Here is a 65,882-nt window from a genome sequence, read left to right on the forward strand (position 1 = left end):
GGCTTTGGAAGGATGATTTTCTTGCACTTTTATTCCAGCTGCAGTGCTAGAGCTCAGATTTTTTTCTCAGGAAATAGTATTTCCTATTATGAAAAAGTTATTGAAAGGTGTCATGATTACCATAAACTCTTTTATTGGAATATCTACATAGATAACCTAATGACAGTGAATGCCAAAGACATCTGCTTAATAAGGGTAGAATTAACATTTGAAAAAGCAGTGAGGTAGTGCCAAGAGGTGCTTAATTAGAAGCTAATATGTGCAACTCTTGCAAAGCTTGACAAATTAGAAGTAAAAGAATTATTTTTTTTTCTGATTAATGCAGGGCCCAATTCATGCCAAGCTTTTGTAACTATATGTGCAGTCTTGGTGGGAGCAGATGTTCAGTTGGGATATAAACTGTTCTATTGAGCACCCTGTTTAACAGCATTTATTCAATTTTTTTTGTTGGACATAATTTGTTGAAGTCTGTCTATATTTGAAGTCTGTCTATATTTAAGTAACCTCCTATCATGCAATTACTTCAGTTTTATGTACTGGCTCTGATATTATATTCTATTTTTGCATGTGCTTCTCAGAAAAAGGTGACACAAGAAGCTATTTTTATGTTCTGATCTCACACTCTAGACATGATGATAAGAATAAAGCACCGGAGTACCAAATTTCAAGGAATATGCAGGCATTACAGTTAGAAATGCCAAGAACAAAGATGCCACTTTCAGTGGCCTACTGAGTGGCTATGCTTCATTTAGATAGTGGATTTTCCACTTGCTATCCAGTCCTGCACTAATCTAAAAGTCAGTAAGCCAGAACACATGAAGTTTTAAATAGAGGAAAACTATTTACCGAATTACTACTACCTTTTTTACATACGTAAAACTACCTTGAGTTGGAAGAGGAATTTGCAGTCAGCATATTAAATAGATTGTCAAATCCACTATTAATGTTCAAAGTACTTAATCTTTTTTAGAGGACAGCTTTAAGTGTATTCAAAAAATGTGCTCATCCATCATATCTTAACTGTTGTTAACTAACTCTTGTTACATGTGCTACCTAAAGGAAAGCTGTCTACCACCTCACTTTCATTTTATCTGTGGTCTCCGCTAAAAGAATGCATATTAAGAAATGACAAAGAGGGGTAGAAGGAATAGGCCCAAAGAGAAAGGGTAAAAGCATAAATTGAAAGGAAAATAATAAATCCACAAAAGTATCATGAGATAGGAAACAAATGGAGCAGTAGGATAAATGTAGAGAAATCAAATCTGTTGCTTTAAAAAGTTACATAAAATCTTGATCCATCAATGCATTACTGTGATTGTAACTTTAAATACTTGAGGGTTGGTATTCAAATAATTGCTCTCAATGGCAATTCAAATTATACTTCATCTCTTAGAGCTGTGCTGGACTGGCTCCTGACATTTGCTAACATTTACTTTGCCTACAAAAGTTGGCATCTCAAATTCCGATTCAAAACAAGGGACTCCTTTGCTGGAGAGTACACAGAAATTATTTGATGTTAATTCTAGTGCTGAACAAACTGATAGTATCTTCTGTGAATCACTCAATCACAGTGAAATACAAAAAAATAAAAGATAAAACAATATAATCCTGACCTGCCTGGAAAAAGCCTTTGGAAATGCCAGCATGAGACAAGTTCGTTTCTGAGACATTTCTCATTTGTAATTAAAAATATGATGGAAATTCATTCTGGTGCAGTTTAGAAACAGGGAGTGCAGGAATCATGTCTACCATCTGTTGAAATGCTGATGGCATTATTAAGATTGATGACAGACCCCCTCAAGTGACTATTAGAGAGGAGTGCTAATAACACCTGCTGCATAAACTCTATGAAGCCAGCAAATAAACTGTTGAGACAAAGCCACAGTTCTCGGTTGATGCTCTGCAATGGTCCATTTCACTAAGTCAGGATTTCTCAATATACTTTAGAAAAATCCCTATGGCTGCCTGAAACTTGCTCATTCATTTTATCTCCAGATCAGCTCCAGAAATGCTTATCCTTTTCAGCTGTTACAGACAGTTTTAAAATAAGACTATTTTTATTTAGGGGAAAGGTTTAAAATAACTCTGCTGTATGTAACTCTACTACATGTAACAGAGGCCCTGAAAAGAGCTTGTGTCAACCTGAGGAAACAGAAGATCTATTTGCAGAGTTGCCATCTGTGCTAATTTTGCCTGGGATAGTGTTAATTTTTTCACAGTAGCTGGTATGTTTTGAATTTGTGCTGGAAACAGCCTTGGGTAATTCAGGGATATTTCTCTTAACTGCTGAGCAGGGCTAACACAGTCAAGGCCTTTTCTGCTCCTCACACAGCCCCACCAGCAAGGAGGCTTGGGGTGCACAAGGAGCTGAGAGGGGACACAACCAGGACAGGTGACTCCAACTGACCACAGGGATATTACAGACCATATATTGTCATGCTCAGCATATAAAACTAACCCTAGTCAGGAAGGAAGGAGGAAAGGGGGACATTTGGAGTGACCGCGTTTGTCTTCCCAAGGCACCAGTGGAGCCCCCCTGTCCTGGGGATGGCTGAACACCTGCCTGCCCATGGGAAGTGGTGGATGAATGCCTTGCTTGGCTTTGCTTGTGTGCACGGCTTTTGCTTTACCTGTTGACTGACCTGGCTTTACCTCAATCCATGAGTTCTCTCATTTTTACCCTCATGACTATCTACTCCATCCCATAGGAGCAGGGAGTGTGAGGTGTGTGTGAGGCTGTGTGGTGTTTAGTTGCCTTCTAGGGTTAAACCACAACATCATCTCAGAATGTGGCTCTACACTAAGAAAAAGCATTGAGGGACTAAATTTTGTCTATAGATTTCCCTCTTAATTGACAAAACTCCCACTGATTTTCCATTTATCACCACAGCAAAATTGATACAGGGTTCCTGGACTCACTTCTTAAAAAGGACTTGCCTAATTCTTTGAGCTAACAAGGAAAATTGTTAACAGTGTTTGACATACATCAAATTATTGAGCTTTTCAGACTGTTTCCTGGAAGGAATATCAGTTATATGCAGCTAATTGAATTATGTTGATTTGAAATGGTCTAGCAGTTCTCACAGCATGATAATGACTATTTGTGCTAAATCAGCAACTGGACAATGGATTTAATAGACAACTACAGGACACACAGTAGGTACAAAAACTTCCCTTCCTAAACCAATACTGTGCAATGGTCCATGTCAACTGGCATTTTTGAAGGACAAAATACTTGTGTGTTTTACAAGCACATAAGGAAACTGAAGCCAGTTAAGTAATTTGACAGTGACCGAATGTGTTTAATGAGTTTTTTTTTCTAAAATGTGATACTACTGTGATTGAATAACGTTATTTAAAGTAGGTCAGCTACAATATCTGTAAAAAACTGAATCAAGATAAAATTTAGGAAGACTACAAATTAAAAAAACCTTGGTAGAAGTAAACCTTACTATAGCTTTTGAAAGCAAATATAAATAAAATCACATAAAAATCAAACAGAATTTATACTAAGTTGGTACTAGAAGTCTGTATAAATAACTGGCAATACATTACCAGCAAAACATGCAGAGTAAGAAGTCTGGATCTGAGACAGCTGTGTTTAATATGAAATATATTAGAAAGAACAGCAACAAAAGACTACAGAGAGTACAGGCAGCATAACTTTCTAACCAGCATTAACAGGCTACAGTTTTCACGCTTGGTTCAAGTTGTGGAAACTGTTTACTAAACCAGTGTGATTAGACCAAGAGTAGTGTTGGAGTTCTTTTTCCAGAATTATGACCTGTGGCAGCATAAAAAGCTCACTACATAGGAGGCACAGAATGAGGTTTGAAACACAGAGAAAATTAAACACAGTAGTTTTCCTATTCTACCTTCTCTTGCTTTTTTGACTTTTTTATTTACATGTATATATCGAACATTTGAATCAAATATGTGATTTATATAATAATAACTGTTTATATCATTCAGAAGTAACTGAAAAATGTTTTACGACAACCTTAAAAAAAAACCAAAACAACACACCAACACTTTTGTATGTAATTCTGCTCTTTTTTAGTGCAATGTGTGGGTTTCAGGTTTTTTGTTTGTTTTTTGTAAATTCAAAGGCACTATTTGCTTTTCTTTGCACACTAGCTGAAATTTATTTAGATACAGAGGCACATGAGTTTAGACCTCTCAACGTTCTTAAAATATCTCTATGTGTGTCTGCCTTTAAGCAAAACAAGACAATGATTGTGAAAGTGGTGTTTTTAACATGGTTGTTTTGTGTCTAGTATTGCAGCAGATATTTATGTTCTTTCTGCCGTCATTTTCCACAGTTATTTATTATTTCATTATTTTTATAATTATTGTAAATAGCTGAAAATTATTAGAAGTACATTGTGATGTGAAACAGAAACAAAAATAACAAACCAGAAACAAAAGCATTAGCAGAGGAGAAAAGTAAATGACTTACATGATGACTGGTATTTCTAGTTCTTAGTAGGCACTTTATTTTAGCTGCACATACACTTCTCCCTTGACCCTCCCCTTTGTTTTCTTCCACAATATTTCCTGGCTTCTCAGATTTGACAATTTCCCAGTAATAACGACCATGTGAGTTCCCAGATTTCACTGATAACAATTTTAGAAGCAGGACAGGAGAAACATTTTCCTTCAGTTCTTAAGGCAGCTGAAGCAGATCCCTCTTTTGTAAAGAGCCAAAAGAAAGATGCACGGGCTTAGTCTAACTACAGTCTCTCCCTTAGTAAGAGCTCAAAGTAGTTGACACATTTTAAAACCTCAGATGTATTTATTTCCATTAAACATATACTAATTTAAAAAATTTAAATGTGCTGTATTCTCTGATGTTGCTTCTGAAACGACAGTAAACAGTAAGGGTTCGAGTGCCCGGAATTTTTCATTTATTTGCTGATAATACAGGGCACCTTCTACATCTTTGCTCTTACATCATCAGAGAGTTAATTCCTGGGAACTTTTGGTGAAGTGTGCAGTACTCCTGAATTTAAAATTTCTTGTAAACTTTTTCTCAGTGAGCTAAATTAAGTTTCACCCCACTGCTTTTTATTATTATTATTATTTTTGATAGAATGGTTATATAGGCTTGAATAGCTATCTTCAACAAAGTCTTTTTTATCTAATATTCATTGCATGTTTTTAAATTAGTTTTCCCCCCACAGTATTACTATCTATAAAAGATAGTAAAATTATGTATTATCAGCATTCCCTATTTTTAAGAAATAGCATTTTATTTTGTCAGATACTGAACTGATGATTGAAAATGAAATATGAAAAAAAATGAAAAAAAATGAAAAAAATGAAAATAAGAGAAAATGAAACATATTCTATGACAGATGATTAACAATGAGCATATAAAGAGGGTATTATGTAAGAGATGTAGCTGCAGGGAATAAAGATGAGCTGTAAATGATGAAGACCCTCAGACACTGGTTATAACCAGGGAGATTCTCAAATCTAGTATTACTATAGCCCATTTTCATACCCGTAGTCCAGCAGTGATATTTATTATCTGTGATAGAACTTCATATAAACACCTTCAGAGAAAGATAATGCATAACTTGAACACTCCTAGGTATGCAAAGTTCATAAACTGCCCAATCTTGAGTAACATCTATTATTCCAAATTTATTAATCAAGTGTTACAGTTGAAAAACCATACCATCACACCATGACACAGAAGAGAGAAAGAGTAAACAAGGCTGAAGTATGGCAGTGGCATTTGCTTTTAATTTTTCTTTGCCATTTGCTAGATGCCTTGCTCAGCTTTAAGGTAACATATCGTGGTGCTTTAAATCTAGGTAGCAAACATCTGGGAAAGGATTGCATCTTTACAGAACTTTTTTTGAAAGAGGCAGCAGAGCAAGTAGAAGACCTGACAAAAGGGAAAAGACACAGAGCTAAAGGAGCATAAAAAGAAGCACACATGAGAGATCTTTTCAGTGAAAAGGACCCCTGAAAGATCTCTTCTATTAAGACAGCTGAAGTAGTAAAATGTATTTAGCAGGTCAGTTGTACCTTCTTTCCTACAGTGGCACTCACTGGCATCTATCCATATACTGGTACTACCTGTGCCTTGGACATACAAAGATGGGAAGTCTTCTACTTCTCTTTGAAAACCCAGGAATTGTTCTGTTTCATAAAGATTCCCAACAGTAGCATGAAACTCCTGAGTATGGTTTGTTTGGACCCATTTACTTCAACTTCATTACAACTTAGTAAACACGGTGAGTTCATTTCTCTTTCTACCAGATATTGTCAGAGAATAGCAGAATTGTTAATGGCTTCTGCTTACAAATGTTATACAAGCTGGAGGAAAAAGAATAGACATATTGGAGATTTTATTTTACGTATTTATAGCCTATTGAAATAGTAATTGTGAGTGCTGGTGCAGGTGCTTATTTGATTAACTTGATCTTGTTCATTTGGCACATTACACGTTGTACTCTGCAAGCAATGTCTCTTTCACTCCTGTTTAATTTATGGATCTGCTCTCCCCTGCATGCCACCACCTGTGGATTTGTCAGGATTTAGGTTACAAGCTTATATCCTTCCTAATCAATTCAGATGTTACATTTCCCTCCAAGTGCTGTTTCTAAAGGCATGCTAGTAATGGACATATTTACTTCCCGTGTTTCCACATCACTTTCATCCTTCAAGAATTGATTAAGCTACCACAGGCTGATAAATTGTTCCAAATAAGAGCAGACAGAATGACAGTGAAAATATTTTCAGATTTGTTGTTTTCTGCACAAGGGACAAATATTTAAGAAGTTACTTAGAATAAGAAGTATTGTCTGTAAAATATTGCAAACGAAAATTAAACTATGTATATGAAGTTAAAGAACATGTTATAAATAAAAAACACTTTTCCAAACATTTTCTGCCCCCTGACCATGTAAAGGAGCTGTGCCTTTCCAAGTGCTTTATGGTCAGTTTCCCACAGAGGTCATCAAGCTCTGCTGCTGCTGGCCAATAGGTTGGAAATCATACAACAAAAATAGACTTGGGCAAAGCGAGGTATTTACTAACTTATGTGTCAGAAAGAGAAGAAGTAATTTTTCTTTTTTTTGATGACCCAAAAAGCTCAATTTCTCATCAAGATGAAACAGTACAAAACTACAGGAACTCGATGGACATCATGACATCTCTCTAAGTTAAGAGTTTTGAACTTTATTGACCTCTGCAGATTTTAAAAAGTTAAACATTATTTCTACAACACTCAGTTTTTGAGTAATTTCTAAGTGTATCTTTAGAGAACCTTTCTCTCTCTCTTTTTTTTTTTTTTTTTTTTTGTGTGTGGTGTGTACCTTTCCTAGGAATGGCCAAGGGTCATTTTCCTTGGTTCTTTGTCCTTGGTGTGCTCACTTAAAAACACAGTGTGATTACAGATAGCATCTGCATACAGAAGGCAGAGCTTCTCTGCTTTTCTCTACCTTCTGGAGACATGAGCCAAAGAATAGTCAGTCTGCTATAATACTGAATTTACAAGATGATAAATTCTGCTAAATCAGAAAATTATCAGAAAGAAATAAAAAAAAGATGAAATCTCCTATCTGTTCAGAATAAAATTAACAGTTCTAAAAAAATGAAGTTAGGTTGTTTCAAAACCTAGTTTCTTCTTGTAACCACCACAGCTTACTGTGAAAAGTGTAAAAAAAAATTAAAAATCACACTCCTCTAAATCCTCCTAAAAAGAAAAAAGAGGGAGATCAAAATGAGACATAATTATGTTTATTTTCATAAACCTTAATGTTCTTTCATCAGTGCCATTTTCAATGTTGCATGTGGACTCAAACATAGATACTTCTACTACTACAAGTAGATTTATATTACAGCATTAGCACATTGAAAGAAAAACCCGATCTGATGCTTTTAGTTTTTTCAGTTTTCCTGAAGTGAATGAGATTCTTCTCCCTCTACTCCATTTATTAATTACAGGCTTATTTGTAGAACTTCAGTTAGCACAAAATAAAATATTTCTCTTTTACTTCAATGGTCTTTTACTGAAAGACCTAAAGGCAAAACTGTGTCATATCTGCAGTGATACAGGTAGAAGTTCTGAAAATATCTCAAAAACTGTCAGAAGCCCTGTATTTTTAAAAGTCTTTTCACTTTCTAGACTTCTACAATACCTTTTAAACTGCTGTGTATATATTCAAGTTCTTAGGGGTATCTATCACCATGTAATGATGAAAGTGTGATTTTGTTAACAGCAAAAAAAAAAAAAGGAATTGGACTTAATCTTGTAAAGAAAATGTGCTTTGTGGTTTTTAAATGGCCCTATTTAAATGCTTTCATGTTCCAGATACAACTTTCAAAGTTTTAGGCTACCTTCCTAGGAACTTCAGTCATTCTAGGAAGTAGCAATTAATGCACTGTTAAAATAATTTTTTCTATTAGCTAACTGTGCTCCACAAAATATTCAACCCATCATAACAGATGAAAAGTGCCTCTTTAAATTAAAAACACAAGAGCAAAAAAAACAGACAAGAAATCTTTTTAATAGTGAGGCAGAAAGAACATAAAGGCAGACGATAATCAAACAAAAATGAGACCCACATCTGAAATCATTCCCACATCTGAAATCATTGCAATTTGTTGAGGACAAGTGATCCCAAAAGTGCATATAACTGTAGTCTGTCCCATCCCATGCAGCCTGCTCAACATTACTTTATATGAGATTAAACTCAAATTTTACTTTTCATAAGGAACAGGTGACACACAAGTTTCAGTTTTCCAACTGATCTGTCCTACTTTTTTTTTTTTTTCTAGGAGGTTTCCTTGTTACCATAGCTCAAGTAGTAACTTCTCTCACTGTGAGGAAAAGTGGATGATTCTACCATTTTAAGGTGAGATCCTATTACAGATTATTTCCTCTGCTCTCCACACCTCCAAATAAAGAACAAAAATGGTAAAGCTGAATCGAGGGCAGAAGAATAAAAGAGTTCTCGAGGATTTGTTAAAGAAAAATATTATCATTTGTTATTTGGAACACATTAAAATGCTTGACTGAAGCATAGTTGCTTAATTAGACAGGTAGTGGAATAAGTTGCAGGGACCATTAGAGAAACTAGTGAAGTTAGAGAACTAATGAGCATGGTGGAGGATAAGGTCTGAAATGTTGTCACAAGTGAGAGTCATTTGTGCTGATTTCAAATCCAGTTTTGCTGAACCCCTTGAGGTTGTGCTTTCCAGACCCACTTCTGGGAGAATATACAATGAAAATGTAATGATGTAACTAACACAGAGAAAATAGCTCAGAGGAACTGAAGAACTCCTGGTAATAAACAGGAATGGAATGTGAATCACTGCCAATTCAGTGATTAAACAGGAAGTAACAGTGGTGCATTATGGAAGAACTTCGTGTGTGTATATCTATCTATCTATATATCTATCTGTGCATGTGTGTGTGCTGCAGATATATATATGCACACACACATACTGTACTGCAATAGTTCGTGGAACTGTTTGTGAACAAAGAAGCTTTAGGAAGCTTCATTTCTATCATCAGAACAGCTACTTTTCCTACCGTAAAGCATTGTAAATATCAGTGAGAACTCTGTCAATGTGTCCATATTCTAAAAAGGCAAAAATTTAATACATCTTACAAACTGTGACAAACCAGTCCAGTTTAGAGATGAGCTGAATAAGAATAACTAATGTGAGAGGAAGATTGTTTCTTCAGATGATTTATAAGGTACCTGTAAAAAGCTGATACATTTGCTTAGCACAGAAGAAAAGTTTTCCTACTGAAGGAAAAGAAAATTTTATCAAAAGAATTTTTATCAAAAGCTATTCTTCAAGTCCCTGAGAAAATGTGGTCTGTCCTTGTGGAATCTGTAGACATTAGAATGAATTCATGAAAACAAAAGAGGGGAATACATGTGTCAACAAAAAGAATGAGTGAAGGAAGAAATGAAGCCAAAATCCAGAAGGCTGACCATACAGCACTCCCTTCAATAGCAAGCTTTTCAGCAAGGGGAATTTTTCAGACATCCTGTGTACTCCTCATTCACTTCCATTCACCCAAAAATACAAATGATGCAAGTGCTAACAGGATACAAAACTGACCTACAGTTGTCATGGGATTTCCATTCTTTTCCACACTACATAGCTATGCTAAATTAATATAAATTTTTCTGACAGTACTAAGGGAAAAAAAGATGTTGCTTGTTTACACAATTTTAATGAAAGTCTAACCTTTTACATTAAACATGGGTTGCCTTCATTTACTTTCTGCAGCAGTTCTTATGTTTTTAGCAAAGGACATAGTTTACTGAACATATACCAGATTATTTAAATGAATGGTTTTAATGAGTTCTTCAAATAGGTTTCTCTAAAAAGTAAGCATGAAATTACTTTCCCAGCTGGGATGTTTTAATGTATTTCAACAAAAACATACATAATCACTTTCCAGCAAACATAAGTCATAGTTGCTTTGACATTCCAATGCCTTTGAGTGCTAATAAACTAAAGTGGTTGTTTCATGGGAGTGATACACCAACACAGACAATTGGTGTTTAATATATTATTAATTTCTAAGAAACAGTTTTTTTCTTATAGGAAAGGGGAAGATACTTTTCATTTTATCACAATGGGACATCATTTTATGTCTAAATAATTAAAATATATGGACAGGCCTGATAGTATAGACTTCAGTTAAAAGGCTGCAAAACCAGACTTAATTATTGACTTATTAATATTCCTAAGAGGGAAGTATATCCAAGTTCCACTGGGATAAACTCAGGTGAGAGTAATTTGACTTCACTAAGTGATTTAACTTCAAAATTACTGAATTTGGTCCCTGACTATTTACTCTTTTTTGTATTCTTCATTGCAATATGAAGTATTAATTCCATTCAAATAAATAGGATTGGGCATAGTTCACCATTTAGCCACGAGGAAGAAAAATATGCCAAAAGTCTAAATACATTTGCAAATACCTATAATGATGTCTTTCAATTCTGAACAAGCAGAGTGTTCTTTATATGATTGATCTAATTGTTTAGCAGTGACTTCATGGTTTAATGTGATTTAATTGACCTGATTTCTCTCTATTGATTTTGTACATATATAAATAACAGCATTGCAATGGAAATGCAATGTGAATGAGACGTTTTAGAATTTTTAATCAGCAGTATTTTGGCTTAGAATAAAATATTTTTTTCGTATGGATTAATGTAATAAAACGGGCCTGATCTTTAAGGTCTGATCAGTCAAGAGATAGTCCAAGCAGGGTTCCAACAGTTGGCAGTCTTTTTCTGTGCGTAAAGTTTTGTTTAAATTTTTAAGATTTCACTGTGATTTCTATGGCTTTGACTTAGTTTTACATTTAGCCATTTCTAATTTTGTTCTAACCTTCTCTGTGGCTTCTGGGTGAAACCACTACAAAAATCCAAGGAAAATAGATCAGGTCATTCCCCACCTTCACTCTTCCTGCCCATGGAAATGTACTACGGCTGGAAGAGATTGAATCTTAAGCAATCAGTTTGCTAAAACTTTTGCATGACCTCACATTATATTGTGATATAAGTATTTTTTTGCATCACTCATTACTTGGTAGAACTACAATCAAAATGTGCCTTCTGAAGGCATACTAATACAAATGCTGTTGTTTTTCATGATGTCTTTTATCTCATGGTATAATATTTCACTACTAAAATACTTAACAATCATTAATATGAATAAATGCCTTTGTTACCTTTAACATCTAGAGTCTTTATCATTAACCATATACACATCAAATGCTGAATATGTATCTTTAAATACCTTCTGTATATTAATTTAAAATACAGTACAAAGCCCAGGCTTTATACATGCAAAGCCTGAGATTTCTGTGGATCATATTTGTCTCACATGATTTTATTTTTTCCTGCTTATTGAACTGTTATCAGTGGAGGAATCAGTAATTTCTACATACTTTTTGTACAATTAGATCTTGTACATAGATGTTGATGCCATTGCTAGTAGCAGCATCAGTTTGGATCCAACTTTTCATATTGCTGAAATATTCTATCCTTTCACAGAAGACCTATGTCTATGGAATTCACACCTTTTTTTGAAACCTTGCCAGTCTTGCTTTCGGTCGGTGTTGCCAAGATTTGTAAGTGAAAGTCCTGAGTTTAAATATCCATACTTCAGCATCAGAAACCCTTTGTAGGAATGGCTGCATTTTTTGTAGTTTTACTTTCAAAATATTCTTTTTAAGTAAAAATGTTTGAAGTAATGCTTATATTGTGAAAGTCCTCTATGATACAGATTCCATTTTCCTACATTTCAAATTGATTGTATCTTGGAAACCTCAAGATGTTTTACAATGCTGGAGAAATAAATCCTCAAAGGCAATATAAATCTTATTTCCTAAGACAGCTACCTGAACAGGATTACAGAATTCAAGCTTTTCCACTTGAATTCTGAAGAAAGAGACTGCTCATCATGCTTTTCCACCCCTTGTCACTTCCTAGTTTATAACCACCCTATGATTTTCAATGTTCTTTGCAAGGTACTGATGTTAACAGTTGTGATTTCTGCAGGAGTTTCAGTGCAAGGAGGCAAGCTCTCCAGAGAGTATACCTCTTTTTTCACTTGCAGATTTCCAGAGAAAAAAAGTTATTTTAACTAGAGCTCTAGTCAAATGCATTTCATATGTAACAGTCTTGGCAAACAAATGATCAGGAAGAGGAAAGCAACAGTTCCTTGACTACTTTTCCCCCACCTCCTACTCCTTTTATTGAGCCTTTGCTTCCCTTTTGTATCAGAAATGACAGTTTTTCACCTGGAGGATAACCTAGCAAAAAGACATATACTTGGAAATAATTTTTATGAAGTGTATCAGTGAAACGATAATACTAATGGTTGGTTTCTAAGCTGCATGTGAATTTAAAACATTTGCAGGTGAAACAGTAGCAAATTTTGCAAAGGAACCATAACAAAATAATATTTAATTGGTGTAACAGTTGTAAGACTGGGAGTAAGGAATTCTTTTACTTCCCTGGTAAGTACTGTTTGAGTAAAAATCTGCAATTCTCTCAGGAGAAGAATGCTGTTTAAGTCGAAACATTATTATTTCTCACTCAATAAGGAACTCTTTGTTCAATAAGACTCAAAAAAACCCCCAATTTGCTACTACAAGATTGATCATGTCTGCAATACTGAATGTATTGCTTCATAGGAAAAACAGTTGATTTTGCTGTTTTTAAAAAATGACTGTGAGATCCACCAAAAAGGTCTCCACCTTAAAATCACTTGAGTGTACCACTTAGCATCAGTCTATGACAATTTTTTATAGTCTTTAAAGTGCTTGATAATACCATAAAGTTTTAACCTTTATTTTATTGGTACCTGTTACTTTGTGTGTTATGTGTTTAAAACCAATGAAAAGATTTTTCATGAATCACATGAATTTTTATGTTACTGTTCACATAAAAAAGCTTTATTATATCTTTTAGTAGCAGGATTTTGTGTATGAATTATGTAATTGTCAGTATGCATTTTTCTGAACTGTAGTTTCTGGACCAGAAAACCATGTTTAAGTCACTCTGAGCATTAAAATTAAATGGATAAATTACTTAACTGCATCAACTGGCAGGGTCATCCTGCAGCAGAATACAGAGTTGTGAAATCAAGTATTAGTATATCTTTAATTTTGAAGCAGTGTAAAAGTTATTCAAAGGAGATTTTTTATTTACTTTAGTTTTAACCTGGTAAGTGAACAAAAAGTGAGGAATCAAAATGTGGAAGGTTTAAAATACTCCATCAGCAACCAAAAGTTGCACAGACATTTCAGTTTTTATGCAGAAGTAAAGCTTGATGAAAGAATTTTTAGCAGAGGGGCGGTGTGAGGCTGGGGAAACCGCTCTGGGGCCTATCTCCATTCCTTCCCTCAAGGTGTCTGCCCCGCCCAGACACTCACCTTCTTACCACCCAGGGCCTCGAAGTGGCTCCGCAGTTCTTCCACAGTGACGGGGACGTGCTCCATCATCTGAGAGCTACCTGAGGTCTCCTCCTTGGGCACGTCCAGCCTCCTGCTGTCTGATGGCACCTTCTGCAGGGTGCTGCTGCAGCTGATCTTATCTGGCACCAGGGATGATGGAGCTGGTGAGTACTGGAGCATCAGGCCAGGTCTTGTAGCATTGGTGGACTCCCATCTCTGCTTGAGGAGCTCCACGGAGCCCTTCTGCAGGGGAAGGTCTGCCAGCTCCAGCGTGCCCTGCCAATGAAATGTGGACCTGGGGTCAATGGCCAGTGGCACAATGCCAACAGAGGCCACCACAGAGTGGCTCAAGAGCCCTTGTGGGTCGCAGGCTGGTTGCTGGGACGGATACCCCTTCCCAATGGAAAGTGACTTCCAGTAAGACCAGATCCAGTAAGAGTCAGTGAAAGGGTTCATTGTGTTCATATAAGAGGAATATGTTCATTATGGAGTGAATTAAGGGTGATGTTCAGATATTTTATTCTTAAGCTTGACAACAGAATTGCTCTCTATCATGAATGGAAAAGCAGCAAGCACACAATTAGGGAGAATTCCAAACAAAGTGGGGTTAATGAATGAGTGCCTGGTAATCAGCATGTGCTGCATGAAAGGTGTTGTGACAGGTGACTGCTGTTTTCTTTTAGATTGATACAGCTGTCTGTATTGTGGAATGAGTCACAGCATTTTAATGCAGCCAGGAGACAGAAGGGCTACTGCATTAGCTGAGAGAATACTTGGGTAGTCTGGAAACACAACCCGGGGCAGTTCTGCTAATTGCACTGTAACTCTTCTGTCAGGTAAATTGCTAAGTGTTGACATCAAATCTTTCTGATCAGTTGGCTGTGTTCTCACAAAGGCTTATTCCATCTTTCTTACAGTATGCTTGGGAAGGAAAATTGCCATTCTGTCGTTTTGCACCAGTTGCTGATATCTGCTCCTCTTTTCCTGAAATCAGCTCCCAAGTGGTTTGATATTGAGGTTTTCTGCCTTGTAGCAAATACTCAAATGTAAGTTTTTACCTCTCATTCTAAAGGAAATTTGAGTAAAAAGAATATGAATTTAAAACAGTAAAGAGAAAGAAATGTTAAAAAGAACTGAGACCCAACTAGTAACTAAAATCTCAATTCATTAGTACCTTCCTTCTTGGAAAGAGATTCTTGTATGTGTGCAACTGTCCTACTTCAGGTGAGTGTGCTTTTCCTAATTCAGGTGAGTGTGCCTATGCAATATCCACATTCTCCTATGTTTTGCTTCACTGATAATGGGTCCTTTTGTTGGTTTCAGTGATTTTCAGGATATGTGTTATGCCATCCTTCGAAAATAGTCTGGAGTTCACCTCCTTCTCTCTCGCAGAAGCAAGGTAGCTTCTTTGATCCTTGTCTATTTTGGGACCTATAGCCGATAGATGATGGATAAAATGAACATGTTTGTTTTGATCGCATGATGTGTTGGCTGAGGTGAAATTGTGTGGAGATTCAGTAGCTTATAAAGTTGGTGATTTGCTGTGCTTCCCCCCCCCTCAAAAGAGAGATTTGGTTGTAACATCTTCATTTGTGTCAGGAATAAGTTTGGTGTGTCCTAGAGGTCATTTGAGGTTTTCACATTTGTTGCTGATCTTCACAGAATCACAGAATATGCAGAGTTGGAAAAGACCCACGAGGATCATTGAGTCCAACCCTTAGCCCAGCACAGGACCATGCCTGAGAGTATTGTCCAAACACTTCTTGAACTCTATCAAACTTGGTGCTGTGATCGCTTCCCTAGGGACCCTGTTCCAGTGGCCAACCACCCTCCAGGTGAAGAACCTTTTTCTAACATCCAGCCTAAACCACCCCAGACACAACTTCAGGCCATTCCCTTGGGTCCTGTCACTGGTCACCACAGAGAAGAGATCAGTGCCTGCCCCTCCTCTTTCCCTTACAAGCAAGTTGTAACTGCAATGAGGTCTCCCCTCAGTTTCCTCTTCTCCAAGCTGAAAAGAATAAGTGACCTCAGCCACTCCTCATACAGCTTCCCCTCAAGGCCCTTTGTGGGAACAAGCTGAGGTACTCTGCACCTGCATTTAGTTAATCAGAATCAAAAGGAAGGATTGACCTTGGCTAAGTGCTTTGAGAGAGAGAATGTTATTTCTCATAGTGGAAAACCACTTTAAACAGCCCGCATGCTTAGTGTGTGTTTTTCTCTTGTGGCTGAACACAGACACCACATGATGCGAGTGTGAACGTGTGGGATCAGGGCACTGGTTTGGGACGATCCTGGGAATTCCGGCTGACTAAAAGAAAAACACTGGGTGCTGTTTACGGGAGAATATGAATAAAAGGGGAACACCAAAAAGTGTCAGTGGACAAGTCCCAAAATCAAACTCTGTGTGTGCAGCCTCATTTTCTCCTTCAGTGCCCATAGCCCTTCACCATCTTTGTTGTCCTCCTTTAGACACTAACAGCTTTATAACTTTTTTATATTGTGGCACCCAAAACTGCACAAAATATTCAAGGTGAGGCCGCACCAGTGCAGAGCAGAGCGGGACAATCCCCTCCCTCGACTGGCTGGCGCTGCTTTGCCTGATACCCCCCAGGACACGGTTTGCTCTCCTGGCTGCCAGGGCACTGCTGACTCATATTCAACTTGCCATCGACCAGGACTCCTAGGTTTCTTTCTGAAGCACTGCTTTCCCTACCTGTTCATAGTAGTTTAAATCACTGTAGAACACTAAATGGAATTTATATCGAGTAAAGTATTTGATGAATACTGAATATCTAAGGTTGCTATTTATTTTAGTTGTTTCCTGAGCTTTGGAGAGCCTTAGCCTTTATGAAAATGTAGGAAGAAAATAGAGGAAATGAGAAAAACACAGATTTTAACTTACTTAAATCATTATTATCATTTCATACTTGCTTGCTGACTGTAGTTTTTAACTTTTACTGTCCATCTGTAAAATTATCTTATTTAAGTGAAGGGGAGAATGGACATTGTTGCTTTTGTCAAGTATCGGGGGGTTTTCTTTTATGTTTGCTATTTTTTGCTATCAGCTATCTGGCTATATTTGTCCTCTGGCCTAATTATTTCTCCCCCAAACTTACCTTGATTTATGCTCTCATAGTGAATATAGTTATTTCATTATGCAATTTGCTGAAATTACAGGCAAATTCATATCTGTGGGTCTGTGACTATCCTCTTCCTAGGTGATGCATAATAGGAGCCCATCCATGAATGGGATTTGTGGCAAGGTAGAACTTAGTCTGTTACAGTCATGTTTTCAGTTCCATTGTACCTACTCATAACAGTCAAGTAAGAGCCCCTAAAAATGAACAACATATTTTAAAAAATTATCAATGTGCTAAGATAAAGGTTTCAGCCATGTTAAAACTCTGAAGGGAGCCTTGTCCTCCTGTTTTCTTTGGTTTGGAGACTAAGGTGTGCTTCTGTGGCTAAAACTGATGTGTTGGAGAGAGGAACATTGCAGTAAGAAAAAATTAAGACAGCTAGTGAGTAGTCATTCTGTCAGAAATGGATGGTGGAATTTTCATAAGGGAACTACCTAAAATGCTATATAACATTCAAAAGTGGGTCTTTGTGAATGCCAGCTATAAATATTTTGCATTAATGTGTTTGTTTTATGAAGCCAGTGATAGTACATCATTCAAACACTGCAGTCAAACTGTAGGATTTCCTTTTTTGTGTTTCTTCTCTGGGATCTTTTGTATCTCTCTCCCCCTGATTTTAATAGAGGCCTATGGTAATTCATTGCATGTAATAAATGTATCCTTTTCCTGAGCAAACAACTAGGGGAAGGCCTATAGATTTTTTGCACTCATGAGTTGCAGATATCAGTAAATTTCAGGGTTTTTTTTTTAAATTTGAAGTTGCTGGTAAATCTGTCTTCACAGTAGGATCATTGAAATGGTATTCTTTTTCTTGCACTTTAAATGAGATAAGCCCTCTTCTACAGTTCACAGACTGTGTATTCAATTGGTAGGTGAACATATGCATGCAAGGAAAGAGCTGTTGAGGAAAACTGTATGTTCTGCTGTATGTTCCTTTGCCAAAATGGCTACCTGAATTTTCATCATATTCTTGATATCTTAAATGTTTCTTACGTGTAAACTCTTTCATTTGTTCACTAGCAAAGCAGTAAACAGAAATTGAAAAAATAGTAAACTGATACAGTTTACTTGTATTTACAAGCTATATGTGAATACTCTTGCTTGTATCCCCATCATGCATATTGTACTGGTGAGTCCTCTCCTAACATTAGGAAACAGTCTGTTGTAAAATAGCTGCTATTTGCCACTGCCTATTAGTCTGGATTCCCTTCTCAATTAAAACAAACAGACAAAAAAACCAACACAACAAACCACAACCCAAAAAACCCTTCACACGAAAACCCCCAAAATCTTTCAGGGACAGGATTTGATAAGTCCTTTCATGATCTGCCATCCTACTTCATCCAACTTTTGCCTTTGAGACTTCCCTTCCTATCCTACCATGATTCCAGGTAATCTGCACTGTCAAGAGTCCCTGGCATGAGGCTCCATGGGCCATCTTAGGATAAATTATGAGAGAAAGAACATGTGAGAATGCAGACTAGATCTCATTCAACCCAATGTTTTTTGCAAACCACTGAAGGACAGCCCCTAGGATCCAGAGGAAGCTACAGAACAAAAAGCAGCTGACCCCTTAGTTTATGGCAATGCTGGGAAGGGAAGCAGGGGGATGAAAGAGGAGACCAGTAGCTGCACAAGCTCTCCTGTAAATCTAATCAAGAACGGAATAAAACAGTTCAGTTGGAAGGGATCTGGAGCAATCATCCTGTCCAACTGCAATATTCACTGGCCACATTACTAAATCTATTTTGTGCTAAGGACTCTTTATATCTGCATATGACAGGTAGCCTCATGCGTCTGACACCATTACTTGAAAAGCTTGCAGTTTCTTCTGCAGGTAAGTAGAGCCTCCAGTATCTGTATCATTTCATTTACATTTCAGACACTTCTTAACAAAAGCACCTCAAACAAGTTTATAAAGAGCTAAAATAGTTCTTGATTGCTAGAACATATAAAGCACTTCCAGATTCCTAGTCATATTTTGAGAAAATACATTATTTGGAGCTATCATTTAACATGCCAACCTTTATCCTGATACAAATACGGATAGCTAAATAATAAAACTTTAAGAAATGTTGTTTCAGCTCTGAATTATGACAGACCCTGTTCTAGCAAATATAACAAGGTTTTGGTATTTTAAGGTAAATCACACTGAAACAGCAATTCTCATAACTTACCAACAAAATCAACACATTTTATCATTTGATAAGAGAGGACTAGAAAGTGAATTATTCGTATTTGTGGGATTGAGGAAAGACTTATTATTTTTTCTCTTACCCCACCATTCCCAATTATTACATAAGCAGTATCAGGCCTCAGACTAGAAAGCCTATTTACAGAAAGAAAAAAAAGACAAAAAAGAAAAGCATAAATTGTGTATTTGTACGGAGCTTGTCTTACCACTGTGTTCTTCTCAGTCAAGTTTTCCTGTTGTGACTCCACTGCATTCATTGTGTGCCTGTTTAAAGGAAGACAATTTTAAACATTCTCTTAATTCATTGGTCTCATTTGACTAACGAACATGAAGCTTGATAGACACACGTCTGATAGTAGTTACGAGACACCAAATCTCTTACGTGCTTGCGTTGCCTATGTATTATTTAGTGAGGCATGGAGGTAAAGTATGCTTTCTGCCATACCTCTGGCTGTGCTGTGTGTGCTCACCTTACACTGCTTAGCAGTGGCAAAGGCTGGAGGCAACAGCTTTTGTTTCAGTGCTCTTTGGCAGGAAACAAAGCACCTTCCAGTAAAAAATTGTTGGTTCTTAAGTACTTAAGAAAGGTTTCGGGAAAAATTACAATTGGTAATCATAATTTAAAAAGGATAAGAAAGTACATGCGTATCATTCAGGTCATGTAAAGATACCACATTCCAATGCAGCTGACATTCTTGCAATAAGCATAATTGCTTTTCAGTAGTTTCATTGTGGAACAAAAGTACATATCATAAATCATACAGGAAAAAGTTAGGATTTTCAAAGATTTTCATCTGCTCTGTTACAGAACTGTTACTTTTACTTTTTTTCTCCCCTCCTGCCTCAGTTCACATCTGTCCCAATCACATATCATCAGCTGAAGGCTGCAGTCAACAGGTGCTGCCTGCTGACCTTTACATACCTCACCACTATGGGCAAAACCAGCCAAATGCTGGGATTTCTGGGCCATTGTCCCCACAGGCAGGTATATGCATCTCAACACTGCCAACCTAGCCTCCCAGAACTCTTTTTCCAAGGACACCAACAAGGAGGATGCATGCAGGGACAGAACACGTTCTGTAACCTCTCCCCAAATGACTAGGTGTTCTTAGGGATGGACTATTCAGTACCCAAACATGGGCAGCACTTCTTTTTCATCATCACTCTCAACTACTTGGCTAACTTCAGCTTCTCTCACATAGCCAGCTGGGCAAAAGTAAGTGTTCAGTCAGCTTTGGCATGCCATACTTGGTTTTCTTTGATTTACACTTGTTTTTCTTTCTCTATTTCTTTAGTATAATTGAAACTTTTCTGACTTTCAAGCTAAAGCTCTTTGTGCAATAGAAGTTTAAAGAACTCTTCAGCCAAGTGCAGGGTACACTAAGGGTACCCTTTCGTTTCCACTCTTGTACCACATGTTTTGTAACTCATAAAAATTACATGAAATCTTACTTCAAAAACAGAAGACCATGAAATGCACAAAATAATGAATGCATTTAAAATACCTATGGAAGTCTTTTGTTTTTTCCGCCTTTCCTTTGAAGTAGTGACAAAGCTTATGCTGGAATAAAACTTACCATGCTGCAAGTTGATTATATGTGACTAATGCTTCTAACATTTAATGAGAGGTGGTAAAAATCTGTGTGCAGAATCTCCTCTATCCTGCCCTTGACAGTTATTTTTATTTCTATGTAGCTGCTATACAGAATTGCCAAATCACTGTGCAGGCTTTTTCCCTCTTTCAAGTTTAATCATGGCTAAATGACTACAAGACTACAGGACCTTGTTTCGTGTGTCTGAAACTGAAGGTTCAGAAAGCTCATGGCAAATATTGCTGAACATGAAATCCCTGTTCTGAGGCTCATCCATCTCATTGCTACACCTCCATAATTTCCACCCACTCCCCCAGGTCTGTCCTTGTGAACTGGTAGAATGCTCATATATACTTGTAAAGCTCTGAATAGTCTAACTGCTGTAACTATAGAGGAATTTATTGCATTTAGTTTTGCCTAAGAAAATCTATTTAATCGTTTATATTTTTTTAATCTGGAATATGTTTTAAAATAGGAATTTACTTGATCAGTATCTGCTGTTTATCATTCCTGATAAGTCCTAAAGCACAGTCGTTGTGAGGCTATTTGATGTACACTACAGTCCTCTGAAAGTGGCTTTTTTGGTTAACGTGTTCTTAGCAAAAGGGAAATTGGAGAGAAATCCTTCATAGGCCTCTTTGCTTCTATAGTGAATCAAGAAAAGAAGTCAGAAGTTTGTCTATTACTTGATATAAGTTTGTATATAACTTGAATTAAACAACTTGGTCCTCATGGTTATGATAAAGGGTGATCCAGAGATGCACATTGCCTGTCTACATTAGGGTAGCTGACAGCTAATAAATGTCCTTGGGAATATCTTGCAACAGGAGGGTGCAGAAAAAAAAGGTTTTAATATTGAGTTTTAACAAAAAACCCAGTACTTGAGTTTAAATAACGAGTTCTGAGTTAGATGATGCATTTCAGAGTAGGATTCTGGGTTTTTTTCTACACAGATAGAGCCAGTGAAATGCAAGTAAGGATTTTATAACCTCATCACTTTAGTCAGTGTTCTGGGAGCTATGAATTGCAGCCACATGTAAGTGGTTTGGCTCTGTCTTGGCAGGAATATATGAATCAGCACAGAAAGGAATATCACTTTGTGAACTTGTGAACACAGCAAGCCTTGGCAACATGTGTTAAATATGTGGGTGAAATTCCCAGGATCATGGTATGATTCACTCAAACTGGGGAACTCTTTAACTGGTCAGTTATTTTCAAATGAAAAAATTGCAGCTGACTAACTTGTTGGTAAGAACATGTTATGAGTATGTTAATAATAATTCCATTATTATAATTCACAGAAAACAACCCTTATGTGATTTCAAGAGACAGTGGCATCCATTAAAAACACAGCTGATGTGTCACCCCTCTAACTCTAGAGGACAAAGTTCACTGTGCTTAATCACCTGCCCTCCATTGTAGACAAGAATATTTAGGATGCCTTAATTTTGCTTTTAATGTCTCTCAGGAATAGCTGGTGAAATGCCATATGTCTTTCTTTTTGGCATGATAGATTTTTCCATTATACTGCTATATCTAAGCCAGCAAGGAGGGATGCTCCATACTGAGAGATCTTGAAACAAGAATATTGGAATTATCCCTACCGTCATTGTGAGACTATCATGAGAAGGATTTCTTTTTTTTCTGTTGCTTTTGTTCCTCCACAGAGCAGTAGGAACACTGTAGTAAGACATACTTCCAATGAAGTTTTATGCCCAAGAGGTACAAATAGGTAAGTGATGTTACTATTTCAGCTGGTGAGCACAGGCCTTACAAAACCCACTAAACTAGGAAAGTAAATAAAATGTGATACATATATAAACCTATGCTGTCAGATGTACTTAACTATGAGATCTCATAGAATAGGATAGTGCTGTAAATGTCTGTATATCTCTGTTTACAAGTGATTGCAAAAGGTTAAGGAGAAAGACAAATGGAAGTGAGTTATGATAGACATTATCTTCTCTGATTGACATGTTCTTGCTTATTTACCTCGAAGATCCACCAGAGCTGGCTGCAGTACTTCAGCTGGGGTCTTACCAGGGTCGAGTAGAGGGCACATCAACTTGCACAGGTTTCCTATAGAGTAAATAATGTGTTCTCTCCTTTTTAATTTTTGAAATATTAATTATTTTCAATTTAGAACTGCAAGGGAAGTCCAGTTTCTTTGTACAGCAGTGAATTTTCTAAATAAAATTTACTCTAAGGAGTATGGTGTTAAAGGGCATTCTGAAAGAGGAGGTGCTGAGAATGTTCAGATAACTCACAACTGCTGTTCTACTAGCTGTGTCAGAAAACTACAACCCTTTTCCAAAGAAATAAGCTTAACAAAGATAAGCCTTGCTACAGAGAGTAGAGGCAAGAATTAGGATACTTTTACTCAAGAACAGGCTTGTAGCCTCAGGATTGGCAAGCACGGACTTGGAAAACCAGCTGTTATTTTAAAGATTTAACTATTTGGGATTGCTGACAGCTTTTAGGTTTTAAAGTAGCCTGGGACAGCTTTGGTCTACTGCTTTACTTCCTTTTCAATCTTATGAATGCAGTTCATAAGGAGCAGAAGGATGTGACAGCATTTACGATCTCATATAAATAAATTTCTGCATCAAGACTGCTTGCTTCTGTCATCTTCTTCTTTGGGCTACACTTCTCACCCTGATGGTGAAACAGATTTCATTACTAATAGTAGCAGAAATAAATTGGTTTTCTTCTGGAAAAGACAGTGCTAATATTGTCTAAAATTCTGAAGAGAGGACAAGCACTTTCAATACTTTTTTCAGATGTAGTGCTGAGTAAGCAGGGAAAAAAAAAGAAAGGAGACCTCATGTTTCTAAATAGCTTTTATAAAGCATCCAAAGTAAAAAGTGAGAGCAAAACACAGTATTTTTTTTCAGATTGTTACATTTGCATTCAGATGCATCATATTGTACTGTCCAATTTTCAGTTATGTTCACTGTCAGAAGTTGTAGGAAATTAGTGAATCTCGTAAAATAAACTTAACAAGAAATTTTCAAGGAGTGATTATGATAAGTTTTATGGGTCAGAATATCAAGCACATGTAATGGGGCTTTTATAAGGAAAAACTTAAGGAAAGAGAACATTTCAAATACCATTATCAATGAAAATAACAATATATGAGCAATTTTTAACCTGGAGGAATTCTACTGAGAAGTTACCATGCCGTCACTAATAAAACAGAAAAAGCCATAGCTAAATCAACTGCAATGCTGAGTAAAACACATACAAATCATTAATTTGTTCTGTTCTTGCTGCTGGTGGCTTTTATTTACCTTTCGCTCTCTTCCATAAAATTTCCACTTTAATGGATGAGATGTAGGTAGAGAGTAGTACTGGGAAATAAAATGTGATTTGCATTTTCTTATACCTCTTTCTTAATCTGTATTGTGTCCAGAAACATAAGCTTACAAATCCAACAATAACAAGAAGAAATTAAATATTTGCAGCTTTATTTTAACAAATTGGAAGTCTTCTAGTGCACTGTTTTGGTTTCCTGTCCCAGCAGAGAGAAAAATTAGACTTTATAATAAGAACATAATAGTTGAAGAGAATGTCCTTTTTATTGGCTTGCTCTGGTTGTTTAAGTGTGACCAGGAGAACTGTAAAATCAAGGAAATCCTTTCTTTTATATCTATCTGACACAAATTTTTCCTTCGTTTTATTTAGATATTGAGTGGTCACATTGCTCACACTGCAACTGCAGCTTAGGTATGTAGATGTAAAATCTCATATTGATTCAGCGTGAACACTTGTTATGATAGTCTTTCATATAGAGGTACAGTGCTTTCTATTGAATATATAATTTAAAAACCGGTTGACTCTTCGTTTGTGACTTCAAGTAGTAAAATGAGTAAGAAGTTTTAATAAGGGTTGGGTTTTTTGTTTTGGTTTTGCCTACCCCTGTGAGCCTTGAACTGGTGTTCCCACATTCTTGTAGCTAAATATGTGACCTATTAACTTTTCACTTTGTCTCTATCCCTGATGCTTTTGCCAAATGAAATTACAAGTTTTACAATATCCATGTGATGCCATAGGGTTTCTTTCAACAAACTTAACTGTTAACTGGCTTTTCTTTAGAACTGGAGCAATCCTACCACTCTGCCCATTAAGAGGAATGTTTCCTTGGGCACATCTAGTTTAATTTGGCATCTAGTTTAATTTGCTTCATTACTGAAGCTATATCAGTGGAAGAGACAGGGTTTGTGGTGTGAACCTTCTAAATGGTGGTGGTGGAGAGGTTATTTGTTCAGTCTCTTCTAGGTCTTTCCATTAAACTTGTGGAGAGGTATTTCGGTTGAAATGCCACTGAATTCACTTTCCTGCCTCAATAAGGCATTTTGTCTCATTTCACATTCTTCCTCATTGAGTAGTTTCATCATAAGTGTCAACATATTTGTTATGCTGCCAATGCTCTAACGGAGGACCTGTTTTCCAATATATGCAATGATGTAGGATATTTTTTCTGAATGAGATTAATTTATAGCTTCAGTAGCTGCTTATAGTCCTCCAAATTAAGCCTGATGTGTCTTTTTTGTCAAGAAAGACAAGCATAATTCTTGTATTCTGTCTTTTAATTCGTAAGAACAATGACTTCTTACTTCTTGACTTAGGAAGACAAATTATTTGTGGTTACTAATCAAAATTATGGCTAGCTGGTTTTTGTTAATTCACCAAAGAAATATTAATTCTGTATAACCACAAGATAATTAAGATACTGGGAAGGGAGAAAGGGTATGTACTCTGTGAACCCTTTCTGAGCAGCCTCCCCAGAAAGAAAAGGACAGTGATGACAGGAGATGGTAGATCTAGAGCATGACATGTTTAGAGCTTGCCATAGAAGACATGAGTGCTCTCTGGTCTCTGCTTACACAGAATGAGTATTTCTTTGGAGACTGGGAGTAGAGGCAATAGTAGGCCTATCCTTTCAGCAGCTTTTAGGTTCTATGCGTTTTTAATCAAGCTATGAAATAATAACCACAGTCTCATTAATTTTCTGTAAGACCTCTCACCTCACTGACTCAGTGCAGTGACCGTATAGGCTTGAGTTAAAATTGGTTAGATGAGTGAACTTATTTGTAGAGGTTCACAATCTGCTTTTTGGCACTTTTACTGTCAGTTCATGGTGTTTTTGCTTTCAACTCGCCTTCCGCATTCCCTTTCAAGAAGGAAAATGATTTTACAAGAAAGTGGTAAGTTTTCTGCAGTGTGTTGATAAACCCCAGTGGGGCCAGTGGCCTACCAGGATTCAGAATTCTTTTAAAATTTGAGGACTGCTGTATAGAATGCATAGGGACACAATTTTCAGACACTGACATTATTTTCAGTACTAAAAAACCCCTTAAAAATCATCCAAGATGTTTTTAATATCAGGATCAGGATTTTTAGTGTGCATCTGCATAATTTGTCTTAGCTCCTCTTCTGGCCCTTCCTTGCCTTCCCAAACCATGCAGAGCAGCAGCAGTATCATTAGCTGTACTTTGAGTGTGTCTCCTAAACCTTGTCAGGTGTGTCAGGCAGTCCCCACCACAGTGCCTATTTTATTTGTTTATTCACAGAATCACAGAACATGCCAAGTCGGAAAGGACCCACAAGGACTATTGAGTCCAACTCCTGGCCCTGTACAGGACCATCCCCAAAGTCACATCATGTGCCTGAGAGTATTGTCCAAGCACTTCTTGAACTCTGTCAGGCTTGGTGCTGTGATCACTTCCCTGGGCACCCTGTTCCAGTGGCCAACCACCTTCCAGGTGAAGAACCTTTTTCTAAACCTGAACCTTTTTCTTGACCTGAAACACCCCACCCTAAAACACAATTTAAGGCCATTCCCTTGGGTTCTGTCACTGGTCACCACAGAGAAGAGATCAGTGCCTGCCTCTCCTCTTCCTCTCATGAGGAAGTTGTAACTGCAGTGAGGTCTCCCCTCAGCCTCCTCTTTAGGCTGAACAGAGAAAGTTCCCTCAGCCGCTCCTCATACGGCTCCCCCTCAAGGCCCTTCACCATCTTCATTGCTCTCCTTTGGACACTAACAGCTTAATATCTTTCTTATATTGCAGTGATCAAAACTGCACACAATATTCAAGGTGAAGCTGCCCCAGTGCAGAGCAGAGTGGGACAATCCCCTCCCTTGACCGGCTGGCGATGGTGGGCCTGATGCCCCCCAGGACACAATTGGCCCTCCTGGCTGCCCCCAAGTCCCTTTCTGTGACACTGCTTTTCAGGATCTCATTCTCCAATCTGTATAAACAGCCTGGGTTGCCCCATCCCAGGTGCAGAATCCAACACTTCCTCTTGTTGAACTTCATATGGTTGGTGATTGCCCAGCTCTCTCATTTGTCCAGGTCTCTCTCCAGGGCTTCCCCGCCTTTGAGGGAGTTAACAGCTCCTCCCAGTTTTGTGTCATCTGAAAACTTGCTTAGTATTCCTTCCAGTCCTGCATCCAAATAATTTATGAAGATGTTGAAGAGCACAGGGCCCAAGGTGGAGCCTCGTGGAACCCCAGTAGTGACAGGTCTCCAGTCTGATGTTACCGCATTCACTATTACCCTCTGTGCTCAACTTGTGAGCCAGTTATTCACCCACTGTGTGATGTGTTTATCCACCTGTGTGCTGTGTCAACAGCTTTACTGAAATCCAAAAGATGACATGAGCTGGCTTCCCTGGATCAACTAGGTGGGTTACCCTGTCATAAAATGAAATCAGGTTTGATAAGCAGGACTTTCCTCTCATGAAGCCGTGCTGGCTGTGATCAATGACTGTGTTGTCTTTCAGATGTTTTTCAATACTTCACAGAATAAATTTATCATGCACTGAATGAGACTGACAGGCCTGTAGTTTCTGAGGTCCTCCTTCTTGCCCTGCTTGAAAATCGAGACTATGTTCACCAGTTTCCAGACAGCTGGGACTTCACTGGATTCCCAAGACTGATCAAAAATCATCAAGAGAGGTTTTATGATAACATCAGCCAGCTGCAGTCCCTCTTTCATTAATTTGAAAAACAAATCTTGTTGGGATTCACACAAACCTATTAGAGAACACTGATGTCCTTGTTTTCTCTAGCAAAGTTTAAGTTCAGAATGGTTTTCCCGCAAGGAGATTAATAGGGAAAATACTAAATAAGAAAAGAGTAATAATTCTGTCAGTATGGTTTTCCTTTCAGCTCTAGTTGTTCAAGGGCTAGGATATGCAGCTACTTAAGGATTAATGGCAGGGAGAGTACACCAGAGCTTTTCCCTTAAGAATTCAAAAACAAAAGTCTGGTTTATGTAAGACAATAAAGCTTTTAAAAGAGGAAGTGACCTAAGTTATTAATATGCAATATTTTTAGGGAAATTTGGTAATTTTTCATTACGTATTCCTAGTCTTGTACTTGTGTGACAACCATTTGTCCTATTAGGGTCATAGTCCAAACCAACATTCAAGGAGGTGCACATTTTTTAAATTAAAAAAAATACCCTACCAGCTTACCCAGAGGGTATTGGATGTGGAAACCCCCTCCCCTGCTTACACACATGGGGCTGCCACTGTATGGCAGGATCTCACTGTTGTATGGCAGAGTGCTGCCGTTCTGCTCTCCGTCACAACCTGTGTCTGTTCAGTGACTGGGGCATGAGTGGCCACCCCCCCACCCACACACGCAGCAGCCCTGCAGCCAGGGAACCCCTTACCCCAGCATACAGGGAGTCTACCACTTTTGACTACTGCATTTCCCTCATGGGAAGCCAGAAGACTTTTTCTGTATGGATTGTTTGTTTGTTTTTAGTGTACATTATCCAGCCAGACTGAGATGGAGACTGATTTTGTATTTGGCTAAGGGCTTTGGTATAAATGACATGTCCTGTCTTGTAAGAAGAAAGCCATGAAGACTCTGAGTGCAGAGCCCCTCATCCCTCCCCATCTCTACAGGCCCCAGCACCTCATGCAAAAACCATTCCGTCACCAGCAACTCCCGAAATAGCCACATCTGCAGCACTGTTGGGAAGTTGGGACTGTTGTCAGCCAAGAAGTTCTGTGCTTTTAAATGTGGAGAGTTTGAGTGGTTTAAAATTAGTTCAGTGGAACTGTAATCAAATCCATTTATATCAATGTGAATAAGTACTTTGTCTGCAAGGCTTGACAGCAGTTGGGCCACTCACAGTGTGCGTGCCCAAATCCTCCAGGAGCAAAATGTTTGGTTGTAAGCTCCCTACCCTGGAGACTATGTCTCTCTAATGTTTGTAAAGAGCCTGATGGAGAAGTGCTGTGAGCCTCTTTGAAGTTTCTGCAATATTCTGTTGCTTTTTTAAAAAAGATGAAATTATAAAATAAGACCAGTGTGAAAATAAGAAATGTGAAAACTGGGGACCAGTCTCTTACAGGCATTGTTTTTCAACTTATTATTCATAAAGTAAACATGCCATTAGCATGTGACTGCTAAAAAATTCTGTTTAGTTTCATATGAGAGAGATGCACAAACAGAAAAAAAAACAACCTAAAATGTCCGTTTTCTGTTCTATCAATGGATAGGTAGAGTACATTTTTTTTCTTTTCATTTTTGTCACATTAGGAAATTTTTACATAAAAGAAAAAAACTGAAAGTCTTTTCAAGAAAAATCTTACTTTGAACTCCTCTATTTACATAATTTAGTGGGAGAGAGAGACAACATAGCATAAATTCAAAGTTTGACTTTAATACAGCTTAGGGGAGAAGACATTGAGGAAAAGTGGTGTTTTTAGTCAAAAGATAGGAATCATGGGATTCAGGATGCCAGAGTAACATTTTTCGATAATGCTGATGTTATTGAAATTAGTAACTGCTGTGCAGTGATAAGAAATACAATATTATACTCGTCTGGTAGAGTTGTGCATACCATACAGTGTTCTCTGTGCATGCACCCCAGCATTTGTGGGCTTGTTGTGTGCTGGACTTGTTGACATCCTTAGCTGCAGGTTTATATTAAACACGTGAGGAGTAAATTTTATACAATTATTTTTTCTAAATTAGGGAAATTGTCTGAAGTAGCTCCAGAGTTGTTGAAAGTGAGAGACATCCTTCAGGCAACAATACTGTAGTGCAGATTTCTGATGATGTCTTTGAGCTCTACCATGAGCAGATCACTTGCAATGTCAGCAATGTATATGTATGCTATGTGAGACCCCAGAATGTCAGGACTTTGAGGCTTTTCGAATGCTTGAAATTTAACTCTATTAGTAAAATGTTGGTCCAATTATGTATGCAATAGAAGTATTGCTAGAATCTACTTATCTGCAGCTCTGTGCTGTTCTCTTCGTTTGCTAAACCTCCAGCAGTGAGATGCAGCCTACTTGCTAAAGAACATTCGTGTTTCAGCCTGATTAACATTTTTAAAATATTCATGAAAGAGACCTAGAAATTTTGCTGACACTGTTTTTAGAAGAACTAAATGCTCTGGAGCACATATTGAATTGTATGTGGCTGCTGTGGTAGGAAAAAAACACCCTGGAGACGTCTTTTTTCTGGGCTCTATGACAAATTTTACGTCTATCTGCACTTTAGTCTCACATGAACATAAATATCAAACTATTTTAACTTGCACCCAGCTGGAAAGTATATACTTTATGAGAAGAATGACATTTTTTAACAGTACTGTATTCGCAGGTTATGGATCTCATGTGGATAATAAACTTGAAACCTATACTGTATCTGCTATTACATTATCGAAGAACTTGTCTTTCAGAAAAGTTTTTAGATTGTGTCCTTGTTTTACAAAGAACTCAAAAAAAGGAAAAAGTTCACCTTTTTTATGCTTGTAGGTAACATGTTAAAGCCCCCTGAATTAAGAAATTATGGGTATGTTTCTACAGAAATACTAATTGTCTATTTATCCGCATAGGACTTGTTGAGCAGGCTTCAGGTGAGAATGAGGAAAACATTCCATATTCTGGTCAGGGTTGATCCTCCCTACTTCACCATTAGTACTGGGGTTGTCTCTGTGTCGAAAAAAAGAATTACTTTGTAATACAAAGTAACAAATACAACACAAATACACTGTATTACGAAATGACTTGAGGATTACAGGTTTGGACTTGATGATCTAGGGGTCTTTCCCAACCACTGATGATTCTGTGATTCTATGAAGCAGTGATGTTAAATCATCTCTTCTGGCAAAATGATGCTAGTGGGAGGAATATCAGTAATTTTGGAAAATAAGCTTTAACAAGGAGGGGGAAAAAAATAGAAAAAATGGTTAAAAAAAAAAGTTGAAAAGGACAAGAGGAACTGTTTAAACACGGAGACTAGGAACCAAAAGGGAAGCTCAGTTAATGAGTCAAGAGACAGACAGCTGTGAGTGCTCTGAGAGTCTATCATTTCTCTCTTATGCTAGCTTTCTTGAGAACTGCAAAGAATGGTAGAGCTGAAGTATACGCCTGTTTAGGAAGTCGAATGCATTTTCAGTGCAGTGATATAATGTCCCTTTGTTGTTGTTGTCCCCCATTTCCCCTGAAGGCAAAACGAACAATAAATTACAGAAATGTCTCTAGCAGAGTTTTCCTGTCAGTGTTCTAGGAATCATGACTTCTACAGTTTTTTCTCCACTTGCAGTTCAGACTTTTAACCTATGATACTCGTTGTGAAGGGAAAATACTGTGTGACAATCTATTTACTACTCGTATAGTCTTCTCCTTTCAGACGTTCTTATCTACCTCCATGCTCAACTTAAAATCCTCCTATCCAGTTGTAGTTGCATTTTACTTTTGCTGGTACCAATCAGCCTCTCCTTCTATAGTAAAGACTCTCCTGAGTTTACTCTGAGTGTATTTTAACTGTCGTTTAAAAACAGAAATCATGTAAAAGCAAGTGTTCTCTCAATCTATTTTGTCTCTTCAAACATAGGTGTCAATATTTTCCTTCATTCTGGTCTAAAGAAAATAAAAATTAGTGGAGTTCAAAGTCTATATCAATGCACTTGTAAGGGCTCAGATTGCCTTTGAAAGCCAGAAAGTTCAAAATGTATGATTCTTAGCATAGTAATGTTATTACCAATGTAAAGGTAGAGTTGAATCACACAACAAAAAGTAATGTCATGTTAATGTCATTGGAGTGTATATTTGAGAAATAAGTATTTCTGATTTATTTTGTAAAACTGTAGTCTTAATCTTTCAGTAATACAGATTTCCACATTTAAGCTCTTCAATTTTTAATAAATGGAATAGGAAAGGGCTAGAAGATGCCATTACGTTTCATGAAGGGCTTAGGTCAGCCTTAAATGCAAGTATGCAATGAAGTATAGAAGAAACTCATTTTATCTCTCCTTATTGAGTATTTCTAATGGTTTTATTGGTCTAGTATGAATCAGTGTGATTAAGTAGCATTAATATCTTATAGGATTTTTTTTTTCAGTTCTTTGATTTCAGATTACCTGTATACTAAAAGTACTGCTTGGGTAGGTAGTCCAAATACTTCTCTTTTATACCCTTTATTCTTTCTTAGTTGTCCTTCATGTCAGCAAAGAACCATTCTGATAACCTGATTTTGTTTATATTAACCCAATTTAATTTAACCCTCTTGTAAGGGTTTCAGGATGAGATCTTGGGCTTTACTTTGGCTTTTCCATCCACTAATTTTTTTCTGGATAATAACTATCTACATAGGTTTTGAGAAACAAAATTTAGGATTTTTATTAAAAAGACAGGATGTTGAGGCTGACTCCAGAGATAGGAAACCAGAATCACTTGATATTGGCAGCCCAGATCTTCCTGTGCTTCCTATGTGTATTTCAACCATAGTAGAAACTGCATTTTCCCTGCAATGTTAGCATTGCCCTCAGAGTGATAGCAGTGTTCTGCTCTGTGCATGGTGACAGCATGTGTTACAGTGGCCAGGCTCTTCTCTACGGTAAAGAAGTTCTATTTTCTGGTCAACGGAAGGGAAAATGCATTTCTTGTTGTTTCATAAGCAGAAAATCCCACTGGTAGATCATCTAGGGTAGATTCAGAAGGTAGTTCCAGTTTCCTGGCTAGGAATCAGCCTAACCACTGCAGGTGTGCTGGGTTGATTTGGCCTGTGTCTGATCCTGACCATTGTCTCTGGCTCTGTCCTGAAGTTGCTACTTTACATCCTGGCTCTTGGTGCAATTGCTCGTGCCAGCCTTACCACAGTGCTGGTTTCCAACTCGCTTTCCCTTGCAGAGCAGATGCCCCCTGATGCTCTGTGCATGTCTTTTGCTCTTTCTTCTCCCCTACCCTTTTTCTCTACTCCCTCTTAACTCCTTCACTTTCTCTTCTGCTTAACAGAGAAGAATGTTAAGCTTATTGAACATGAAAGGACTCTGTTAGTGGAGAAATAATACCTGAAATGGCTGCTTGCCACACGAGGATACAAAAGAGTGTAAGTTTCAGTTTAAAAGAACAGGAGTGGAATGTATTTTCTAATGATTTCTGTCTGCTTTCTTTCTGTATGTGTAGTTCTTGATAAACATCTAGGTAGAACTCTGGGGTATGGCAGACAGTTTATGATTTTTTTTTGTCATATGGCAGTAGGAATAAAGCACGCTTACAAGTGGATCTTTACCTGAAACATCAGAGTTTTCCAGAGACCCAGTTTAGGTAAGGGCTGATCCTTCACATACACTTGGAGAACACTGAAGTCTCAGTTCTTACTGCTGTACTTATGAAGTACACCAGTGGGTATGAACCGAGGAGTGGGCAGAACCGAGAAGCCTCATTCCAGATTTGCTTATAAAAGTGTATTAGTAATAACTTTAGGCAAGTAATTTGTGAACAGTAACTCAGACATTAAATCAGTATCTAAATAAGTCTTGCTGAAATTAGCATTTGCTTATATGGTGTGATTATGCAGATAATGGGGGGCACAAGCATACTCTCTCTACATAGGAATAATTGTTGCTATATTTATTTTTCCATGTGCAGTTATTAAACTCAGAAAGCATTGATCTTTTCGTCTCTTAGCCTGTGCTGACAGTGAAGATGTTCTGGACATCCATGATGTGATTCTCTTAGAGGTAGCTTAGCTACCAGCACAGTGAGATTAATCTGCATGAAATGTTTAGTTGCTACAAGCAGATCTCATCTTCTAATGTAGCATGCTCCAGAGGAAATGTGCTTTAATTCGTAGAATAGGAATAACATTCATTCCCAATCACATGTTGGAAGTGGCACTGTGAGAATTAACCAGTCAATGTTTCTACAATACTCTGCTGCTGAGGGGGATGTTATTGGCTGGTAGGTGTGATTCCGAGCTATGACTAACAGCAAAGCATGGTTATTATTCCCACTTTACCATTAGGGAAGAATAAATTATTTTAACATGTTCTCCACCCACAGAAACTTTTCAGTATCTTTTAATTTGCATGGCATTTTACAAACAGCTTTTTAGGAAAATCAAGAGCATTGAGGAAAAAGAAACTTAGTGCAAAAGAATCATAGTGCGTTGCTGCCACACCCAATTGAAATTACAAGTCAGAAAGCAATGTAGCTGTTAAGGAATTAAAAATGAAGGTAAGCATCTATTTGAGGGATGCAGTACAGACCAAAATTATTATGCATAACTTCCAGTCTCTGAGACAAGCAGCGTTCCAACAGAAAGAAAGGGAACAGTTCAGCATGGAGAGGCAAAATCTGAGAGAAGATGTAAAGGTTATTAAAGCTAGCTAGAGAAAATATTCTCCAAGTTTGCCTGCTTTGTTTGAGCTTAAAGTTCAAATGTGATGATTTAGGGGGACACCTAATCTCTTTTCCTTATTAATACTTGTCCTTTGAATGAATATAACTTGAAAAGTCACAGTAATTAAGACCTTCTGTATTAATTCCAATATTTAATTTTCGTATTCTTAGAATTCAAAGAGCTTGGAAAATCTTGGAAACTGCAGCAGGAAAGGAGCAAAAAGTAGAATTCCTCATAACTAATGAGCAAAGACTGAGCCAAAAAAAGAATGTTTGAGCTTTGCAGTCCTATTTGATTCCCAGACTAGTTTTATGCCAACCCACTATAGTTTAGAACAGTCTTGGAGATATTCTAAAGTCATCCAACACTCCCTAAATAGCAGCCTTCCACGAGAGAAGAGAAAGTCCAGCATTGCCCCTTGTGCTTCCTGTACAGGGGCTGGGGCCTGGTGTAAAAGTACCACCTTTGTGTCTGCCAGAGGGCCTCTGAACCAATTCTGCAATCACAGGGAATTCTTGGCTGGGGAAATCTGGTTGGTTTTTGGTCTTCGTGTGGCCAGAGCATCACAAATGGATTTAGACAAACTGGAGGGACTGAATGTCTCAGTCTAGTATATGTATTCCATGCATTTTGTGCTGTCTTGTTTGGAAATAAATCCAGGTATGTACAGGAGGAGCTGATCCAACATTACTTTATTGCCAGAGCTCCAGCAGCTTGCTTAATACTGTGTAATATTTTATGAGTTACCAACAAATTCATTGGTGGGGTTGTCAGGCTAACCATATGGTTGGCTTTAGAGGAATGTACCAGTTGATTTGTTGGCTCAAATTTTTGATTGATTAAGACATTTTCAGTTAGCTGACCTTCAAGTTTGGTTACCAGAACAGCCTCCAGACTTGCAGTGACAAACACCTGAATCGAACTTAAGTTCAGCAATTTACCTAAAAAGTGTCAAGTGAACAGCTATATTAGATCACTGTGGAGATTTTACTCATCTCCCTGGGGAATATTCCAAGTGGGACAATGTTGTGTTGTACTTCAGAGACATTAGAGACTTGGCTTGAGGTTTAACATGCTTTTCTTTACCATATTTCTGTGGTAGTACATAAGAGGACATCATTCATGCAGTGTATCAAAACATAATGGATTTATTTTGACTTTCTGATGTAATGCCTCTGTAGCTCCTCCAATTTACCAGCATTAGTGTTCTGACTACCAATTTAGTTTCCTAGTTGGAAAAGAGGATCAAAGAGTCTACACCACAACTTTTCTTCTTGGTCCCTACCCATTCTGGCACTCAGACTGAAAGTGAAAATGGGAGTAGTGAAGACCTTGCTCTTGTTCTGTGGTTTCACTTTTACTATCCCTCTTCTCTCCTCTCTGGTGTGTTTTGTAGACCCCTGAGGGCTGCTACAAGTTGCTTTACTTTTCCCTGTCCTTTTGGACCCCAAAAGAGAGAGGACACCATTGTCTGGTGGTTACCAAGATGCATTTTTACATGATTTGAGACCATTGTGCTATCTGATATAAATGGCCTGACTGAACCTGTTCTCCAGCCACCTGAGCAAGGCTTTGTATTTCATGATTTTATGCACAGCAGCAGCTTTTCCATCAGTTAAACTCAGTGCCAGTTTGCCTTCATGTCATCTGAAAAAACGTGCACATAGCATAGGATTCTACTGTATTTAAGGATTTTTTGAGCTCCAGTATTGATTTATTGTAGGTAAATGCCACTTCAATATCAAAAGAATCATATTGAAAATTAAAGGTATTATTACAAGATCTGGTGGGAACGGTCTTGGACAGCTGAGATGTATTTCAGATAAAACGTGATTTGAGTTGGCTACGGTAGAGATGCTGTTAGAATCTAGTAAAGTAGAAAATACTATTAATATGAGTGAACTATTGCTTCCTTTTGGCAATTCAAACACATCAGTAATGCGTATTGTGAAGTTAGATACTACATCACTTGCCAAGTGTCACTTGGCACTCTTGGAAATACTTGGAGATCTGCTGATTTATTAATACATTGTCTGCTGCTTTTTATATGATCAGTTGCCTGCTCTCCTTGAATGTCTAACAGCCTTCTGGGAATTAATGCTGTATTTCTACTCATGCTAATCAAAAGTTGATATACAAAGTATTTCTGCTGTCAAAGGAGCCACAGGGAACAAGAAACACTGAACATGATGATCTGCCTGTGAGTCAGCTTTATACCATCTCCATTTTTGTTTTTTCCTCTTTTTTTTCTCCCTCTCTAACAGTAATCATCAAAAAGAAATTTTTCAATTAATTATTATTTTAAAACCCAAACAGGAAGTAAATATGCATTTTGAAAACAAGAACAAGAGGCACCTGTTTCTATTTCATCATCTAAAATTTTGACACTTTCTGGTTAGGGCACTTTCTTATAGGCAGATAGCAGACTGCAGTGATTTTGTCTGTGGAGAATTCATTCATAATTCCCTGCTTCATAATGCTACTCAGTTAAGCCCAGTTATTGCTTTTGAGACATTTTGTTCATGTAGTAGTTAGAAAGTGCATTCTAAAATAATGATAATTTTTCCAGTTGCCACTCTTTTTTCCTACAGTGCACTAAAGATAGCCTTTCACAAACAATTTTAGTCAACCTTGCAGTCAGTAACTATTCAAAATACTAGTTTTGTTTCTGCTTTGGTGTTGTCTTAGTGGCATTAGCTTTTCTCTGCAGAGAGTCATTAAATTTATTAAAAATGTTCTATTTTATGCGGATCAAAACTGATATAACAGTAAAAATATAATTTCTTTTAATAGTGAAATAGTAAAATAGTTATATTACTGTGAATTTTTTCCTAATGTTAATTATGCAGAAGCAGGTTCAGCATAACATGGATCATGTCTGTTGTTTCTCTTGCATTTTAACATCAGTTTTTAAAGCCTTATGGTCCCTTAAATTAGACAGTATTCTTTTTTCTTTTTTTCCCTAGCACTATTCAGTGTTTGACATTGGCTTAGTGATAAACCTATCACTTATGTACATTTACAAGCACTGCTCTGTTACAACCCAGTCCTACCAGGTGTTTTGTATTTCGGACTTATTTAGCCATACCTATGGAATATTTAAAATATTATTTCCCTACATGAAGGTGCAATTTTAAAAACAGCTAACAAAATTTACTATTTCCTCCTCTTTATGTTGTATTTTTAGGTTTTTTTTTTTTGGTCACTGCACAAAACGAAAGTTCTGTCTAAAAACTAAACTTTGACACTGGCCAGAGATTGCCTTCAAATTCCAATGTTAGATTTTAACCCAAATATAAGACATATGACTCAGAAAATTATTTGAAAATGTAGTTACGAAGTTGAACATAAATGCTTAATTAAATGGGTTCAGTTCTTGCAGAGATTATTTTTTAAAATACCTTTGAAAATTGTTTTTTTTCTTCTCTCCATTCTTCCTTAGTCATCTTTAGGCCACCAACTGAAGAAGAAAAATAAACTTGACAGACTTTTCATTTGATTCACAGAATCACAGAAACAGATAGGTGGAAAGACCTCTCATAATCGAGTCCAACCTTTGACCTAACATGAGGACAGTTCTAGGATTTGTCCATATTCTGGGTCTCTCCTACTCTCTTCTTTGGCAAACAGTAGTTTTTTGTGGCTTTTTCACTATTACTTTACTCACTGGAGGTTGGGAATGCATATAAAGCATGTTGTGTGTGAAGTAAGAAGGTGTTCAATGATCACCTTGTCCAGCATTTTTAATACTCATTTTCTGTTTCAAGGGCTGAACTTAAAATAGTTCCATCTTGGTCTGATGATCTTCACAAGTTACAACTAAATATGATGTATTTGGCCTTTGAAAGTATAGTTATTTTTGTATTTATGCCACCTGGTCAGTATTTTTGGTTCAGTTACAATGCAGTGAACTTTCTCTCGGTAAATAAATGTAGAAGAGTATCTCATTTGTGAAACTTTTAGCTTCCTTTGTCAGTTATGACCAGTTAGGGAACCTACAGTATAGGGGTATAATTAGCTTTGACAGATACAGAATTAGACTTTGATGTATTATCTTATTTGTATTTATTGGTCAGTAATAAATTTGGACAATAAATCAGAAAAGGGTTTCTGAATGTTATAGAGTAGGCTAAGAGGATGAGGAGACTTCAACATCTTGGGTCAGGACAGAGCTTGCTAAAATGATGAAAGAGATTAGGTTTAGGAGGGAAGGGCTCATGAAGCTGAAAACTAAACTCATACCTAGATCTCACAATTACTAATAGTATATATAATAGTGTGGTGTGTATGTTGTAGACCTATCCTGCTTGTACTTGATTTTAACTATATGACTAATTCTCCTATAGAACTACTTTTATATTTAAAAAGTAAGCACACAATTATTTTATCATGTCTTTCCACCTCAGAGAAAGACAGCTGGGCACTGTGGAGCATCTCATTCATATTGGAGTGTGTGCAGCCCAGCTGGTTTTAGAAGCATTTGGCTAATGCTTGGATGTTAGTAATTAAGGCAATGTAAGGCCAGTGACGAAGAGTAGCCTAACAGAAACTTGCAATGACATATATTAATTACTTGCAAAATAAATGTTTGAAAAAAACTGTACTGAATGAAAGGAAATGGCTACTTGCTAAGTTCAAAACAAATGAGTTCACAGATTTAAAAGGCAGAAAAAAGCAGCTTTTAAAAAGAATCAGAAAGTAGAAACACTGGCCCACCTAAGAGATAGGTACAAATGTTTAAACAGAACCACTACAAAGAAATGAAACATTTTTATATCATGAAGCAGAAGTAGTTCTGTGAGTAATGGAGTTTAGAGCATGTACCTTTGCAACAGAAGTCCTCCACTGACATCATACTCATTGAAACAATAGTTGTTACATAATGAAATGACATAAAATGGTACCAAAACAAAAGATTTATGGCAAAAATACACAAAATTCAGTTACAATGCATTTTAGTTCCTATACAACATATATGCTTGTGGAAAAACATTTTCTTTATTTGGTCTAGACAGCAACTGTAAAATGGAATGCATCAAAAGATCGTTAAGTTTTCTCATCTAATTAATCTAGAAATCAGGGAGACCTTCAAACTAAATTTTCAAGGGAGCATGAGCTCCTGACACGAAGAGAAAGTAATGGTTGTAATTGTTGCTTCTGTTGAATCTCTTTTATCTTCTTGAGATATACTTTTGTATATATAATGCCAATTTCAGAAAAATAAGTACATCAGAATATATGTATTGTATCCAAAAATATATATGTTATATTAGAAATATTCTGCTCTGCAATTTCTCTCTTGTTGAACAAATTCCTGCTCTTTCTACTTAAATAATACTATATTGGAAGCTGACTTTCATTTCAATGTAATTTTTATTCATAACAAAGATGGTGTTCAAAAGAACTGTAATTTTCTTTTGAAGTTCTTAATTTTCTTCTTTTTTTCAGAGAGAGTTGAGATATAAAAATAGAAATGCATTTAATGGTGCAAAATGCCTAGGGGCTTACAGCCTGCAATTTAATGTTTTATTCATAATTTCCCACAATAATTTTAGTTACTTGTTGATCTTCATGCAATTCTTTCCAATATTGTTTGGCATTTAAAATTAATTACACAAACTTTTTTTCTGGATTTTCAAGGTCAGTTTTCCAGTCATAAATCTAGATATCCATATGCAATTCACAGTGAGCATTTCTTGCAAAGTGCTCAAATACATGAATTATTTAATACTTCAGTTGTTCATCTGTTTCTGTTTGTGAGAACTGCTTCATTTCTGTAGACACAGTAATGTCCTTGATTTGATTTTCATACATATTAGTCTAACTTAGATGCTGGTTTTGTGAGATACCTTAGGTTGAAAGCAAACAAAATAATTGTGAAGTCTATAAAGGAGAATCTCCCTTTGCAACTTTACCTGCTCCACAATACTTAATTTCCACTGAATTTTCACTTGGACAAATCAAATCCTGTTCTGCTGCAGACAATGAGCCAATGATGTCTCATGTTCACATGGCACTGCTGTTGTGTCTGTGTCTCTGAAGTGCTCTTATGCTACATTTTCCAGCAGACCTCATAGGATATTTTAGTCAACCAAATTCTTCCTTGGATCTTTGGAAATGTTGACTGTCTCAATTTGTGACTATTTCTCACAAGAGACCATGACAAAGAAATCTGATCACTGCAGTTAATGTACATCAATTCATATCGACTTGATCTCTGTATACTTTTCCTGATACAATTTATTTCCTTTTTTGTCTTGCAGACTGAAATAAATGTCCCATCTATAGATGAGTTATTTTTGCATAGCTTTTCTTACATTAGATCTTTGTAATATTCGTTCTGCTCATATTGCTTTTTTACAAGTGTTTTCTTGCTCTGTATCTTCTTCTTAAATATTTTATTAACTTCTTCAGGTTGTCCAATTTTAAATATTTCTAGAAGTTTAACATACCACTTGGGCCATGCAGCTATTTGGGAGTTCCCATTTACAGCTGGGCAGCAAACGTACTTTCAACTAGACCATCTATTTTAGGGTGTGCTTCTCTGACCTTCAGTTTCCATTTAGCAGTATTTGAATTCTACCAAGGGAACTCGTTAGTACACATCTGTTCTTTGGTAAGGGTAGTAGTCAAACTACCTCATCAAGGAAGGTATAATATTCTTTTTTATTTAAGTATAACATATGCTTTATGCTACAGGCAATACCAGTTAATCAATTACACTTAGTACATATCTAATTGTGCGTCTTTATATTAGGTGAACAGTCAAGAACTGTCATGTTTAGTTTGGCCTCTCGTGTTTATTGAAAAGAATAATGATAACATTTTAAGAACAAAATTGAAGAATTTATTTCAGAAATTTTCTCTAGTTGCTAATAAGCAACACTAAAGTTACCTGTTGCATCTTCTAGAAAATTCAGCTCCTTAAAAGCAATGAAGTGAACTGTTGAGAAGCACAAAATGTCTACAACCTGATAAGAAATGTATTTGCTTTGTCAGATATATATGCATATTTAGTTACAATGCAACTACCTTAGCTACAGAACATGGTTACTTTAATGCTAAAAGGAAAGTCATTGTGAAAAATAACACTTTCAAAAGAGTGATTATTTCCATTCAAGACTGGTCTATCTTAACAGCATGCCCATGAAATTTATGGCTGTTTCTGCCCTGATCTAGCTTTGCTAATACACTCATTTCTGTGCTCACTTGCCATCCATCCTATTTCTATTTGTCTATTTAGCCATCCATTTCATCTGGGCAGAACTGCAGACAAGCAGCTCTGCTGGGCATGCTGCCTTACCTGCCATTTCTGTAGTAGCCTAAGACCAAGAATCCTTGGTGAAGCATAATTGTAAGATATTCTATGTCACTGTCAGCAGTTATATTTTACAACTATTCATTATTAAAATATAACTTTCATTAACTGAATATCTGAATATGTTGAAATAACAATATGAAAGGAAAGTATGAAGTATTGAATAATGACCCTAAAAAAATCAATATAATTTCTTTTTTGTTGATCTAAGCAGCAAAATTTCCTTGGGGTTATGTTGGGTGATAACCTTTCAAGGACACAAAATTAGGAATGTGTTTCTTTGTCATGGGCAAGATTCCATATGTACAATGAAAGAACATCGAGACTTAGTTTCCTCCTAGATCTACAACTGAATGAGGATTTGGAGAAGGGACTTCTGGATGATGACATAGCATTCACATCACAGAAAGACTGGTATGAAAAAACTTACATAGCTCTATTTAAAGAGTGCTATATTTAGGCAGGGTCAGGTACTTGGGATATTAACGTTCCCTTTCCCTCCTTTTAAACAGGGAAAGCAGAATTATTTGGGTAAACAGAATACATTGTTAGCAGCCAGCCTGACTTCTGCAGGCAAGTCTTATGTTTGACATTCTAGCTGGTTTTTTATGGCTATGCAGTTGAGCATCTTAACTATTCTTAGAGTTGGAGATTTCAAGGAAAGACCATAGTGGCAATTTTCTGTGATGTCTTGTATAAGACAAAGCATACTTTCTATATGAACACCACTAAACCGTAGTCAAAAAAGTTGTAATTACTTAGAACAGTTCTGTTTATCGTAACATTGAAATGAAGTAGTCTTATTTCCATCCCTATGAATTCATGTATGAAATATGAACAACTACACAAAACTTGTCAGAAAGGTGCTTTGGCAGAATTTACCTGAAAGAGCTAAATTATCTGGGCTGTATCAGTTGGAGGTAAACTGCAATGGCAGAAATAACTGTCTAAGGATAAGAAGAAGTTGGTACAATATTGTATGTGACACATTAAGTAAAGATGAGATTATTATTATTTATTATACAAGTGTTTGGTTTTTTCCCTTTTTCTTTTTTTTCCCTTTCTCCTTTTTCCCCCTTCCCACCTCTTTTCCAAATGTGATAATAGTGAAGTTTCACATTGTTGAGATGTTGAGGATGCTAAAGCTGAGGTGGCTCAGTGATTATCATTTCTTTGATTAAAGTGTGACTTGTTTAATTGTTATGTTTATAGTATTATTTTAGCTCTGTAGTAAGTATACAATTCTCATATTTCTGCCTTTCCTGGATGGAGAAAATTGAGACAGAAGAATAACCTGTCATTCTGTGTCATGCAGTGAAGTGTATCCTGGATTTCGGGGTTTCAAGTAAACAGTTGGGTGTTAATCTTGTTTTGTCATAGCCAATTCCTGTCTCATAACTGGAGGTCTGAAAGTGATGTTAAAGGTCTTTCCTAACAGGAAAACACATTAGTTAATCTAATAAGCCTTCTGCTACAAATATTTTTTGAAAACCAGTTATGAAATCTAAGGCTAACCAGAGCCATATAATCTTCATTCAGTGTGAAACTTAATCTAATCAATGATCTATCCTTTCCCTGAAAAAATGATCAGGGAACATGTGAACCCATAACTCCTTCCTGAATTAGATGCTCAGTCATAGAATGCATTTCAAAGTACCTTTAGCAATTGAATAATAGTGAACACATGGTAAAAAGAAACTAATCGTAACAAGAGTAACTGCTGAGAATAGAGATTGGAAGATAATTTGAAAATGACACTAAAACAAAAATAAAATAGATCTTAAAGCATCAGCAAGAGAACTTTAATTCATGTAAAATAGAATTTGCTCCATTTTCCATAGAGAGCCATGAAAATAAAGTTGAAATCTGTGACATATTTCATTAAAATGCAGCATATGCTTCCTAAATTAAATTTTGGTACGGGAAAAATGTCATTGTGAGCTTTATATGTAAAATTTTACTCTAACTCATTTCTAACAGCAGAGCTATAAGGCATTCTAATAACAGATTCTTCATTTTAGCAGTGCAGCTTTCAAAATGGACAAAATACACAATACTACCTAATTTTGTAATTAATTCAAGGTCTTTGTGTTGTCTTTTGCACAAATACTTCCAGAAAATAAAGTAATTCTGTAAAGTAAGATGGTGTGCAAAGTCTTTTGAGTGTTTACATGGTAGAGTAATATAAATTTCTGCTCCTATTTTAGATTCTTTTTGATAAAGTCCAAGTGCTGAGACAGATGTGTGAGGGCTGTTTACTCTCTCATATGTTATATTTGTACCACAAATATATTGAATATGTTTGTGATGGTTTTTTTGCCATCTGTTTTATTGGGGAGGAACAGAACAGTAACTAGCAAATGTAAGATAGAATCCAGTTATCTTTCTACTCAGGAGAGGCACTTACCCTGCCAATGTGAAACCACAGGTGCCAAGGCAGATTCTGTTTGTGTTCCTGGCGAAATCTGTAAGTTCTCATATCTGCAGTGATGGTGCATTTTGATAACAAGAGGTGCTCTAACTTTCTGGTTCTGATTCCTAAAGCATAGGGAGTGTTTTATTTTTCTTCCAGATTGTGTGTCACCTACAGCTTGCAAAGGTCAACATTTTGGATGTTTAGGAATGAATTCAGAGTTTGTAGCCTAGCTGGAGAATAAAAGGATTATCATTGGCTCATTTCTTCCTTTTTCTCTTGGAGGCTGCTCTTAGTGAATGTATAGTAGCTGCATTGTCCCTGCACTTCTCTGAAATATACCAAACACTCTAAAGAGCATGTGACTGTAAGGATCTATGCAGAAAGAAGCCTATCTAAAGGTCTGTACTGCATGCTGATGGGTTTTTTTGGGTTTTGGGTTTTTTTTGCGTTAAAACTAATTTTAAGGATTACTTACTAGAACTAGAGATCAAAAATTGTCATCAAAATTGAAGTCCTTAAGCCTTTCTGCATGGTTTTCTTTGTAAGAAAGTGGCCCAGGGAGGTATAGTACAAAAAGCATTTCCCCTCCTGTTACTAAAAATTAAAAAAAAATAAAAAATTAAAAAAAATTATAAAGAGAGAGAAAACAACAGAGAGAAAAAACCCAATGAACATGTATAAAATGCACATCACTAGACATAAGGGGTGTGCTGATTGAAATACAACTGATGCAGAAGGGCTAATCAGTCCTTTGTGGCATTTGTAGGGTGCTTCCTGTGAAGGGAAGAAATTACTACGCAGGGTATACAAATCCTATAGTATATAATCCAACTTAATTGTCTACCATGCATCAGTGCAAGTCTGACATTTCATTTCATTTCATTCACAGCCAGATTTGATAATTCATTCAACATATATTAGTACATAGGTAACTGTAAGCAGAGCTAAAGTTAGGACAGGATTGCTATTTTTATAGAATATAAGAATTATTTAAGGGGTTTACCACAGAATATAGTATATTCAGAGAACAGTTTATTTAGGAGGAACCAAGTGATTGCTAGATGTCAGTTTTAATCACGGCTGAAGAGTACTAGAACAAGGTGCATAAAACAGATGCTGTTACCCTTTCACTTTCATCTTCTTTGGTTTTGGGCTGTGTCATCTTCCATGTCATGGCATAAATTGGAGTCACTGTAAGGCAGATAAATTACATGATTTGGGGCCTGCACAAAAGATTCAAGATCACTGTAGGGACCCATCAGGCCTGAAGTCCTACCCAGGTTCCCTCTAAGCTGTTCAGCAATTAGTTGGCACCGATATATGCAGACTATCTAGTTACCAAGGATTATCATGCTAATGGTGATCTTTACATGTTAGCATATTTTTTTGCCCTTGATGGAATATACACATCTGTAATATATCAGCAAATGTCTCATGTTTTTGTTTGCGCTTTTTGGTTTTTTGTTTGTTTGTTTTTGTGGTTTTTTGTTGTTGTTGTTCTTTATTTTCTTTAATAATATAGCTATTTGATTAAGTTTGTTGTTGTGAGCCAGTGGGGTCTTCTTAGATGATTAAGTAATAATTTTTAATAGTACTTACATATTTTTCATAAATTAGGAAATAATAAACCCATGAAACTACAATTTCAGAAAAGGGTTATTTGTTAAAAAATACTATTTTCACTAGATTTTGTCTACAAAGCAGAAAAAGAAACAAATTTTCAAATCCTAAAAGATTTTAAACTGAATGAGAACAACATATAGAATAAACCTCTATGTGTACTTTGGGTTTAGTTTATCAAATCACAGCATAACTTTAAATGGAAACAAAGAGGTCTCACGTATTTTAGTGGCAGACAACACACCTATAATCTTAAGTAACACATAACTACTTACAAAAAATAGTTCTACACACACACACACATATAAATAAAATACCTTAACACACAACTACTTATAATCTATTGTAGAACAATTACTAAAACTTCAGTGTGTTGAACTGGAAAGGAAACTGGTGATACACGGTTAGTGCTATTTATAAAAGCAGCCTAACAGTTGTGGCTTTTACAAGTGTAGCTTTTCCCATCTTCATACACAATGTTAGCAGTTGTATTCACAGGCTTTAGAAGGTTGAACTTAATAGTAGAGCTAGATCCTCATGTATGGGAAGGACAGTATACCCCCTTGGAGGTTGTTAATATAATATGCAGTAGTTCAACAAGTCTTATTTCCTTTTAAATTCAGTAGGTAGTCATAAAACTCTGTGTTTTTTGTTAAAAAGTATACTTTTTCAGGGACACGTGAATAGACAACGTACACTGAGGTAGTTGCAGTTGAGTAAAATGAAGGTTTGGCAAGGTCAGGAGGTCTTAGGAATCCAGGCAAGGCTCAAGGCATGGCTCCTGTTTGAAATCTACAGATTAAGAGGTAGCTTGAAAATTGTTAGAATAACTATGGCTTTCACCACAATCAAATTCTTTTTGTTACTATTTTGCAAAAGAACTGACCCAGAATTTGAAAGCTCATCTGTAAGTATTATTTGCTAGTTTTTCTGTGAAAACATGAGGGTGGATTACTCTTCCCCATAAAACCTAATTTAGTATAGATGAAGTCTTATGACCACATGCTCTCTGTCCTTCCTGGTCTGGTTGGCTTGCCTAGAAGCTGATCTGCATTCTAGCTAATCAAGATGCTTCGCTTCACCTCCCTTTTGTCAGCAGACAAAAGCTCATGTCAGGAAAGCTTTCAGAGGTAATCAATCCAGAAAAATAGATCAGCAAAAGGAAAACACGGTGAATAAATATTTCATTGCACTATGTAAGCCTGTTGTTTTAAATAGCAAAACAAACAGCTTAGGCTGTTTTCTTTACATATTTTAATTATTCATTATTTTGTATACAGACAATATGTATGTGTTCATATGCAAGTATCATTCCAGCATTTGGGTTGATTAGTGCAGTGTCTGAAAGCACATAAGTTCCTTGAACCTCATCATGTTTTGGTAACTGCTTCCCAGAATGCAGTGATATGTCATCTCAATGTATTAATGTACTCTCACTAGAGCATCCTTTCCCACTAACATTATTATGGCTACAGAAATTTGTCCCACTTTACTGAATTCAGATGTGGCCATGGGCTTGGCAACAGGGGTTATACAATCCCGACATCCTAAGTAATACGGTAGATGTTTGAAACAACTTTTTCCCTGGTTTACACTACTAGGAATATCATTCTCAAATTGGGAATCAACAGTGAACATGCACGTGTGCCTTATATTTAGCACAGATGTTTCTCTGGCCTGTAGGAGACTATTGTGTGGGTCTGCAACTAAGAGGAACATTTATTTCCCAAGAATTTAAAAGCAAAGTGTCACACAGTGAGTGACTTCATGGCAATGTAATCTGATTATGACAGTAGCAACTATGGGAAAGTAAAAATGGAATCAAAGTAATTATTAATGCCTGTGGAATAATGGCTTGTGTTTATTATCTAATTGTTCAATAAGAGTAGAATCAGACCTAATTGTAAAAAGACAGGAGCTCTGAGTTGAGACTTTTTTTTCCTTCCTAAAGGAAAACATAAGGTACGTGCACACATTCTCCTTTTCCACATTTTTGTCAGATGTGTTGAATATTTTTATGATGTTCCTACAAGCAAGCCACTAGGCATAAATAAATTCACAGTGAACTGCATGCTTTCGTTTCACAAATCTTGAGTAAGAATAATTGGAATGAGTAGCCATGTACTCACACAATGTACAGTTAGATCCCCACAGGCAGCATTTGTGACTGAATACATGCACAATTGTATATACTGTGGTCATATACTGTGACAGTTTTGACTTGTCCTACTCATAGAGCAGAATTGCAGCTATGATTCCTTTCAAAGGTTATACCAATTCCTTAAATTATAAACATTACATTTTAATATAAATACTCTGGTGGCTGTAAAATACATTGCTATTTTCTCTTTTGTATATTTTATCACTACTTTAAACTAAGATTTTTACCTTTTGCATAAAATTTTAATGAAATAATGAAACTAACTTTTTTCATTGAGTTTGATCTTTGAGCAATTATTTGCTTTTACTTCCATTCACTGGTCATAATTTTAAGATTTCTTCCTGTGCTCTTTCCCAATATTGTTGTGAGTTATTTTTTGATTATTACTAAATGAAGGAGAGGTAGTTCTAATTTTTGTTTTCAGAAAAAGATTCAACCATTTGAGCTTTCTGTTTCAATGCTCATTTCATGTCTCTCTTGATCATTTTTTATTATAACTATGGTAATTCCAAGCAGACTAGAAGTATGTACAAACTCATTTGAATTACAAAATTGACTGCAGCTGTGAAACTGTACTGTAAAAAGACATAATTTAGAGATTGACAATTTTTTCTGGAACTATATTTCCGTTAATGTTGCTTTGATTCTAACAGACGTCTTGTAGAAACTCCTATAGAATACCCATTTAAGTGTGACAGCTGCGGTTCCTTTTGAAACATCAAAACTCATTTAATTGTAACTGAGTTACAACCAGTTGATGACTGGTCACCAGTGGTGTTCCCAGGGCTCAATACTGGGGCCAGTCCTGTTTAATATCTTTATCAATGATCTGGAGACTGAGGGCACCCTCGGTTTGCAGACAACACCAAGTTGGGAAGGAATGTAGATTTGCTGGAGGATAGGAAGGCTCTGCAGAGGGATCTGGACAGGCTGGATTGATGAGACAATTGCCTGAGGTTCAGCAGTGTGAAATGCTGGGTCCTGCACTTGGGTCACAACAATCTCAAGCAGTGCTACAGGCTGGGAAAAGAATGGCTGGAAAGCTGCTTGTCAGAAAAGGACTGGGGAGTACTGGTCAGCAGCTGGATGAACGTGAGCCAACCTGTACCCAGGTGGACAAGAAGGCCCATGGCATCCTGGCTTGTATCAGAAATACTGTTGCCAGCAGGACCAGGAAAGCGATTGACTCTCTGTATCTGGCATTGGTGAGGCTGCACCTCCTGTGTCCAGTTCTGGGCCCTTCAGTACAAGAAACATTGAGGTGCTGGAGCGTGTCCATGAAATGGCAGCAAGGCTGGTGGAGTGTCTGGAGCACAAGTCCTATGAGGAGTGGCTGAGGGAGCTGGGTTTGTTTAGCCTGGAGTAAAGGAAACACAAGGACAACCTTATTTTTCCCTACAAATACCTGAAAGGAGGTTGTAGCCAGGTAGGGGGTCAGTATCTTCTCCAAGTACCAAGCAATAGGACAAGAAGAAATGGACTTAAATTGTGCCAGGGGATGTTTAGATTGGATCTTGGGAAAAATTTCTTCATGGAAAGGGTTGTCAAGCATTGGAAAAGGCTGCCCAGGGAACCGGTGGAGTCACCATCCCTGAAGATGTTTAAAAGACATGTAGATGTTGCACTTCAGGATATGATTTAATGGTGGACTTAGCAGAGCTGGGTTAACAGTTGGACTGGATGATCTTAGATGTCTTTTCCAACCTAAATTATTCTGTGATTCTATTCAGTTGCTTATTTGGAAAGTCCATTAGTATTTAGAAAGCAGGATTTCTTTTTAGTTGAAAGATGAGGATGATAGAAAGAAAAACATCTCCATTCTATATTTCTAGAAAAAGATGAGATGGCTCTGACCTCTGTACCAAATGGCACAACTGAACTTTAACTAAATCCTCCATGATCTTTTAACAGCTCAAACTCTTAATTGATGGCTGTGTTTTGATGAGAGGTCGAAGTAAATCTTCTACACTGAAATATTCAAAGGAAAATTTTATCTTCTACTGAAATTAAAGTGTTTGTATTTTTGGTAGCTATGAAGGACTCAGCTTTTGCTCTGCAGTGTTCAAGTCCATCTGGTTTTATGTTGTATGTTTTTAAGATTTCTGATCAAAGGATAGTATTGACCTTGGGTCATGGCAAAGGTGGTATATAAAGGATATTGTATATATGACTGTGGTATTTGTGCTTAAAGGTGAAGAATACTACCTTCTCTAAATATGTGTGATAAAAACCCCAGGCTTTTCTTGTTGCTTACCACTGTAAGTTGACTCATGTATTCTTGTCATGCATTACAAGTATGTTCTCCAGGGCACTTTAGAAACATTTACTTGCTGAGTGGATGGAAGTAGGATTTTATGGTCATTTGAGGAGTTCTCCAAACACTTTTATTTTCATGTGTCTTAGTCACACAAGAAGAGCCATTCTGTTCAATAACACCATATTTCTGGCTTCATCTGCTTTCATTGTACTAACTCCTCTTGTAATGTGAGTTGTGATGTACATCCGGTTCCAAGAAAGCGTTTTCCTCCTTTTACAGCATAAGAGGTTTTTGGTGCCACATGTGACTTGATTCCTCACAGAAATTCAGCAGATTCTACTTTGGCAGAAGATGTCAAGCAGATAGTTTCAGCATGGTTTGAATTTCAGCAAGGACAAATTCTTTGCAGTTAAAACAGTCCAAGACATAGTGTTCATTTATATTATTATAAATTCACGCTATTTTATTACTGCTCAGTTTCAACACGTTTGATGGGATTTGACTATTGAGAACACCAAGGATGTGAACACTTGATGGATGAATTTTTGAAATTTCCCCCAGATCAAAAAAAGTCTAGCAACCTAATTGGTACTTTTTCTAAGCTATATTGGTAAAATATACATGCAACTTCAATATGCATACCATCAAACACTTGAATTCTTTCACATTTGAAACACGTTATATTCTGTTTGCCTTATCATCCATTTTGAATGAACTTCCTTCCAATATGTCTGACTGTCTTCCCAGACTCAGAAACTATTTATTAAATCCTTCAAACCATCTTCTACTACGTTCCCTCATTTTGGCTTGCCTTACGAACAATATATCATACCATAAATTCAGTTTTTAGCTACTACCTCTACAACGTGTTTCTTTTATTATACTGAGGGCCATCATATTTTTATACACAAACTATTTTTTGAGCCAGTGACTATTCAGGGATAGTTCTTACTCCCACCAACTGTCCTGTTGCATTGTGCAAGGATTTGTACGTGAGCAGCATGCCTAAAAATGACCGAAATGTATTGCGCAGTGGAAATTTTCATTTTCCCCCCCTTTTTAATATCATCATAAGGTTTTACTGCAATAGTATAGGCATGTGTGTTGCACTCCTTTCTACCTTGCCTCTAACAGGAAACTATATCTTCTTCCATATTGGCATTCACAGTGTAGCAAGTTGTTGATGAGAGACACTCACGAGGAGTTTGGTGAGCTTGCAATGTTGTAAATAGTGCTGGATGCTTATGAGCATTCAGTGAGTGTTGTAGGGCCTGCACCTATATTCCACTGCCATAACTCATGGCACTCTTATCAAGAATACTTGACAGTTACATTTGGTTAGGGAGAAATGAAGAGCACTTGAAGGCCAAGGACTTTGTGAAACTGGGAAAACAACCTGGCTGGTGCTTTGCATCTGGGGATTCTTTCATGACTTCTGCAAGGACAATGGTGAGACTGTTCATAGTAATTTTCCAACAGAGGTTTTTAGTGAACAGAGTGGCTTGCACTTAGCCTCCATGAGGTGGAACTGAGAGCTTAAGGGTCACATATCCCCTATTCCTTTACTCACGACAATCTGTTAGTTCCCCAACAATTTTATGCTGTGCCTGAGGGCTTTGATCTATGCTGATGTGGACCTTGTATGTTACTTCAGGGGCAGTATGTTTTTCACCATTCTTGCTGATTATATGAAAATGGAGAGAGTGACTGATACACCTGAAGGTTGTACCGCCATTCAGTGGGACCTTGATAGGCTGGAGAGTTGGGCAGAGAGAAACCTAATGAGATTCAACAAAGGCAAGCATAGGGTCCTGCACCTGGGGAGGAATAACCCCAAGTATCAGCACAGGTTGGGGGCCGACCTACTAGAGAGCAGTGCTGCTGAGAAGGACCTGGCAGTCTTGGGGGATGGAAAGTTGTCCATGAGCCAGCAGTGTGCCCTTGTGACCAGGAGGGCCAATGGAGTGCATTGGAGGAGTGTGGCCAGCAGGTCAAGGGAGGTGATCCTGCCCCTCTATTCGGCCCTAGTGAGGCCACATCTGGAGTGTTATGTTCAGTTCTGATCTCCACAGTTCAAGAAAGACAAGGAGCTACTGGAAAAGGCCCAACAGAGGGCCACAAAGATGATCAGGGGTGTGGAGACTGTGGGAGCTGGGCCTGTTTTGTCTTGAGAAGAGTAGACCAGGATGGGATCTCATTAGTGCAAATAAAGGTGACTGTCAAGGGTGCCAGACCCTTTCCAGTGGTGCCCAGTGACAGGATGAGGAGCAATGGCCATAAACTAAAACATGAGAAGTTCCATCTCAACATGAGGAAGAACTTCTTTACATTGAGGGTGGCAGAGCACTGGAACAGGCTGCCCAGGGATGTTGTGGAGTCTCCCTCTCTGGAAACATTCAAAACCCACCTGGACGTGTTCCTGTGTAACCTGCTCTAGGTAACCCTGCCTTGGGAGCAGGAGGCTGGACTAGATGATCTCCATTGGTTCCTTTTAACCCTAACAATTCTGTGATTCTTGGAAAACACCGACTACATCAATGTTAACAGTGTATTAGTCCACTGGATTTATTCAACCTGACCTTATCATATCAATACCTGTATTGACTATCCTCCGCTGTTCTCATGCTCCCCCTTTTATTTCCAATTGTAGCCTGATGAATTGGCTATATAGAAAGTCTTTGATTAAAGCAGCTAAGATATTGCATATAAACTATCACTCTTGCCCTGAAGGTAAACTTACACATTATTTCCACTTGAAAAAAAATTGTCTCTGAGAATAACCAGGAAGGGTTAAGGAAAGTGAAAGAGACTTATTGTCAGTGGATTTTCCAAATGATGTAAGATGATTATGGGCTTCAGAGATTTGCACTAATTAGGATCTTTATGTGAGTAAACGAAAAATGAAAATGTTTCTGAACTCCCAATTATTTATAGAGAAAAAACTGTATTCTGTTTTCTCTTAGAATATGTCTAGCCTTAACATGACAAATGATGCAGCTCACAATTTTCTTATGACACTGATCCAGTTAGAATCTCTTCAGAGATTATTACGTTTATCCAATACTGAGGGGGGGAGAAAAGGATGTAGAAACCTCAGCCAGAAATCGATATCCATGATTAAATGATGGAATTTATTCTGCTAACCAAAAGGCATATATCCATTCAAAATTCTCTACTTAGTGACTGTGGGACATGAGGGGCCTGTGTCCTAACTCAGGTACAGAAAGTGAATTGTCCCGAGGAGTGAGGAGGTGTTGATTTAACTTGTTGATTCAGTTGCTGAGGTGTGATGATCGACTTGAGTCTTAGACAATGTATTGTCTGAACAAGGACTTTATGCTGTTTATCATTTGTGGACAGGCCTCATTTGAGATTGGGTCTCCAAATTCAAGAGGATTTAATTGCCTAGTGTATTTAGGTGTTTTCAGAACTTTGGTAGACATCTCTGTGCATCTTAAAATAGCTAAATACCTTTGTATTGTTGTCTAAAGAAGTGTATGTGACTCTAGATGGAGTTGAGGGCAGAACTGGAAATGGATCCAAGATCATTCAAGGCCCAGTCCAGCACATCTGCACAAATCATCCTTCCTCTTGAAATTTATTCAACTGTGTCACAATTCTGTGCTCAATTCATTAATTTTTAAAAACAGGTACTGTATACCTTAGAGTGAATTTAAGATTTAATATCTTATAATTTATTGATCACATTGAGATCTTCATTAAAAACACTGGATTGCCCTGAGTGTGCCCTTAAACTTACTTGAAACCAATATGTTTTAATAACTTGGCATAGTTGCTTCCATTTTCTCCGGTGAGAGACCAATTTTATATTCAGTAGGTCTACAGTATTATTCAAACAGCTCTGCACTCCACTGACAACACTTGTAAACAAAACAGTACAGGAGAGAGCATTTCTTCAGACAAGACAGTCTATGACAATAGTAATAATTTTCAACAAATGCACATCTAAGCAGATGTCCACAGAGAACATCTAAGTTTCTTTTAAAAAATCTGAACACATTCTGTTTTTACAAATGGTGCAGTGTTTCACTTGCCATTTTCATGCCTTCAGGTTTAATTAGAATGCCCCTGACAGTACTTTCAGTATTTTAAATCTCCTTTAAAAATCTAAATATACAAAAAAGTATAGTTTACATTAATATAGTTTTCTCAGGAAAAGCCTTCTGTTTAGAGAAAATTAGGCATAATCAGGTACTGACTGTAGACAAGCCATGATAAGTGTTTCTGACAATAAGCATTGAAGATTCAATTATTGTGATATTAGGAATCTGAAAGCTAGGTATAAAACAAAGAACTTCTGTTGTCAGGGTCAGGTGATAGCCTAGATTCAGCTTGCTAACATCTCCTTTTCTTTTGGTTTTGTTTTGGTTTTTTTTTTTTTCCCTCCCAGATCCTTGCTTGATTAAGGGGGCAGTTTTATTGCATGAGATTTTGTGGGTAAGTGGAAGTGGGAAGTTCACTTGTGGAAAATGTGAACATCTGAACATTTTCATTCAAAAACCCTCCCTGAAATTTCTTTTGTGGTATGGCTGAACAATAATATTGGTTTGAAAGTGTGTGAGGTTTTTAAACTAGTATTTCCTTTTTCCCCCTTCCTGTTTTCAAATACATTCAAAACCTGAGACCAGGAAAAACCTAGATATTTTTAGAGCCAAATTTTTTAATCAAGAGTAGGATGTTCTGGATTTTCAGTGCACTTTAAGAACTTGCAGAAGCACAGACTGCATAGTGCTGAATTTAAGTGTCAGTTCTATTGTCTTCTGATCAATAAGATCCCTTAAAGAATCCAGAGAGACTGACAAAAAAAGAAAAGGAAGTAATTTAGAGAGGAACACTGCAAATGCAGCAGTCATGATGTTTTGAGTGCAAACCCTGTGTGTTGAGCTGCAGTAAAAGAAATGTAGGCTAACAGCCCAAAAAGGAGTAAAATATAAAAAAAATGTATTTTTCTATTGACTGTGCCATATGCTGTACAAATTAGGAATAAATTGTTTTTTCCAGGAATAGTAAGTATGATATGAAATGGAAAGTAATACTGAATGGTTTGATAGATGTGAAACAAATACTTAGAGTGACAAAGGATACTAATGAAGGTGTAGTATACACTGCTGTTTTAATAGCCTGTCACCAAAGGGATATACTAAGGCCATAGAATGTATTTGCTGGCGAATGCTTTCTCTTCTTATTTTTTAGGAAAGAGAATATAGTTGGATGACTCCTGACTAAACTTGTCAGTACTTAACTGTGAGCCTTTTCCATGTATCAGTAGTAAAACTTTCTGTCCTTGACCTTTCTGTATATTTTCCATTTAATCTTTTTTGCAGGAGAAAGGGGTGAGAGGGAGTAACAGGAGAGAACAGAAATGGAAGGGAAGGATAACAGAAAAGGAGGTGGTATATTTAACAGATATTGAGAAAACAGATTTTTTTCCTGTTTGTTCCACTGAATTTAAGCATGACTTTGGGCAAGTAAGGTAATGTTCTGTTTTCCAATATGCTTTAGTCAGTATCTTGAGGATTATTTGTCTCTAGGTACAAGAAGTACAGAAGAGATGTAAATATGTAAAAATTCTTATTTAAAACTGGTTTAAACTAGAGTCTTTCTAATGGCTGCCCTTGTAGATTGAAATGATGAATAGCTGAATGACAGCCTCACTAAGGGTAGTAGCCTGTTTTGAAGTGTTTAATAGTTTCATTATGTAGTGAGTCACATTTTGAATAGTTACATTTTTTAGAATTAAAGTATTTTGTTCTATCTTCCGTGTTAAAAAAAAAAGAACCAAAAAACCCTTGATACTATGCAAATACACTTTATGATTCATATCCGCAAACAATACCAACAAGATAAAAAGAAAGACACAATGAGATATGTCAGATAAGATTTTAAAAGCTTTGCCAGTGAGAAAGAACTTAAAATCCTGCACTTGATACCTAATGAATATTGTCTCAAGTTTTAGAATTACTTTTGCAGTATATTTGTGCTACTGTTACTAGAAAGATATGACTGTTCTTCTTCCCAGGATCTGCATTACCATGGTAGTTTTTTCTGTTATGCATATAGGACTGTTCTGAATTTTAAAAGATCTGGATCTGGCTGAAGATGAATAAGCAGCTGTAGGCTGCAAACACTCTGCTTGTGACTTCTACAGGAGGTCATAGCAAAAGAGAATAACTGATCAATCACCCTGTTCCAAACCAGCCACAGGAAATCATTGCTTCTGCTATGTGTGGACTTGACAGATGTCTATCTGAGCATTGCGTATTACTGTTCGACAGATGTCTGTCTGATCGTTGTGCATTACTGTTCAAACGTCTCTGAAATTTTCAAGATAAAGACCTAAGAAACAAAATAAAATATGTGTGAAAGTGACACTGTTTTTTAAGATATAAAATAGAAATTGACATGAGACAAGAGCACCCAAGATGCTTTTTTTTTGTGAAGGTTTGACTTTTCCACTTGTTAATATTTCAACCTGTTACCCACAAAGCAACAGAATGAGACACTGCTTGATGTTGGCTACACAGAACAAACTTTGTAAGCAGAGCACAGCAGCCAAGATCCTTATCTGACTTTACAGGACACAAACCTCATTTTTAAAGAACTGGCTCTGTAGTCTATCTACAGATAGTCTGTCAGAAGATTGAAATGGATCAGCTGCTGGTTTCAGATACTTCTTTCCATGCTCTAATAAATTGTGTGGCTGCTGTTCAGAACCTTTATGCAACCAAACATAATTTTCTAAGTGTAGGTGGAAGATTGGTGTTGACGTGCAGGATAGTTCTGACATTTGTAATAACAATAACTGTGGTGTCCAAGCGACATTATGCAACAGTCCTTGTGACCTTAAAGCTCCCAGATTTGCTGTTGTGACACTTAGCTTCCCAAGATCCCTTTACAATGGTAGGTGAAAATCTCCATTTTGCATCCTAGAAAACTCAATACACAGGAGACCTAAAAAAATGTCTTAGTGTTTTCCCTTGACAGTGGAAAAAACTGAAATACTTTTTTTCCTACATCAAACAGTTTATAGTTTAAACTCAAAATACAAACACCTGTTAATGACTGTGAAGGAACTACTGTAACTCAAAGGTTAAATTTCTGTAACTTGAAAGAAAATGCTGTAAGTCATTGGGCCCACAGAAGCTAGCAAGGTGATTATCTGTGTATTTGCTCTTGCCCTTATTCTCTATGGCATTTATTTGGCTAAATTCATAAAGGAAAAAATTGATTCAAAATACATTTCTTTAAAATGTCAGGAACAACTATGAATTCACACGTACTTTCAGTAGTCTTTCTGTCCTCTTGGCCAGTGGGCTTAAAATTTGTGAGATGGAAAGAAATAACTGTATTTTTTCTTTTGCAGTCTCCAGTGTGAATCTTTTGCAGAGGGAGTCAGATGAGTAATTTCAGTCTAAATCGCAAGGCATATATTAAAACATTATATTACTCTTGATATTAGTAGGCCTAATGGGCATGTATAATTTTTCTCCTTAATGTGTATATTTTTGGGGACATTTGATCCCTTCTTTCCCACTCTCCCCTCTTAGATACCCCTTGGAACAGATTAGGGCTATATTAAGAACTTGAATGAATTCTTGTTTGCCTTCCCTAAAAGACCTACAGGTTTTTACGTTATTGTTCTTTCCCTCTCACCCCGTTTCTACTTGCACTGAATGTTGGTTTGTAAAGAACCTTCCTAGCATGGTAGGTTATAATTTTAAGTAAAACAGTCCTGAGCAATGCTTACTTGGTGAGATCCTCAGAGGTTTGGGACAAGAATGGAGTCTGAACTGTTCGAAGAAACTTTCAAAGCAAACAGTGGGAACTCAGACCCAGCACTTTGCAGTTTGAACTTAGATAAACACTGAAACAACAACAAAAAGAAACAGAGAGATGAAAGACTACTGGCTTTTATGTCTGAGTAACAAACCTGCCTAATGGGGTAAAGAATCATTGAGGTAGTAATGGATTCTGAAAAAAAAATTACTATGTCAAATCTGAAGTTTGGTGACCCCTTTATTAAAAAGGTGTTTGATGCCTTTGTTTAAAATTGTAATCACCACAGAATATACATAGCTGTAGTTGTACATTTTTTATTCTGGAAAAAAAAATTTTCACGCTTCCATATAATGGTAACATGGCAATGAAAATCTTTATTTCCAGATGTTCATGCATCTAAGTATTTTTCCAAATCATATTCAAACACCTGCATAGCAGAATTAAATGAGTATAATAGAGGAGAAGAGGCACTTAAATTTAGAGATTGAGGTTGTAATTTAATGGCAAAAATCCATTTGAAAAGGGATCACTAAGCCCTCGCTCTATTAGAGTGCAATTACTGAGAAAGGACACCTTGTGGCAGTTGGTGGTTTAGTAAATGCACATGCCTGTGAAAAGTTTACATAGCTGCTTTTTTGTGATAAACATAATAAGAACCTATGGTTCTCTTCTCTGTAAGGATCAGATTACAGTCTGGTAAAGTCCATTTTATTGTATTTAAAATATAAATTATCAATAGACAACTTGCTACTGTTTTGTATTTAGGTTTCTTTTTCTAAAACTTTCTACCACTGTTTTGCTCTTAAAATAGTTGTAAAATTTAAAGACTTTTTTGCAAGCTCAGGATTAATTCCTGTTTGAGCAAGAATTCACAAGAATGGTTTTGATGTTCAGGTTTTTTTGTAAACATTATATCTTTTTATCCAAACATCCTTTGTTTTTATCTTCTTTTTATATTATCTGTGCTTTTCTCAGTTTGACACAGAAATATCTATGTTCAAGGTAATCAGCATTTAGGTGGTGGCTCTTGTTTAGATTCTTTCAGAGGACTACCTCTGGTAGGATAATAGCAAGTAGTGTTTTCCAAACAAATTTTTGAGTTGAGCATTTGAGATCTTAAGATAGTGAGGTGCACATAGTTCTCTTTAAGGTGCTCCTTGACCCAGTCGTGTGGTATTTCAAACTTATACATGCAGTACTGAATCTTGAGTAGCCCTGGATTCACATCTGGTTTTGTAGATGGGCTTGGGACCACCTATAATATTTAATTTCATTTTTATGTCAGTCTCTATTCTGAATAAAGATAAATTTAAGCAGAAGACCTCAAATGGATGAGATAAGGTTATCCTATGATCAGTTTTAATCATACTTTAACTTAAAAAAATCACTGGCATAATATGTGATGCAGGCACATATTCCCCATGTACTTACAAAGAGAACTCCTATTAACTTCAGTTGCAAAAGAAGTGCTGAAGGGTGAGAATCTTCATATGAATGCAGAAATAGAGCATTCACAAAATCCTGTGAGCCTTGAGGATTTTCACAAACAATGTACAGCAGAAAAAAAAAATTGAGGGGGTTCATATTGTGAATGTGTTCATTTGAGAACTGGATTATATTAGGAATGCTTGCTGGGAGGCTCTAAATCTCAGTCTTACCAGTTAATGAAAAATTATAGTGTTTAAAAAGCCCAACTGCTTTTTAAAGATATGTAAGGCCAGAAAATCAATTTTTAAATCATGGTAAGTAGTGGTAAGTACCATCAGCCTGGCAGTTTGCTGGAACTTCTTTTTTTTTGTACCTACGTTTTGTACCTATTTGTACCTATGTTTACAGCAGTAATCTCAAGTTCACACTTTTAATTCAGAACTAGTTTTCCTCAAATTACATATTTGTAAAACGCAAAAAGAGCACTTCTTCCCCCGTTGTTTGACTGTTGGAAATTAATCCAAACAAACAGATTAGCATTACACTGCCATTGCAGTGAATGTAGTTAATGAATATAACAATAAGCTGAAACACATCTAATCAAATTGAAATAAAATTATTATTACCAAATAATAGTGTGTATCTCAGATTTTTAAATGGAATTACATAAAATATTAATTTAACATAAAACACAGGGGGAATTTTTCTTGAAGCTTGGCCAAAGATGAAGGTTTTCTGTTTTATTATTCACTCTCACAAGGATACCGTCAAAATTCAATCACTCTTTTGTTTTATTGATATCCAGAATTCCATTAGACCTGGTCATGTTGGAGGAAAGATGAAACATGCCAGCTTTTTATCTCTGTGTTCATGCTTCTTGCAAGTAAAAGCATAAAATGGGATTCTGCAAACTTCATTGGATGTCTTGTCTAAGACTGCTGTCAGGGTTCTAGTAGGCCTTTTTACAATTTCAGCTGATAATCTACTCTATGTGATAGTTACAGTTACAAATTATTGTTTGTGTGTTTTGCTATTCTAGGTCAACTGCATGGGTATATACAGAAATTTCTGCTTATCATTTGACATGATTCTCTCCTGACAAATCCAGCATTTCACTGGGAAGAACAGGCATTCAAATCCTAATGGAATCAGGCTGTTAAGGTAAAAATCTCTTCTGCAGCTCTGGTACCTTTTTTCTGATGGCAGCACTGAACCAACCATTACTGATGTACTAGAGAGAGGAACAGATTAGGTAATGCTGCTGCTGAGGGCCAGTGTAGTCAAACAGCAGGAATTTATTATTGCCCTGATGCTACTGAGCACTTGATTTACAGTATAGCACAGTATAGGATCAGTCACTGTCTTCTCTATGGCATCAAAGTTTTATCTAATTGCTTGTGTTGAATTTTTCCTTACATGGTTAACGTAATACAGCTCTATAGTTTGGAATGTGTAGTACCTTATATAGTTGTATTAATATTATCTTATGATAATTCTGTATTTACTCAAGATATTGAGGTATTGAGTTTCACAAAACTTCTTCATAGTAAGTTTCCATGTAAATGCTGGTTTTATATACAGGTACATGAAGTCACAGACCTCATCTTAAGCATAAATCCTGTCTCTTGGTGTCTTAGAGGTTGGGTTTTGTTTGGGTTTTTTTTGCATGTAATTAGGCATTTTAGTTAGTATGACACACTAACACACTAAGTGTAACACTCCGAGACCCAGTGCAGTTGGTAGAGGCAAATGTAAGGATCCAACAGCACAGAAACACCTGAAGAAAAGGGGCTTTAGTGAACATATATATATACATTTATTTGTGTGCATATCTAAATGTTGCAAGACAAGCATCAACTCACTCTGTTGCTTTCACATCATTTTGACAGATACTTGAAATATAGATTTCTTTGTGCATAGCAAGAACACATGTATGTTTAAGAAACAGTATCTGTTTCTTTACCTAAAACAATATGAACAGATAAAAATAGATATTTTTCATCTATCATATAATCTCCTGAATGGGTAATCAAGAACAGTGGGACACAAAGGGTAGTGGATGAAATGCTGAAACTTAAGCCAATGGGAATTTTGTTATTGAATTCAATGGGACCAGTATTTTAACTGATACATTGAAGTTCCAACCCTTACAAAAATGCAATAGGCAGGTCATTAATCATAACCATTTAGGGTTTCACTAGTACAAACCCATACTTTAAATTGTGATATGAAAAGTTATTGTTTTCTTGTACCCATGGGAGGGTATGGTAATAGTACTCATACAAAAATTAAATTAAAGTAGGGCTTCTTATTCATGATGGAAAATATATGCTGATTGCAGCAAGAAGTACTCGGTTTTTTTGCTTTTTTTTAGAGAAATACAGTTATGAAGCACAGCTGAAACCTGAGCCTAAAAACATTCCCTTCATTTCTTCAGATGTCCTAGACCTCTTCTATCAACCACCATTACTTCAAGGTTAAGATGCATCCAACACTAGATATGAAATTAATATGGATTATTTAAACTGAAAGGTTATTTTAAATTACCACTGTTCACAAATATGTGGAATCTTTAAAAGTGTGTGAAAGTGTTCTTTTGCAAAAGAAATATGAAATGCCCTTAGTAATTTGGAAGCATTTCCTGATGGTAGCCAAAATATCAGAAGTGAATATTAAATAACTTCTGAATCACTGAGTTCTTCTTATCTTCCATTACAAACTTTTGAGGCACAAACAAGATGATTTTCAGCTTCAAGAAAGTACTTAAAAATGCTTTATTGGATACCAACAGTAATTAAAGTATTTCTGGAATTGCCAAACTATAAATCTATGAGAATAATAATTAAAAAAATAAGTGTATGGAAAATTAAGAGAGTTTGTATCTCACTAGTTTTTCTAACTGATTTTTTAATATACTATTTTTCAAATGAATAGTCTATAATTGCTTTTACTATTAAACAGATTCTTAGATAGTATGATGATCAGAATGATATAATTATCCAGGATGATGGACTGAACTTTGAAACATAAGGATGGCTTACATAGTATTATTTATCTCCAAACATAAAATAAGACAAAATCTCAAATATGGTTATGCTTTGCAGGCTAAGAAGATATATTCTAGAAAAAATATTTCTCCTATTAAACTGAGAGAGGGTAAGTATACTGGGAATTTAAAAGGAAGTTCTTCTCCACCTAGTTGTAATTATTTACAGCATGGTAAATTTTTCTATAACATTCAAACAAAATAATCTCATTCACTAAAAAAAATTCAAGAAATATGCAAAATGTTTTCGTATATCTTGAAAATGTTAGATCACTTTTGAACTGTTGCCAAAAACATGAGGTGGCCATGTCAGCTTATTCCAAGAAGGCAGACAGAAAAAAAAATAATCCAGTCTAGCTATCGGAAACTCTTTAAGGGGCTATAAAGTAAAATACAAATAAATAGTACAGATGATTACTCAGTCAGGAAAAATACATTTGTCTGTTATTCTGTCTATTCATCTGCAGCCTTTGTCACTCAACCTCTTCACTTAAACACATTTGTAAAAATAGCTTTCAGGCCAAAGCTCTGAAAAAGCTGACACAGACAGAAGAGTGAAACTTGCTGAGTGATTCTATGATTTTAGAAGAGTATTATATAAAATTCCCAGTACCAGTGGAAGGGAAGAAATCTTCATTCTACTCCACTTCCTTAGGGCAGTAATAAGTACTGTAACTATCGAAATAATCCCATCCTTTGTCTTAATTTTGAATTTATCTCTTTGTCCTTAGTTTACCAATGAGCATTTTTGTTACCAAAAAAAAAAAATAAATGGTGGCATAGATATTCTACCATTGTGCCTTCATTCATAAGTGTAGATGCAGGACTCGTACAAAATGCTTTGGCCATGAACCCATAGAGGAAGATGCCTACAGTGAAGCGAATTTCCAAAGGTAGCAGCAGTGTTTCATTATGGCCAGGCAGACAATGAAATGCCAGCATGTCATAGTAATAAGTAAATAAAGTGTATTCAAGTACCCAAAATAACCTGTGGGACAAAAGTTCTTTTTGATATGTGTAAATATGTACACTGCTTCCCTCCAAAAATTTTACTCCTTTAAAAAAATGCATGGTATCATATTGATACCACAGGGAAAATAATCAGGCAGAAAGCATCATTTTAGATTTGGTGCAGGTGAACTCCCTCTTTGTCATGCTGCTCAGGCAGCTTGTATATCCTGCCACTGCATGGCTGCCACTGTAGCCCTGCTCATCCATCAAACTCAAGGAAAAGACCTGTGAGATTTCAAAGTCTGGTGACTTAGGTGCAGACCCAGCTTCAGGGATTTGATGCAGTTCTTAGGTAATGTTACCCTTCTCTGACAGATCAGCACAATTACTTTAAAATATACTTTATTATTTAAACATTTTTATGGTTGGCCATAGAAGTTAAGCAAAGATATTTCACTGTTGTCATTCTGAACCATGGCATTGCCCTCCTAAGAGAATTAGGGTAGTTCACGTAACAGAGCATATAGAGGTTGCTTAAATATTCACGCAGGAATTACATAATAGCTACACCATGAAAAAATTTGCTTTTGTAGTTTTTCACTAATATGTTTCAAAATAGTCTCTTGTGAAATATTTTTTCTGTGCTGCTGCTTCCTTGATGGCTCATTTTTTGATTGTTCTCTTAAACATAAAATAGGCATCTCTGAGACATGCAATTAAAATGAGGATATAAACAGGGATTCATTTAAAGAAGGATTATGAGGGGAATTCTAAATCTAACTATATAAGTAAGGACTACAAATGTAACCCAGTGCATTCATTAATCTGATTGGCAGAAATCACGTAGCAGCCAGCTGAGAAACAACATTGAAATTGTTTTCTTATACTATGCACTTTATCAGATGTATGCTAAAGAATTTCATCTGTATCCAGTGTCACCTTGACCAATTCCACATTCCACTTACTGCAATGGAAAACAAATTCTCTCCTCCCCCCCACTATGTTGGTGCAACTGGCCTGAAGAAAAGGTATTTGAGAAGTGAATGTATAGACTTTGTAGAAAATCTGACCATCTTTCTGTCCTTCATTTACACAGCTACTCTGATAAAAATAGGACAGACTATGAATAATTTTGATGACTAATCCAACTAATACTCTAATAGCTTTGGATGTCTTTCTGTTCTGTCACATTATTTCAGCTCTGTGTATGTCCATGCCGTCTCCTCTGCAATTCTGGAGATACAGGCAGCTTCCCTACCTCCCTACCTCACCTGCTTTATCTTCCCAAAGTCATGCCATTAGTAAAAGGCAAGAATTCACAAGGATACAATGGCTTCTAATGTAGAAATCGACATAGATGACACATAGTGTAACACAAAGATAAAATCTGTATTTGGATTTTGAGAATATGCTTCTATGAGGGAAATGGCTATGCATTTAAGGTAACTCTGGAGGAAACTCAGCTACGTTCTTACTACCATCTAGACACCCATTTCACTGTGCATCTGAATTGCCTGTCTGGCAGTTCAGAGTTGAGGAAAGAGGAGTCATAGTGATTTCAGAGGTGTGTTTGGATAGAACTGGCCACCCATGTCCAACCTGAAAACCAGGGTAGCTACAAAGGTTGATTTCTTCCAAGCAAGTCAGTAGCAGAGAGACAGTCTGAGAAACACAACACTGTCATTTTTTAAGAGATTTCAGAGCCTGATGCTCAGCTGGAAAAGCTTTGAAAAGCAAACTAGCTGTGCTACATGTCTGAAGGAAGCAGAAGCCAATAGCAGTTACCTTTGAAAATATTGACCTAGGAAGGGCAACTTGAATAGCAGAACTCAGAAGCAGAGTACTCGATGAAATATTTTTTAATTCCTATAATGCTAAAAAAACCCCCCAAAACAGCTAAAAGATATAACCAACCCATCAGCTAACAAGATACAGGAATCCAGCTGCTGACATTGTTACCTGTGTTTGACCTGCATTCTGGCAAACAGCTTGGCAAAGCCTTTAGATAGCATTAAATTCAACTAGATAGTTTGAATAACACCATGACAATTAATTAGCTCAGGACTCCTTCCAAACCTTATGAAAGCATGAAACAGTTGCCCAATGTCCAAGATGAAGATTCCCAAAGCAATAAAAGTAATTTAATCCCCATATTCAAAAAATGTGGAATGAGTCTATTCCCAAAGACAATTTTCTTAACAGCCCAGTAGCTGTAAACCACTGTATTCTGTGGATTTGAAATCCAGTTTTCTTCCTCTTAATTGTTACACAGCTGTAGCAACTTGTCACGTAGTCCTCTTCTCTTCTCTTCTCTTCTCTTCTCTTCTCTTCTCTTCTCTTCT

The 65,882-nt window shown here is 36.7% G+C and overlaps 2 long non-coding RNA genes across 2 annotated transcripts in view; both read left to right on the plus strand.

Moving 5' to 3' along the window:
• The first annotated feature begins 32,260 nt into the window (after positions 1 to 32,260).
• On the plus strand, positions 32,261 to 60,686 carry LOC113944165. The gene is made up of 3 exons (XR_003526600.1): positions 32,261 to 32,303; positions 33,154 to 33,247; positions 60,583 to 60,686. It is a non-coding gene; the product is annotated as an uncharacterized LOC113944165 (long non-coding RNA).
• Positions 60,687 to 62,645: 1,959 nt separating this feature from the next.
• The window catches only part of LOC113944166, a 15,027-nt gene continuing 11,790 nt past the window's right edge, over positions 62,646 to 65,882 (plus strand). Inside the window, exon 1 of the long non-coding RNA XR_003526601.1 lies at positions 62,646 to 62,699. This is a non-coding gene — a long non-coding RNA (uncharacterized LOC113944166). The remainder of the gene's footprint in view (positions 62,700 to 65,882) is intronic.

The sequence above is a fragment of the Corapipo altera genome, unplaced genomic scaffold (assembly GCF_003945725.1).
Source record: "Corapipo altera isolate COAL_440 unplaced genomic scaffold, ASM394572v1 45, whole genome shotgun sequence".
Taxonomy (NCBI): domain Eukaryota; kingdom Metazoa; phylum Chordata; class Aves; order Passeriformes; family Pipridae; genus Corapipo; species Corapipo altera.